At 58.9% G+C, this 70,264-nt stretch overlaps 1 protein-coding gene across 1 annotated transcript; it reads right to left on the reverse strand.

The window, feature by feature from the left end:
• Positions 1 to 891: 891 nt before the first annotated feature.
• On the reverse strand, positions 892 to 36,101 carry FOXO6 (forkhead box O6). Its single transcript, XM_033080855.2, has 2 exons — positions 35,067 to 36,101; positions 892 to 5,405 (listed from the first exon to the last, which is right to left on the reverse strand). The coding sequence occupies exons 1-2, from the start codon at positions 35,490 to 35,492 to the stop codon at positions 3,990 to 3,992; spliced, it is 1,842 nt and encodes a 613-aa protein (XP_032936746.1). The 5' UTR covers positions 35,493 to 36,101; the 3' UTR covers positions 892 to 3,989.
• Between the last annotated feature and the right edge of the window lie 34,163 nt (positions 36,102 to 70,264).

The raw sequence follows: 70,264 nt of genomic DNA on the forward strand, positions 1-70,264 counted from the left end.
TTGCCAGAGCAGCTGTGGCTGCCCCTGGATCCCTGGCAGTGCCCAAGGCCAGGCTGGACATTGGGACAGTGGAAGGTGTCCCTGCCATGGCAGGGATGGGTGGAATGAGGTTGGGCAGGAAATTAATTTAGTCAGATGAAGGGGAAGTTTCAGTTCAAACAGCTCCAAGAGCAGATGGAAAGGAGGATTTCCAGATTATTTCCAGGCCAGTGGCCAGGGGCCATGCCCAGGGAGCCTTGCAGGAAGTGAGGGGGCTTGGGGCACTGGGTGCAGGGCTCGAGCACCCACAGGACCTGGGCACTGTCCCCTGCCATTGCACTGGGCAGCAGCAATCCTGAGGTAGGACACGTCAAAAAATACTGGTAGAAGTCAGTAAATACATTTATTTATTTATAGACTTCCCAGGACAATGTCCAGAGGTCTGTGTCCAGGTGAGACTGTAACTGCTCACTCTGCAAACTCCCTGACAGGAGGGGACAGCCAGGGACTCGGGCTCTGCTCCCAGGGAACAGGGACAGGAGGAGAGGGAACGGCCTCAGGCTGGGCAGGGGAGGCTCAGGGTGGATTTTAGGGAAAATTTCTTCATGGAAAGGGTTGTAAGTCACAGGCCATCACTGAAGGGATTTAAAAGACGTGTGGATGTAGCACTTGGGGACATGGGTTCATGTTGAGCTTGGAAGTGCTGAGGAATGGTTGGACTCACTGGTCTCAGAATCTTCATGATCCTATGGTTCTATGGCCTCCACAGCCCAACCACCCTCCTGCTCTGGGTGAAAGCTCCATTTCACCAAACATCCCATCTCCCCCTTGGTAACTGTCCCCAGGTTCCCTGGGAGCATCTCCCCCTCTCAGCCCAGACACACAAGCACTGACAGCAGCAGCAGCCCCACCTTGTAATATTTAAAACAATTTTATTCATGAAAATATGCTGTACAATGCACTATACACAGTTCTTTACATTGCCACATACACAAACTCTAATAGCACAACCAAGAAAGTTACCATTGCCTACGATAGATGCGTGTGAGAGATGACGCCTCCGAGACCCTCCCCCCCAGTCTGTACAGTTATAAATAGAGGGAAAGGACAGACCCAAAACCGCCGGGGGAAGCAAAGCTGGGGGCCCTTGGTGTCCCCCCACACTGGCTCCAGGCAGGGCAGGGTGGGAGCAGAGGGAGCTCACGGTCCCCAGAGGGGATGGGGGGATGGAGGGAGGGGGATGATGGAGCAGAGTGAAGTGGGACATGGAGCCTCAGCCAGCCTGGCCAGTGACATAAAGCCCTGGTGTCCCCTTCCCCACACTCACAGTCACAGGGGGCACCCCCAGGACCCCACAGGCACAGCCCCAACACCCCCATTCCATCCCCACACCCTCCTGGACACCACAGCCCCACACCCCCAGGTCCTTCGGTGCCGCGGTGGGGCCAGCCTGTGCCACCTGTCCCTGCAGCCCCCCTGTCCCCGAGCCCCAGCTGCTCTGGGGTGCCCCAGACTGGGGACTCTGGGGGTGTCCGTGCCTGCCCCGCCACCCCTCAGCCCGCACAATGACAGAACACACGACGTTACCAACACGACTGCACCGCACACACGACAACCCCACGGTCACGAACCACACGACAGCTTGGCGAGGGGCCGTGCCCACGCAGCGGGGCAGGGGCGTGGGGGCACAGGGCGGGCCTGGGACACAGGGACACCTCCCTCCTGCTGCTGGGGTGATCGTGTCTGTGACACCAAAGGGGCTCAGGGACCCCTGCCTGGGAGATTCCCATCTCCAAGTGCCTGATTGCTGCCCGGCATGCTGGTGTGCTGCTGGATCTGTGCCTGGAGATCAGATGGCTGGAAAAGCCAGGACCCCTTCCCTTTCTCCCATTCCTGGGGGGCAGAGGCCCCTGTTTCCTCCTGCCTCTGGGTCCCTCACACCCACGTGCTGAACTGGGGGGTCGGGGATTAAATAGCCATTTGCAATCAGTTTCCAAGGATTTGAAAGATGCCTGAAACGAGAGGTGGGCGTATAAAAGGAATGCAGTAATGATCCTGACCAAAGAATAATCCTTTTTAAAAAAGCATTCAAGAAAGATTATATATAATAGAATATATTAAATTCTGTACATGATCAAATAATGTAAACATAATTAATTAACTTGTAAGAATGTCTTTAGAGACTGTGCCTGCCGTGTGCCCTGGGTGAAGGTGAGCGGTGGCACATGGAGCTCCTCTGTCACGCTCTGCCACAGTCGTGAGGGTCAGGAGAGGAGCAGGAGGTGCCACCCTGGGTCCCCCTCCCCTGACTCAGGGCAGCCACACTGTCCCTGTGGCTGGCTGGGACCCAGCACCTGCTCCATGGCAGAGGAGCTGGTGTTGGGGCAGGAAGGGAAGAGCTGGGCTGGGGAAATGTGCTGGTTCAGTGTACTGACCCTGCTGCAAACCAGGGGCTGGGGGTCAGAGCGAGCCTGTGGTGCCCAGGAGGAAGAAGGGCTGAGCAGAGACCCCGTGGGACAGAGCAGCAGCTCCCAGCACCTCCTCCCAGCCCCACCACCATCTCCAGACCAGTTGCTCCTGCTGGCCCCTTCCTGGACCCCTCCACAACCCTGCTGCTCCTGGCAGCTGTGTGGGATGGCCAGGACATCCCTGGCCCACTCCTGCCCCAGGGAGCAGTGAGGTCAGTTTAAGGTCCTGACACACAGCAGGACCATGTGTGAATTGTGGTCCCCATCCCCACAGAGCTCCAGCCTCTGGCAGGTGGGTGCACCCCTCTTGCTGACAGCTCCAGGAACACCAGGGGTGGGCAGTGAGACACTGGGACAGGTGTGGTGGCACTGACCCCCAGGAGCCCCACAGCCCTGGCTGGGGGCCCTGTGGCACCTCCATTAGCAATGTGGGTCACCCAAGCTTGGAGCAGCATGGACCCCACACTGCATCCAGAGGCCTGGCCACCACATCCCTCCCCTCCTCACACACACAGAGCCCCTCCTCGAGGATGACCCACATCACAGCCCCCCAGCTTTCACCCCAGCATCCAACACCCTCCCAAGGCCAAGCCAAGATGAGCCATGTGATGGACACAGCCATCAACACTGCCCATAGCCTCTCTCTCCTCTCCCTAAGCTCAACCTTTTCTTCCTTCCAATGCAAAAACTCAATGGCAAAAGAGTGCATGAAATCAAATAAATATGCCCCCCTCCCCGCCCCAGCGAGCTGCCCCTGAGCCTCCAGCTCAGGGGACCCTCATTCCCAGCAGGACCCCCCTGGAGCGTGCCCACCATGTCCCAGGCAGGGGCTGCAGTTTCCCCTGGCACTCTCAGGCCCTGGAGGCTGCTGAGCTGCTGCTCCCAGGGCTGCTGACTGCACATCACCACCACCTCCTCTCACTGCTGGGTAAGGAAACCTGCCTGGAGCCACACGAGGACAGCACAGGGGAGGTGGCCTGGGGGCGTGGGCTCGGCAGAGCTCTGATCTCCACCAGGACTGAGGGGTCACGAGCCCTCCCTTGCCCTGAGGCAGGGTCCCCACTCCTGACACTTCCACCCAGGACTCATTTCCCAAGCTGGCTCAGAGAAGAGTCCCTTCCCAGAGGGGATGCCCATGTGGGGAGGGTCCCACACCACCACCAGCCGTCACCACTCTGTCACCCAGCCCAAGGACAAATCAAACTGGCACCATTGCCATGGGGCACTGAGACTGTCTGGAAAGGCTTTCCCTGCCTGCTCCCCACCTGGATCTGCCTGGCTCTGGCTGCCTCTCCCACCCACCTGCCCTGTGTCCTCCAGAGGATGCTGGCAGGACCTGCAGACCGGGCACACGTGGGGCTGGGGGTCCTCCCCCGTCTCAATATTTCACCCTCCGGTTTGTGTTTTGTATTCGACCTCAAGCTCAGACCAATGGCTCTCGCCCATCTTAACAAACAAAGGCAGAAGAGAAAGGAAAAAAAAAAAGTTAGTCTCAATGTTCCCCTCGTGGCTTCCCAGTGGCGAGCCCGTGCCGGGGCAGGCTCACCCGGGCACCCAGCTCTGGTTCGTGGGCTGCGGCCCCCCGGGCAGCGCGGGCACGTTGAGCCCGTTCTGCGGCGGGAGCGCCGAGTCGAAGTTGAAGTCCATCTCATCGCTGTCCATAAAGTCATTCAGGATGATCGACTCCACGTCGCACTCCAGGCTCCCGTTGAACATGTCCAGGTCCAGGTCTGCTGGGAACCTGTCTTGGCCCAACACGGGGGGGTGGACGGCCCCTGGGTAGGGGCCCTGCAGCGAATCCAGCAAGCTCATGTGTGCCCCTTGGTTATTAGCGTAGGGATGCAGGTGCCCGTGGTGCGGCATGGCCGTCATGCTGCACGAGTCACTGGGCAGGCTCATAAGGCTGACGGGGTTGGCTAAGGCACTGGTGTTGACCGCAGGGTGGTGACCGGCTGGTGACGGGTGGTACAACGCGTTGCTCTTCATGAGAGAGCCCGGGTGGGGCGGGTAGGAGGACAAGCCCTGCTCCCCGGCCCCGCACAGCAGCGGGTTGTGTCTGTGGCCACGGGCCGGCACCATGGGGCCGGCCTGCGGCAGGGGCAGCTCCCCCCCCGGGACCATGCTCTCCTTGTGCGCGTAGGAGATGGAGGAGAGCAGGTCCTGCAGCGAGGCGTTCCTGTAGGAGCTGACGGGCGAGAAGGTGGCCTGCTTGTTCTCCTGGATGGTCTGCATGGGCAGGCGCCGCATGAGGCTCATGGCTGGCTGGCTGTAGATGGTCCCACAGTAGGTGTTGGAGGCGGCCCCCATGCTGGAGCACTTGGAGTTGAAGGTGAAACTGGAGCTCCGCTGCCGCAGGGCGGCCGGGGGGAGCTGCTGAGAGGGGCTCATGCTGTAGCCATCCTGCAGGTCCTCCAGCATGCTCTCCCCCAGGCTCTCGTTCAGGCTGATGGTGCCGGTCAGGTCGGTCAGCCGGGGCAGCTCCACGGAGCAGCGGGTGCTGAGGGAAGGAGACATGGTGCTGGAGGGGCTGGGGTACATCAGCGGGGACGAGGGGGTCCCATCATCCTCCTCCAGCTCGTCCGGCTCGTGGTTGGCCATGATGGGCGAGAGGCGCCCACTCAGCGTGCTGGCCGTGGAGTTGGCCCGCGTCCGGAAGTCCGCCCAAGCATCGTACTCATCGCTGCCGTGGGACACGGGGCTCTCTGACCACTTGGCTTGCTGGGAGGACGGGCTGTCCTCCCCACGCTCCTGCGTCACCTGCAGCTGCTTCTTCTTGCTGGCCTTGCCCTTGATGCGCAGGAACTTGCTGTTGTTGTCCATGGACACCGCCCGCCGCCGCGGCGTCTTGCCCGTCTTGCCACCCTCGGGGTTCAGCATCCACCAGGAGCTCTTCCCGGTGCCCTCGTTCTGCACGCGGATGAAGCGGGTGTGCAGGGACAGGTTGTGCCGGATGGAGTTCTGCGGGGACAGCAAGGACAGGGGGAGGTCAGCAGCAGGGACAGCACCCCTGAAGGAAAGGGATGCCCTCAGGACTGGGGGATTCATGGGGCACTGTGGGACACCCGGGCTCCTGGGAGAGCTCAGCTGGCAGGTCCCTCTCACATCCCGTGGGTCACAGCCCTTTGCTGCACCTCCCAGCTCTGTCTTTGGCACAATTCCTGTCATGGCAGGGACAGGGAGTCTCTTTAGCACATGTCCCTGCAGCAGCCAGGGCCAGCTCTCAGGGGACCTTGCTTCCCTGGCAAGAGCCTGCAGAGGCACAAGGTGAAGAGGCAACAAATGCAGTGACAAGGACCACGCACAGGTCCAGGGCTTCTCCATCCCTCCCAGCCCAACCCCACCAGGTACCCAGCACATCCCACAGGATGCTCCTAGCACAGCCAGCACCCCTGTGAGATCTCAGCCCTGCAGCTCCACAGGCAGAGGGAATCCCTTTGGGCACCGACCCTTTGGAGTGGGCAGGGGCTGCCATGGAATTCCCAGAGCAGCTGTGGCTGCCCCTGGATCCCTGGCAGTGCCCAAGGCCAGGCTGGGACATTGGGGCTGGGAGCACCTGGGACAGTGGAAGTTGTCCCTGCCCAAGGCAGAGGTGGGATGGAATGAGCTTTGAGGTCCCTTCCCAGCCCAAACCAGCGTGGCATTCTCTGACACCTGCCTCTCCCTGCTGACAGGCAGCCCTTGGGATGCCACCCCAGCACCCCGTGCCTCAGTTTCCCCACAGAAAAAAGGCAAGATGCAGAGCCCAGGGAAAAGCCTCAGTGTGCAGCACAGGGACCCTTCCCTCAGCTCTACCCCAAGGCTCGGGGCTGCCCCGGGGCTGCTGCAGAGGGGAGGCACCTCCCCAGCCCTGCCCAGCTGCAGGAGGGGCAGAAGGACGAGGAGGAATCCAAGGTACAGGGGAGAAAGTTTGGTGCTGTTGTGGTGTACTGTGGAATACTAATGAAGAGGCAAGTGAGCTCCAGCCTCATCTATCATATTATGTAATGGCTTACTTCTCTGCACTTCATTTATTTGGAGATTGCTCCCAGGCTGGCTCCTCGCCAGCAGCCACCAAATCCAAGTCTACAGAAATCAATCTCGCACTGACTGATTAAGCCGTGTTTAGAACTAATTGCTCCTTCGTGTGTGGGGAGAATAAATTACGGGCTTTAATTTCACATCTTTAAAATGCAACTGCAGGTATGGGCCAGCCATTAACCCCTTCCTGCACGGCTGGGGAGGGGACCCAAGGGGTGACTGGGGCACAGCTGCCCAACCAATGCTCACCACCTTCAAGCAGAGCAAGTTAAACCCTGGCCAGCCTTCCTGGCAGGGAGAGTCCCCTGACCCTTCCAGCACCTCTCCTTAAGCCACAGGATGATCCAAACTCCCATCCACGACCCAGCCAGTGTTCAAGCAGCAGGGACAGGAGCACTGCACGTGGTTGTCACTGCCCTGGCAGGGCCAGGGCCACCAGCCAGCTCAGCCCCATGGCACTGCCCTGCACCCACAGGCAGTGGGGAGCTGGGGATGCCAAAGCTGGGCTTGCTGCAGTGATGCCCAGTCTCTGCTGGGCCCCTGGCAGGAATAGGGACCCCCCCCCGGCCACAGCCCCTCCAAGTCTGCTCAGCACAGGAGGCAGGAGATGCTGCAGCCTGTGCAGCAGGGATGGAGCTGCCATGCAGAGCACGGGGAGAGGGATGGGCTTTGAGGATGTCACAGCTGGATGGGGGTGACATTCAGCATCCTCTGCTGCAGCCCCCTCCCACCCCGGAGGGAGCACAGGGCACCTGCACCCCCCAGGCAGGGGACAGGGCTGGCAGGGTCAGGCTGCCCGAGGGAGGGGAGAGAAGAGGAGGCTGCTGCTTCTCCTGCAGCCGAGCTTCATTAAGAGCCAGGAGACAGCAGCAATTAAGTGCAAGGTGCAGCACACCCGGCTCTCTCCTCATTAGCACCCCGACACGCTCGGCTGGCCGCGACTCGGGGCACACGGAGCAGGGCGGGGGGCTGCGCTGGGGCGGGCCAGGAGCTGATTAACAGCAGCCAGGCAGGGACCTGCCTCACCCAGGGCCAGCCAGTCAGCCCCCGAGCAGCCAGCGAGCCGCAGCCCCCAGCCCAGCTGGCAGGGACACACAGTGGGGACACCCGGGGGACAGCAGGGCTGGCAGCAGTGACAGCAGCTGCCTTGGCAGGGGTGCCCTGGGGTCAGAAAGGATGGTGCCAGTCCCAGTCCCTGCCCTGCAGCACTTCCTACAGCGTCCTGTGCCGCTGCAGGGCTGGCCGTGCCTCCCTCCCCGTCCCCTCTGTCCCCGTGTCACCCCTGTCACCCCTGCCAGCCCAGCCCCGCACTGGTAACTCGGACCCACAGGGCCTTACACCGGTACCCAAACCGCGAACAGCACCGGGCAAGGGCATCGGTCCAGAGCTCACAGCCAGCCTGTGCCAGGGGTGATCCCAGCCTGTGCCAGGGTGACCCCAGCCCATCTCAGCGGTGTCCTCAGCCCATCCCAGGGATGACCCCAGCACTGCCCCGCAGCTGTGCCAGGGGAACAGGGACGCTCTGGAGAGCACAAGGGCAGGCTGGAGGTGACATCAGGGCTGCAGGTGCACCGGCCCCCCTGTTCAGAGCCCTGGCTGGCACCAGGGCAGGACGAGGCTCAGCCCGTGCCAGCCCCCAGCCAGCAGCTGCCGGAGGCTTTGCCAAGCTGGAAGACCCCGGTGCCACGCCGGTGCCCGTCTGCCAGGGCTGGTTCTGCTGCGGGGCCTGAGGGGGGGCTGTGGGCACCCACTGAGCCCCTCACCCCCCCGGGAGCCCTCCTCCGGCGAGCCTCATTGTCAGGGGAACAGGCAGTGTGAAATCGGTCTGATTAGCAATTAGTCCCATTGTAAAAGGATTAGCCGGACCCATTGTTTGGGAGAGTGACTTGACTGTCAATGGGCATCTGGCAGTGATGATGATGATGATGATAATGATGATGATGATGATGCGGTGGGAGCCGGAAGCCGTTCCCCGAGGCCGGACTCCCAAAATGAGCATCGACCCCCGAGATAAACCTCAGACCCCAAAAAAGCCATCCAGACAGGTAACGGACCCCAAAACGGGCAGCGCTGCCCATCCCCACCCCAGCAGAGCCCCCAGGTCCCACCCCAGCCTTGGGGTGCCCGCGGGTGTCGGGGTGCAGGGAGTGGGGTGAACTCCCCTCTGCGTGCCCTGAGGAGAGCAGGGTGCAGGAACACGGCCGCAATTCCAGCAGGGGCAGGCTCTACCCAGAGCTGGGGAGAGAAACGAGGTGCACGTGGAACTCCCCATCCCTGCCACATCCCCTGCACCCTCCTGTCCCACCGCTGTCACCCCTCCGTGCTGTCTGTCCGGCACCAAGGGTTTTCCCAGCAAACTCCCTACACCGGACAGCCCTGCTCTCAGAGATCCCCATGGGCAGGGTGTGTCAGGGGCTCTCTGTCTGTCTGTCTGTCCAGGCTGCTGGGCCATCCAGCAAAAGCACCCGTGGGTTGTTACCTGGTGGGGATTCTCACACCGTTGACAGGAGGAAGCAGGGACAGGGCAACAAGAGCTCTGCCAGCAGCTCAAGGACGGCTCCAGGGGTTAATTGATGCTTATTCATCTCTTGCACATAAAAATTGCCACTCCTGGAGAAAATATTCCAGAGGGCAGGGGCTGCCAACAGCCTCAATGGGGCTTCATCCCTGAGGATAATGTACAGGGACAGTCACCAAAAATATTATATTCACCAAAAAAATGGCTCTGCATGTAGGTGCCAGCCACCTCCTGGCACCGTCTCCTGGGCATGGGCAGCCCTACTCCCTGCTCTGGTGTCCCCATCCTGCCCAGAGCAGCCGGTGGCTGAGCACAGCCCAGCAGCCCTGGCACGGCCACCCCGAGCGGGGCCCTGGCCTGTCTGGTGAGCAGGTGGCAGCTGGGACATGTGGCAGTGCTGCCCACACGCTGGGGATGGCAGGCACCCGGGATGCTTGTGACAGGGACAGATAGCCCACGATGACAGGAGTGGAGCCCGTGCTGTGCCACAGGCAGGCAGCAGCATGAGACCCCAGCGTGCCTTCAGCCCACCCCACACCAGCCCATCCTGACCCACACCAACCCCACAGCATCCTGACCCATACCATCTCCACACCATCCTGACCCACACCATCCTGACCCACACCATCTCCACACCATCCTGACCCACACCAACCCCACACCATCCTGACCCACACCAACCCCACAGCATCCTGACCCATACCATCTCCACACCATCCTGACCCACACCATCCTGACCCACACCATCTCCACACCATCCTGACCCACACCAACCCCACACCATCCTGACCCACACCAACCCCACAGCATCCTGATCCACACCATCTCCACAGCATCCTGACCCACGCCAGCCCCACAGCATCCTGACCCACACCATCTCCACACCATCCTGACCCACACCAACCCCACAGCATCCTGACCCACACCACTCCCATCCACACCATCTCCACAGCCACAGCATCCTGACCCACACCATCTCCACACCATCCTGACCCACACCAGCCCCATGCCATCCTGACCCACACCAACCCCACAGCATCCTGACCCACACTATCCTGACCCACAGCAGCTCTCCCTGCGCAATGGGTGAACCCAGCAAGGGGAAGCCCATGGAGCCAGGCAGGGGATGGCAGAGGGTGGCTGTAAATCCAGCCCAGCATGTGCTGGGGTTCCTCCAGCCCCACACCAGGACCCAGCCTCACTGAACCCCAGCCCCACTGAACCCCGCCAGCCTCTGTGCTGTGAGCAGCCCTGTGAGCTCCCCCCGTCCCTGTGCCCCAAAGCACACAGTGCCTTGCTGGGCAGGGGCTCCTCTGCAGCCTGGGCACTGCCATCCCCCACAGCTTGGCAGGGTGTCACTGCCCCATGGCAGCCACCATGCTGCCCTCCACGGTGTCCTGTGCTCACACAGCCAACCCACACCAGCCCCTGGCACTGCCCCACAGCAGCCCTCTGCAGCACCCCACAGCATCTCACAGCACCCCCTGCACTGCTTCAGCAGCTCCTTGGTGCCCTGTGGCAGCCCACAGCCACCCACAAGCTCCCTAAGCTCCTGCAATGCCTGAGCTCCCCAACCCCTTCAATGCCCCATAAACCCTCCAAACCCCTCAATGCCCCATAATCATCCAGCCCCTGCAGTGTCCCATAACCGTCCAGCCCCTGCAGTGTCCCATAAGTCACCCAGCCCCCTCAATGCCCCATGACCCCCTCCAGCCCCCCTCAATGGCCCATAAGCCCCCCCAGCCCCTTGCCCTGTCTCAGTCCCCCCACCCGCAGCTGATGCTCAGGTCCCGTCTGCCACATCCCCCTCGGCAGCCGGGGCTGTCCCCCCTCCCTGGCACGTCCTTGCCCGGGGCTGGAGAGGGGCAGGGGCCGCCCGGTGCCTCCGGAAAGGGCACGGCAGGGGCAGGGGCAGGGGCAGGGGCACGGCAGGGGCAGGGGCAGGGGGAGCAGCCGGCCCCCGCCGCGGGGGTCTCGCCGGCGGCGAGCGCAGGCAGCGCGTTCGGGTCAGCGCTCCGGCTGAGCAGAGCGGGGCTGACGTGCTGCTAATTGAACCAAATGCCCATTAGAGACGCGAGGGGCCGCGGCCGCAGGTGTCTGACACGCGAGGAGCCCGGGGCGGCACGGCCGGAGCATCCCCGCCTCCCCCCGCGCTCCGAGCGCCGCCGCCAGCTCATTAGGGACCGCTAATCACCCCCGAGGTGTGCACAGCCCGGGGACAGCTGGGGCTGGCAGATCCCCGTGCTCAGCCTGAAACCTCCCCGAGCATCCCCCAGCTCCTCTCTGAGCCCCCTCGGGGAGCGGGCAGGGGTCCAGCCTCTCCTCTGTGGGGCACACGGACCCCGATGCCATGTGGATCCAGACAAGATCCACATCTGGAATGCGGGAGCGGGGCCGGGACCCCACATCACGGGGCCGGGATCCCACATCACGGGGCCACCCCCTGCCCACGTCCCTCTGCGATCGCCGGGGCTGGGGGATGGCGTGGCCCAGACCAGCCCCTCCTGGAAGGGAAGGTCCAGGTAGGAAAACACTGCCCTGACCCTCTGCCAGCCCCATGCCCACCTCAAATCCAGATAACTCCAGGCTGGGGCTGCCTGGGCTCCAGGCTGGATTCAGAACCAGTACCAGAACCAGTACCAGAACCAGTACCAGAACCAGGTGCTGTGGAACTGGATGGGTCCCTGGGGTGATGCCCATTCCCTGCCTGGCCCCATGCTGGTCCTGGTCCATCTCCATCACACATCGTGGTGGTTCTCAGTGGGTCTGAGCCCACTGAAGCCCCAGTGCAGCCCCCAATGCACCCCCCGGTGCAGCCCCCAATGCACCCCCCGGTGCAGCCCCCCTGCACCCCCTGCACGGAGCTGCCCCTCCATCCCCTCTGTGCTCACCCCAGTGCTTCCCTTCCCCTGCTGAGCACAAGCAGTTCCCAAACTCACCAGAGACACGGCTGACACCCATCAAACACCCACAGCTCCCTGTGCCCCTCAGCAGCCCCCCGTGCCCAGCCCTTGCCCAGGGACACCAGGGCACCCCCACTCTGCAGCCTCCCTGCCCCTCGGGCTGGCACAAAGTCCCAGGGGGACACCCCATGGGGTGAGACTCAAGGGTGAGACCCCTGTGCCCCCCAGGCAGGAGGGAGCTGGCAGAGGGCACACCGGGGACACGTGGGGACACTCCTCATGCCCAGGCTGGTGTGTGGCAGAGGTGGTGCAGAGGTGGCACACACAGCCCAGCACCCCTCTCCCAGCCCTGGGACTGTTGCTGTTGCCATGGCAGCCGCTTTATTTTAGCCAGCTGCCATCACTCCATGTCCCCTTCAAAACCAGGAGCATCCTCCCTGCCCTGGGGAGAGCCCAGGGACACCTGCAGGGCCTATCCATGTGGAATGGCTTTTCCCTGAGGCCCACAGGGTCTGTCCCCACACAGCACCAGCATCTTGTGTGGTCAGTGGGGCTCACATCAGTTCGGCCACCAGGTCCCAGTGAGGTGGCTTAGGGGATGGGTCAGACAATCACAGAATCCTCCAAGCTGGGAGGGACCCCCTAAAATCATCAAGTCCAGCTCCTGGCCCTGCACAGACACCCCAGCAATCCCAACCTGTGTCTGAGAGCATTGTCCAAATGCAGCCCAGGGGGAAGAGGATGGATGGATGGATGGATGGATGGATGGATGGATGGATGGATGGATGGATGGATGGATGGATGGAGACAATTAGGACTGGTATTGAGTGATTTCAGTACTGGGGGAACACCTGCACTGTCAATCCAGCTACCACAGCCTGCACCAAGATACCCTCACCTCGGGCTTCTCCTGATGGGGCCAGAACAGCCCCAAACCCCCCTTGGCTGTGCTGGGGCTCTGTGTGACACCCTGTCCTCCTGCCACAGCAGTTCCCAAGCTGGTTCAGGACAGGAGAGCTGGTCCCAGCACAGCTGGGAGAGGTCCCACCACCCCCCAGTGTCCTGCCCCACTGCCCTGAGGCTCTGTGCCCACCCTTGAAGCAGTGACCTGTGATGGGGAAGGCAGTGATCCCTGTGCACCCTGCATGCAGAACCACACCTCTGCCAATCCCCCAGCACCCCCCCTGCCCCAGGCACTCCCCAAAGGGCTCATTAGATCAGAGCAGGGCTCTGGATAACAAGCAGGCACACGCTTCCCTCTGGGGACACAGGCAGGGCTGGGGAGCTGGGAACTCCCCTGTGGGACTGGGGGATGTTTCAGCCTTTCCCCACTCCCTGCAAGGGGGCAGGAGCCCCACAGAGCTGTGGGCACACGGGACCCAGCAGCAACACACTCTGGCACCAGGGACACAGTGATGGGCTGGCCCCACACCCTCCCTGGCTATGGGGTCCCTGCCTGCAGGGACAGCCAGGACCCTGCCCACCTCCTGTCTGCCCCCCTTGTGTCCTGTATCCCTGCTCTGGAAAGCTGCCAGAGGGAAGGGAAGGGGGTTAGGGACCAGCTGAGCTGGTGTGGTGCCCATCCCAGCTCTGTGGCCCTGGCTTGGGCACTCACTCACCCTCAGAGCTGGAAGCAGCTGAGCCACCTGCCCTGGGCAGCTGGCCAGGGGACTTTCCAGTGCCACCAGGCACAGCACTGCCCTGTGGATTTGTGCCAGATCCCACTGCCTGCCCAGCTCTCAGCCAGCCCCACGGAGATGCTGAGGGGCACTGGGGTGCTGAGCAAGGGGGGAGCACAGGGCCAGACTCTGCCCTCCCTTCACAGCAGGAGCTCCAGCCCCAGCAGCCCAGCTTGCCTCAAGTGCCACCACAGCCAGGGCTGCTCTGCAAGGTGCCCACATCCAGCTAAGGGACATCAGCCCCCCACCTTTGGGGGCAAAACCCACCCTCAGCTCTCCCTGCCCACCAGACCCCCCTCCAGCAGGTGAGGCCAGGTGAGATGCCTTGGGAAGACCCTCTCCAGCAGCAGCCACTTACCCCATCATGCTCTAATGACACCCCAGAGCTGGCCACCAAAATAGCTGCACTAAATCACCCGGAGCTGCCATGTAATTTTTGCATGAAATTACAGGATTTTTTCCCCTGAGTTCAATTTCCTCCACACCAAGTTCTCACCACAGCCGATTCATTAAAGCAGCTGCACTCCCTTCTCCTCGGGTACCACTTCATCTCCCTGCTGGCTGCCCCCCTGCTGCTGCCACTGGGGCTGGCTGGGGACAGTGGGTGCCCCAGAGCTCCCAGGCACTGAGACAACCCAGAGCTGCTCCCAGCCCCAGGCAGGGCACACCAAATCCTGAGAGACCCCAGGGATGGGGAGACCCATGGGGGATGCAGGAGGTGCCCCAAGCAGGATGCTGAGCCCCCGAGGGGGGGTCCAACCCCAGCAGGCAGAGGAGCTGGCTGTTCCCATAAGGGAAAGTGCCCAGCTCCTCCTCCTCACTGCCTGTGGGAGGAAGGGGGAGGCAGCAGGACTGGGCTGCATCATCCCCTGACCCATCAAACACCAACTCTGGGTCACCTGGCTCCCCGGGAGGGACACAGTCATGTCACCCTCGTGTCACTGTCCTGTCTGAGCACACAGCCCTGCAGGAACCCCAGAGCCAGGGGCTGAGTCCAGCCCCACCCTCCCTGCCTGTTCCATGGCTGTCCTGGTTTCCAGCCTGGGAGCTGCCTCAGAGCCAGGCTGTTCCCAGCAGAGCAGGGAGGGCTGGGCAGGGAGCCCAGGGGCCCACGGATTCCCTGGGACTCACTCTGCTCCAGGGGCTCCCCACCTGCCCCCATCCTCACCTCACCCCTGGGAGCAGCCCCACACGGCTGCCCCGAGTCCCTCTGTGCAGCCACAGAGCTTTAAAGGGGCCATGGAGCAAAGCCAAGGCTCTCCAACACCTGTGTGCCACCAGGACTGTGCTGGCTGCTGGAGCAGGGACAGGCTCCCCCTGCCCTCAGGGCGGCTCTGGAGATGAGGAGCTGCTTTGGCCACGCATGGAAAGGCCTTTTGCTTCTCAAACAGAGAATCCCAGAATGGTTTGGGGTTGGAAGGGACCTTAAAGCACATCCCTTTCCATCCCTTCCATGGGCAGGGACACCTCCCACTGTCCCAGGCTGCTCCAAGCCCTGTCCAGCCTGGCCTTGGGCACTGCCAGGGATCCAGGGACACCCCCAGCTGCTCTGGGCACCCTGTGCCAGGGCCACTGCACCCTCACAGGGAGGAATTGCTTCCTGCAAGAGATTTCATCCCACCACCAGCAAGCACAGATGGCAAAGGCTTGGGAGAACTCAGGGCCCTCAGCCCTGAGGGGGATGGGGACAAAAGGGGTGGCCAGGACAGCAGGGATAACCCTGCCACCAAATGCCCTTGGCTGAGAGATTCTTCATGGAACAGCTTTATTTAAAAAAAAAAAAAAAAATCCCAGTTGCTGAAACAAACAAATGTTTGTACCAGTTTGCAGGTTTCAGGCCCAGAGGGTGGAGCAGGGGAGGGTTCAGTGATGCCTCTAAGGGAGAAAATCCTCACCACGGGGACCTGCTGTCCAGAAATGTGGCAAGAAGCACTATTTAAAAAACACCTCTGAAAATAAGGAGCAGTTTCCAGCCAATGGTGGGGTCTGGTGAAGCCCATGGCACCCCAGCAGGCTCTGGGCTGTCCCAGCTGTCCCCAGGCTGCTGTTCAGGGCACACACACACACACACACACCATGGGCTGGCTCCAGCCCCCTCCTCACTCAGTCCTGTGGGACTGCACACCCCCCAGCCCCCAGCTGTCCCCAGCCAGCCCTCAAGCCAGAGCCCCCCATGCCAGCACGCACTGAAACCCTCCAAAATCCTTCAAATCATCCCTGGAAGTGTTCTAGGCCAGGCTGGACAGGGCTTGGAGCAACCTGGTTTAGTGGAAGGTGTCCCTGCCATGGCAGGGGCTGGGACTGGATGGGCTTTGAAGTGAATTCTGTGAAAACCTCACATAACTCCCTTTTTTCCACTGCCACATCAATTTTTTGCACTTGTGCACAGGAAGAGGAGGGCAGGATCCCCCTGTCCCCAGCACAGCCCACCTGGGGCAGGCAGGGAGTGCAGACCCCCAGGGTCACCCCCTTGGCAGAGGGACAAACACTCCCACCTGCAGCTGGCAAGGGATGGTGACAAGGAGGCGGTGGCACGAGCTGTCACTGGTGTCACCATGTCCCTGCATGGCCAGACACACAGTGGGAAGTGGCCTCACGCTGCTGCTCCTCCTGGCCCAAAGATCCCAACCCCTGTGCACAGCCCCACAAGGGGACATCAGCCAGAGATGCTGTCACAGCTGAGATGCCCCCGAGAGCAGCACCCTCTGCCACAGTGTCTGAGGGACACCACACAGCCCAGAGCAGCCCTGGAAAGCAGTGCTGTCCCCTGGGTCCCTCTGCCTGCCAGCCCCTCACAGAGAGGGGCTCAGCTGCCTCACACCCACGCACAGCCTGGGCTGAGATGTGTGGGGATGGGCTCCCAGCAGCGCTGAGATTTTTGTCACTCGGTCTGTGCTGCTCTGTGCAGCCCAGCCTCAGGCAGCCCTGCTGGGAGAGGCAGTGACACACAGGGGGTGACAGAGACCCCTCGTGCCATCAGCCCATGTCACACACCCTTCACTGTCAGAGCCCCCCAGCACACACACGCCAGCCCAAGGCACACGAGTGGGGCAAGGTCACCACAAAGCCCCAGGGATGTTTCTGAAACTCCAGCGCCGTGGGAAGGAGGGACACCGAGTCCTACCCACCCAGCCCAGGACTGCAGACAAGGGAAACTGAGACAGGGAGGGGGTGGTGGCAGGATGGGACAGTGCTGCACGAGTGGCCACCTGCTGTTCCCCCCAGGCCAGCCCAGACACCCCCTTCCCACCCACAGAGGGGTGATGGCACCACGGGGCTCTCCCCAGGGGATGCTCCTAGGGGTCACTGCCATGGCAGGGGGCTGAGGGGCTCCCAGCTGGGGTGGCTCCTGGGTAGGGTCCAGGGGGTGAGGAGGGATGGGGAGTCCATCCCTGCTGTGCCCCGAGGAGCAGCCACAGCTCGGGAGGGTTCTCAGCCCCTGCTGGGTGCTGGGCAGCAGCCAAAGGCAAAGGGGTGGTAGGGGACATGTAAAAACCATCCCAGGGGGCTGAAAGAACAGCCTGCACCAGCCCAGGTGGGTCACAGCCCTGCCTGGGATGTCCCCAAGAGTCACACACTGCTCTAGTCACACCCTCATGGCACAACTTGCACCAGCCTGCACCAAAAACAACAGCCCCCCCGTACCCCCTCCCGTGCCCCCAGCCCCCTCCCGTGTCCCCTGCCACCCCTGCTGACTCAGCTGACCCCTTTTTGTTCCGTTTGCGCTGCACCTGCTCATGGCAGACACCCCCCCCCCGCCGCCCCCGCAGCTCTGGGCTGCTGTCCCACCAGCCTGTGCTTACTCACAGCACAGGGAGCCAGGAGGAGCAGGAGGGGAGGAGGAGGAGGGGAGCCTTCCCCCATGCTCAGCAGCTGCCCAAGGGTGGGCTTGAAGCCCCCCCTCCATGCCCCAGAATGTGCAGGGCCTTGTGCCAGCGATAAAGCCCCCCTGGGCATCACATACCCAGGCACTGCCAGCACCCAGCAGTCTCCAGGCACCCAGTGAGCCCACGGACCCCTGGTGTCACCTCATGGACCTTTGGTGTCACCCCACAATCCCTGCTGTCACCTGGGCTCCTGGTATCACCCCACAGACCCCTGGTGTCACCCACAAACCCACTGGTGCTCATGGGGTGTGCCCTGCGAGCACAGCCCCGCTGAGGGGTGTGGGAAAAGGGGGGCTCGGCAGGATGGGCTGGCTGGAGCCCCTCAGTGCTGGCACAGCTCCCAGGGGTCTGGGCAGGAGAGGGGCTCGGTGCCAGCAGGGCTGTGGCTCCCCCCCAAAAAACCCAGAGGAGCTCCCAGCCCAGAACACGGGGCACAGCACAGGATCCACGGGGAAATCCTGGCCAGTGCTTCACTGCAGGCTCCAATTTCATCCAAACACATTCCCTGGGCAGGGCTGAGTGCTGCCGCCTCAGCAGGGGAATTTCCTGGCTCTGCATCCACTGCTGGAGAAAGCACTTGGAACTGCCCAGCCTCCCTGCCCTGGGACCTGAGCCCTGATGCCACGGGGCTTAGGGGGTGTCTGGTGTCCCCGAGATGTGCACTGGGAGAGGGGGGACATGCACTGGAGCGGGGGGACATGCACTGGGAGTGGGACAGGGCAAAGCTGTTCACAGAGCACGGGGGACACTTAACACTCACCCCTGGATGGGTTTATGGCATGAAGGGCATTATCAGCCACAGGCAAACACCCAACTCCAGCCTGTACTGGGATGCTTCACCCACCTCACCAGTGCCCTCCTGCCAAGACCAGTTACTCAGGGAAGTCCAGGAATGGCCAGCTGTGCTGGACACTTGCCAGCACCCCTTGGCTACTCTTCCCTTGGGAACACTGACTGCCCACAAGCCCAGACACAGTCCCCAGCCCTGTGTACAGGCACAGAGTCCCCAGTCCTGTGTACAGACACAGAGCCCCCAGGCCTTGCTTTTCCTCTCACCCCTGAGCTGCCCATGGCTCCCCACACTTGGCAGAGCCCTGAAGCACCTGCAGTGAGCAGAGTGTGGGCTGAGCTCTGTCGTGACAGGCAGGGCTGCCTGCTCCCCCAAATCTGCCAGCCACATGCCTCATCCTCCCGTCCCTGCCTTAGAAAGAGCAGCTCTGGCACTTGTCAGCTTGTCCCCAACCACCAAGGCCACCATGGGCCCCACCCCAGCACAGCCCTTCCAGCAGTGCTGTCAGGTGGCAAGTGGCTGGGCACAGCAGAAGGCAGCTGGGGACCCCCAGTACCTGCCTGCCAGAGCTCCTGGATGCTGGGTTACCCGGGAAACAGGGCTGACATCGCAGGGGATGCAGGGAAACTCTGCCCGAGGTGTGCGGGATGCCATTGCCGTTGCCAGGGAAACAGCAGGCGACATCCTGCAGGTAAGGTGGGTGCTGGGGTGGGGGCCTGGCAGTGCAGCCCAGCTTCACCAACGGGCTGGGCTGTGTGCCCTGGGGCACATGCCCTGGGGCACTGAGGCTGGCTCTCCCATTGCCATCCCCCTGGGGCGATGAGGAGGGGACATTCCCCTTGGGGACATTGCCACCGCACCTGGGGCTGCTCTGCTGGGCTGGTGGAGCAGGGGCAGAGAAGCCACTGCACCCCAGCTCTGGCTGAGCACTCTGCTCCCTGCCCCCCCCCGGATCTCCACAAAACAACGTTCCTGCCATGGGCAGGGGCTGGCAGCGAGCCCACCCCATGGAGGGGGAGCTTTGCATCCCCGTGCCACCTTCAGCTCAATCACAGCTTCTGCTTTTCCCTACAGGGGCTCAGAAGCCCCAGGAACGCCTCAAGATTTTTCCCAGTGTCCCAAACTACCAGCAGGGATGCACCATTACCCTGGGCAGGGTGTCCCCCTACCTTTGGGCGTTGTTTGATCACACAGGGTGACAGGAAAGCCACAGCCACTGCAGGGGTCCCTGGGCTGCACCTGCACGGGCTGAGGCAGGACACAGGGGTGCTTCCCACGGGCAGGCAGCAGGATGCAGAATGCTGCCAGACCAGGCACAAACCCAGCAGGACCAGGGGGAACAACAACCCAGGGGCTGCTGGGGCACCTCTGCCCCCCAAACACGGCTCTGGGAAGGACTCAGGCAGCACAGGCAGCCCGAGGAGGAGGAGAAGGAGGAGAGGAAGCAGGCTGGGGCCACCCTGGGGAGGCAGCAGGATCCCTGTAGGCTGCTGCAAAGCAACAGGAACACAACAACCCCCTCCTGCCTGCCCTGGGGGAGTTTGCCACAAGAGGCGGAGCAGTTTTACCTGTAATGGCAAAAATTACATCAGCCAGAGCTGCCGAGGCAGCCGCTCCTGGTCCTGCTCAGGGGAGGATCCGGACCCACCCCACAGTGCCACGGCCCCACGGGGCCACTCAGTCCTGGGCAATGGGACCAGCGGGACGTGGAGATGCTCTGGGCCAGGCTCTGCAGCACCCTCAGGACTGTTTTTATTGCTGATGGGTTTCTCTGGAGCAAGAGTCCCCAGTAACCTGTCCCCTACAAACTGGCAGCAATGCCTTGGGCTGTGGGATCAGCCACCAGTGTGGCAGGAGTTCACGGCCCCAGGAGCTTGCCCAGGTCCACACTGCCAGTGGGGGTTTGTGTGTCAGTCAGAGGAATGAGACATGTGGAAATAAAGTCAAAAAAAGGTGTCTGGGTGGGAGGGTATCACAAAATGCCCAAAAACGGGCAGTAGGAACCAGTGCTCAGAGCACCAGAACAAACCAGCTCTGGACTGCAGTGCCAGTGCCCTGAACCTGGACCCATCCACAGCCCCCCAACATTAATTTTAGGGTGTTCCTGGGAGCCGAGGGTTGCAGCAGTGCTGGAGCAGATGCCAGGGTGGGGGACGGAGGATGACAAGGCACAGGGAGGAGGTGTGGAAGCACGGGAAGCCACATCCCTGCAGGAAAGCAGCTCCTCACCACTCTTTCCCTTTGGAAATCCATCCTGAGGGGTCTGAGCACCCGGGGTCACACCTCAGCACCGCCCAGCTGGGGGTCCCCAGGCTTTGGGCACCTGCCTGTGGTGCCAGTGTGGGTACAACACCCTGCCCGAGGGTGTCCCTGCAGAGCTGGGGGTGACAGGATCCCCCCACCCCTGCCCGGGGGCCCCCAGCCGCCCCCACGCAGCGCCGGCTTCGTGACACGGAGCTGTAATTGAATTATCCTGAATTAGCCGCTGCTGCCCGGGCAGCGCCGCCTGCAAACCATCCTCGAATTCCTGGGCACGGCGCCCGCTCTCTGTCTGCATCCCGGCCCCCCCGGCTGACCCGCAGCCCTGTGCCCGGGGGTGCAGGGGAGCCCCCCGTGCTGTGCCCGGGGTCAGCTGCGCCCTGGCAGCCCGGGCCAGCCCGTCCTGCGCCAGCTTCCTCCGCTACAGAATGTACCGAGCTGGGGCGGCCGGGCCAGGGACACGATGTGCTGCTCCTGCTCCAGGCCCTGTTTTTCCTGGCCGGGCTCCTGCTCCGCTGGCGGCCGGGCTCTGTCACTCAATGCAGCTTTTGTTCGCTCCTCACTCGCCTCCCTTCACACCTCCATCGCAGCCCTGCAGCCCTCGCAGAGCCCTCGGGACCCCGCTGTGACCGTCCCCAGCCCCGGCTGTCCCCAGGCATGACTGGCCCCAGCTGTGACCGTCCCCAGCCCTGGCTGTCCCAAGCCATAACCAGCCCCAGCCCTGGCTGTCCCTAGCTGTGACTGCCCCCAGCCCTGGCTGTCCCCAGCTGTGACCATCCCCAGCCATGACCGGCCCCAGCCATGACAAGCCCCAGCCATGACCGTCCTCAGCCCAGGCTGTCCCCAGCCATGACCATCCCCAGCCCCGGCTGTCCCCAAACCTGGCTATCCCCAGGCGTGACCATCCCCAGCGCCAGCTGTCCCCAGCTGTGACCATCCCCAGCCCTGGCTGTTCCCAGCTGTGACCGTCCCCAGCCATGACCAGCCCCAGCCGTGACCGTCCCCAGCCCAGGCTGTCCCCAGCTGTGACCATCCCCAGCCCTGGCTGTCCCAAGCCATAACCAGCCCCAGCCCCGGCTGTCCCCAGCACTGTCTGTCCCCAGCCCAGGCTGTCCCCAGCTGTGACTGCCCCCAGCCCTGGCTGTCCCCAGCCGTGACCGTCCCCTGGCCTGTCCTGCAGCTCCACCATCGCCTCGATGGGATTTTCCCCTTCCCACGAGGGCAGGGCTGCTGGCAGCGCCTTCCAAACCCCCCCTGAGCTCCCAGATGTCAGGAGGGAGGAGGTCACCGTGCCTCCCCTCACCCTGCCCACAGCCCCATCCTGCTCTGGGCACAGACTGGCAGCCTGTGGTGATGATCTGTCCATAAGTCGCCCATGGGTGTGATGGGGGTGCAGAGGGGATGTCCCCCCGCAGTGCCAACCCCACCACTGATGCCATCCCAGCACTGCTGCCCTGCCAGGACCTGCACAGACCCACAGGGTGACATCCATCCACAGTGGGGAACTGGAGAGGGCAGGAGATGGAGCTGCCCACGCAGGAGAGCTGAGCACAACCTTCAATCCTGACACCCAATGGAAAATGGGAATTTTCCACTTAACTGCCAGAGGGCAGGTATAGATGGGATATTGGGAAGAAATCCCTCTCTATGAGAGTGGGGAGGCCCTGGCACAGGGTGCCCAGAGAAGCTGTGGCTGCCCCTGGTTGGATGGGGCTTGAAGCAACCTGGGATATGTGAAAGGTGTCCCTGCCCATGGTAGGGGGTGGCACTGGATGAGCTTTAAGGTTCCTTCCAACCCAAACCAGTCTGGGATTCTGTGATTTGAGGTCCAGTACAGAAGCTGATTTCAGCTTCCCCATCTTTAAACATTTCCTACAGTAAAAACAAAAGAGTCCCTATGATCCCAAACTGCCAGTATCCCATTTAACCCCCTGGCTTTGCCTCCTGCCTGCCCTTCTCCTGCCTTCCCCTTTCAGCCACTTCACCATCTTAGTCGCCTGACCAAGCCGGTCTGGCTGCCAAGGAAGATCTGCCCACTGAGCACTGGGGCAGTCAGCCTTGGGGCTGGGACCCCCCAGATCAGCAGTTCTGGGGCTACATCAACGATGCAAACACTCCCACAACACCACCACCACCTCCTCAAGCCCTGGCATCTTGGAATCCCCTGGCAATGCTCCCTCCATCCCTGCCCACAGCCTGGGAACAGCCAAACCTCCTCCATCCCTGAATCCCTTCCCTCTCCGTGCCCCCATCCCTCTATCCTCCATCCCTCCCCACAGCCCAGGAACAGCCAAACCCTCTCCAGTCCCTGCACCCCATTGATTAAGCCTGGTGGCATCACTCCTGTATCCCCAAGCCCCTCTACTTTTGCCCCCCCTCATTATTTTGCAGCTGCTCTCTTCCCTGGCAGTGGGAGGGGGGTCTCCCCTGCATCCGTCTGGCAGCTCAGCCCCTGTCGCCACGGGGGCATTAGCACCAGAGCTGCAGGGAGCTCCCCGGGGAGAAGTAAGTGGATCAAAGGGTTTTAGCAGCAGACGGCTCCCAGACAAATCTGGATCGTCTTCAAGGCAGCCACTTGCGGCTACAAATGCACTTTCTGCCTGCAGCTCCCCAGCCAAAAGTTTCACACCGGCTTTAGTGCATTTAACCCCTCGCTGCTCCCGGCCCCGCAGCCAGATCCCAGCTGGATGGAGGGACTTGACCTGTCCTGGAGCAAATCCAGCCCTGCAGGAAGAGCTGCATCTGTGCAGAGACCCCTAAAAGATGGGGTGCCCTGAGCCAGGCAGCAAAACCAGCTCAGTCCCCCATCCCTGGCACAGTGACAAGGGGGACACTGAGGCACAGGGGTGAGGGAGCAGCAGAGCAGTGATCCTGGGGGTCCCTGCCCCTCCATCCCCAACCCCTGGCAGCAGATTGCAGGTGACAATCCCTCCTTTGTCCCACTCCACTGCCCCAGCCAGCCTATGCTCCCAAAGCCAGGCAATGCTGGGGAGCAGCTGGGGGCAGCAGGGCAGGGAGAGGCTCTGCTGGAGCCATGAATTATTCAGGGAACGAGGATAATTGCTGGAGCCCCCGGTTCTACTCACCCCCATGCAGGAGCAGGATTTGGGCTGTGGGGAGGGCTGGAGACAGGGAGGGGGTCGCAGGGACCATTGCTGGCCCTGTTTCCCCAGAGTTGTCACCATGGGGGTGCCTCAGTGAGGCAGGACAGGACCCCAGGCATCTGTCCCCTGCTGAGGAGCCACCTCAGCATCCTGGCTGGGGGGCTTCTGCCCCAAACCCCAGCAGCTGGGGCAGCTGGGTACCTTGCTGGGACCTTGTTGGCTAAACTGGGAGCCAGACTGGCCCCCCCTGCAAGCAGCCACTGCACCTCACCCTGCACACTGCACAATCCATACCCCAAATCTGCCAGCCCTGCACCCCAGCCCTGCACCCCACATCTCCCCACCTCACTGCCCCATCCCCAGCTGAGGGGTCATCCCCTGACCCCCACATGGGCAGAGAGGTGCCCCTGACCTCAGGGGCAGGCACAGAGGTACCTCATGTCTCCCCACACTGGGTCCCCACCTCAAAGCCCCCCAGTCAGTGACAGTCACACCACTGGCACAGGGACCTGGCAGGAGCCTCCCGTTCCTTGGCTGAGGCACTCAGGCTCCAGGACAGAGGGAAAACAAGAGAGGGTCAGCCAAAAAAATCTGCATAGGGGGTGAGCAGATCCTGCTGGGATCTTAGAACTGCCTGGCCTGGAATGGGCAGTGGGAAATCTCAGCCAGGAAGTCCTGGCACATGGGAGGACACCTGAGAACATGTTTGCTGGGAATCTGGGAATCCTCACCTCATCACAGCAAGGAACTACTTGCTGCTGGTGTGCCATGGGGCCAGGGGCTCCCCCCAGTGACACCCCATAACCCACAGAGCACACCAGCACTTGTGGGCACCGGCACAGACTCCCAGGCAAGGAGAGTGCTCCAGTGCTCACAGTGCACTGGGCTGACTGGGAAACCCCCCGAGGGCAGGTGGCAGTGCCCCAGTCTCAGTCCAAGGCGTGGAGCTCTCCCAGGACCAGCTGTGTGGGGCACAGGCAGTGGGTGCAGCTCTGGGGGTTTCCAGCAAGCACAGGGGGTTTTCTCTGTCTGTGGGTTCAGAGTTTGGGGTGCACAGGGGGAGCAGGTGCAGTGTGGCAGGAAGTGCATGGGGGAGGGCAGGTGGGGTACAGGCTGCAGGGTGTGGGGGACAGGATGCAGGGTAGAGTGTGCAGGTTTTGGGGAGCAGGGAGCAGTGTGGTGAGCACAATGTGTGCTGAAGGCAGGAGAGTGCAGTTCTGGGGTGCACAAGGGCAGCCTTTGGGGAGCAGAGTGTGGGGTGCAAAGGCATGGGAAGCAAGAGCAGGACGGTGGGTGCAGGCTTTGGGGAGCACAATAAGAGGTGCAGGATGCAATTCTGGGGTGCAGAGTGTGGGGAACAAGACATGGAGTGCAGGGTGCAGGATTAGGGGTGCAGCTTTGGGGAGCAGAGGGAGGGGTGCACAGCATGGGGAGCAGCTGCAGGACAGTGGGTGCAGATTTTGAGGACCAGAACGAGGGGTGCCAGGTGCAGTTTTTGGGGTGCAGGGTGGTGGCCTGGCACAGTACAGCCCTTCAGGGAAGTTCATGCCAACAGCACAGCCCCTGCATGCCTGGGGCCGACATTCCTGCCCCTCCCAGCAATGCCCCCCACACCCCACACCCCACCCTCCTGCTCCCCCAGTGCTGCAGGGCTGTGGGTGCCCAGGCCTGCCCTGCCATGCCCAGGCAGGCTGTGGTGCCCTGCCAGCCCTGCTGCTGCGTGCCAAGCCTGGCACAGCTCCCTGCTGCTGCTGCGCCTGCCCCAGGCATGTCTCCAGCTGCCTGGCACCGTGTGCCCAGCCCCTGCCCCATCCCACCTGCCTGGCATCATGTCCCCTGCCCCATCCCACCTGCCTGTCCCTGTGTGTCCATCCCTTGCCCCATCCCATCTGCCCCAGTCCCTGCCCCATCCCACCTGCCTGGCCCCGCTCCCCAGGGCTGCCCGTGGGGCTCTGCCCAGTGCTGCTGCCAGAACGTGAGGCACAATGGGCACAACCACAAGGACGTGGTGGGTCCCAGAGCTTGGGTGGGCACTGGGTGGTCCCCATGCATGGGCAGAGGGTTTAGCATCCCTAGGCAAAGGGCAGCACAGGGAGGAATTCCACGTCCTCCATGGCTGGTATCCGCAGTGCTGGGGACACACTGCGTCAGCCGGGAGCTGTACCTGTTCCTGTTCCTCCTATTTTCCTTAAAAACAGGAAATCTGGTGGGAAGTGGAGCTACCCCCCAGTATCACAGTCAGTTCCTGCCTTTCACCTGTGAACTCCTCTGCCACATACACCTTCACCAACCAGCACCAACCCAACAGGACCCGAAATGAATCCCTGCGACAGAACAGAGCTGATTTTAACAACCAGCGCCATCACTGTGTTACACCTCAGCAAGGGTGTGAGCAGAAATCCTGAAAAAGAGACTCCTTGTCTTGGCTTTTTTGTTTTCCCTCCAGCTTACAGGTAATAGCCAGGAATGGGCAAACCCTCTTTTAATGGACTCTTAATAATGCTGTAATTTCCCTTTGCACGGAAAGTTTTCCAAACAGTCAAAGATTCAAAACAAAGCAATGATTGTTCCTATTAGCATTAAATACTCTGGGAGAGAGAATAAATCAAGCAAGGGGATTCAATTCAAAACAGAACTATAAAAAATCCAATAATGATTTTTTAATATTAATAAGAAAAATATATTGTTATGCACCCTTAGCATTTAAACTTCTAATCCAATCAGCACAAAGTGCAGAGATAAATCACAGCCACGGAGGAGAAGGGAACAGCCATCAAGCAGGCAGCAATAAAATGCTGTCTTACATCCCTGGGACAGGCACAGGTTTGACAGCCTCGAAACAAAAGCCAAAATTTATAAGTCTGTTGCTCCACAAGGTTGTGAATTCCTCCCCTGCATCCCACACATCCATTGCACCTGGGGCAGGGAGGCGAGGGTGGCTCTGGTCAGGATGCAGGGAGGAGCTGATGGCTGCTGTCCTTGTCCTGGCTGCCCAAACCTGGCGGTGTGGCTGGGCACAGACGGGCACTTGGGCACCTTCATCCTTCTGGAACCATCCCAGCAGCACCAGAGCTCCAACCTGGGATGGGATCAGTGGGATGGGGATGGGATGGGGATGGGGATGGGGATGGGGATGGGGATGGGATGGCTCCCGGTGCCCTGCAAGCAGAGCAGGAAGCAGCCACTGCTAAAGGAGGTCACAGTATGTTCCTCAGCAGGGTCCTAAGCACGGTCACAGTCCTGGTCTCCCTGGCTCTCGCACTGGATGTTTCCAGCCCTGCACTATCAAGCACATCCAACAGCCTGGGCAGGCTTTGGGGATGCTCCAAACCTCATCGTGCCATGGTGTGGTGCCCACTCCCCCCACATTCACAGCTGCCAGCATGGAGCCAGCGGTGTCCCCACGTCCCCCACTCCCCATCCCTGTGCGGGGATGCCCGGCAGCCCTTCCCATCTCCCGGCCCTGCACAAAAAGAGCGTGGCCCTGTGCCCTCCCTCAGCGCCTGTCGGGCTGGGAGATGCCCCCGGCTTTGCCAGGGTTCCAGCCCGGGAATGACCTGGCCAGGCTCCCCGGGGCTCAGGCTGTGCCAGGCTCCCCGCGGCTCCTGCCGTGCCATCCCCGCTGAACTCATTACGGATAATGGCACCGCAATTCATCCGGGCGCAGCCGGGCTCTGCTCCCTGATTTATCGGCTCCGTTGGCCGCAGTGAGCCGGGACGAGCAGCGCAATGCCACCGAACGCGCTCGGGAAGCCTCGGCTCCCGCTGGATTCCCCCAAAGCGCAGCTCCGCGCTGCTGCCGGGAGCAGCGAGCGAGGGCAGGGAAATGCCGAGCAGCAGCACCTGCAGCTGGCGGCCCCAGCCATGCGACAGCCGAGGACAAAAGCCATCTCAAGCGTGCAGGGAGTTCCCGGCCGTCTGGCAAAGTGCTGACGCCACCAAGCAGGGCGAGAGGGCGTTTGGGGACAGGGGCCGGACACGCTGCTCCTGTCGGGAGCACCCCGGGGCCGCATTCCCGGCGGCTCCAGCTGCTGAGCTCCTGCCAGGGGATGGCCAGGGGGGAGAGGATTCATCACAGCTATTACACGTCCAAACCTGACACATTCTGGGGCGTTTCTGCTCCACTTTCCCTTCAGATGGTTTGGGCAGAGGGTTGGGAGCAGGTGCCAGGCTCAGCTCCAGGCTCCCCAGCCTGGCACTGCATGAGTGCCAGGGTAGGAAAATTGTCCCCAATGCCCTCATGGCACTGTGAAATGTATCTTAAGGAAAAAAACAGGGCTGAGGTGGTCACCCATCCTCAGCCTAGCCCAAGGAATGGCACTGAGAGCATCGAGTTCCTGCTCCAGACAGAGGGGTGGCTGCAGGCTGGGGCACCCAGTGAGAGTGGGGGGACCCATGTCCTGCCACCCCCACAAGGCCCTGTCACTCCTGGAGGAGAAGCCAGCAATCTCTGGGGCAGCACAGTCACCAGTGCACGTGGCCAGGACTGGAAATTGTTTGGGGACATAGAAAGCGGACAGTGGCACCACTGAGAGCAGTGCAAGGCTTTCCCATCAGGCTCCCAGCAGGCACACAGCACCCATCCCCTGCACATTCCTTGGGCATCTCAGCAGCACCAGGCTGGGCATGGAGCTGGCACAGCACTATAAATGCCTGTGTCCTCCACACCCCAGGGCCAGGCTGGCTGCAGCCTCCTCCCAGAGCTGCAGGAGACACTGTGGAGGAGGCTGAAGGAGTGGGCAGTGCCAGGGGTGCAGGGCTGTGGGGACCAGGACGTGCTGCCCAGGGGTCACTCACAGCCTGACCAGAGGAACCCCCACGGGGTGGGCGAGCAAAGGGGGTTTCAGGGAGGGGGGGGGGATGAACTTTTGAACCCAGAGGCAGGAGATCAGTGCATTACCTTAACGCGAGTTAAAAATAACCGTCTCGTCTCTCGAAATGAGCCTGTCTGCAATTACAGCTTGGCATGTCTGCTCCGGAGCGTCCCCGCGCTGGCACCGCGCCAGGCGCCTGCGAACAACCCCTGCCTTTCTTCTCCTCCGTGCCACTGCCTCTTTTCTTCTGCTGGGCTGCTCTGTGTGTTTTTGAATTGGTGGGGCTTTTTTTTCCCCTGTCCCAAGTAAATCAAAGGCACTCAGTGCCCCAGCTTGGGTTACCCCTCCCACGCAGCCACAGCCTTCAAAAGCCCCCCGTGCTGTGCCCCAAAGCACAGTCACCTTGTGTCCCCAAGGACATACTGTCCCCTCAAGGTCCCCAGGGACAGGGGAACACTGACACCAGCCCACACTCCCAGGACAGAGGTGCAGCAGTCAGTAGGAGCCAGCCTGAAGTGTTTAAGGGTCCTTCCTGTGCTGCCCTGGCACACCTGACGTGCATCCTCCTGCAAGGTGTGGGTTGAGATACGTGGGGAGCCCAGCACACCCCGGGCACAGGAACACACGAGGGAACACAAGAAGGAACGCACAAGGGAACATGTGAGGGAATACATGCCCGTGGAGACTGCAGGTGCCTGGCAGCATCACTGCCTGCACCCCTGGGATCTGCCCAGCCCCAGGCAGGAGTCTGTCAGCACCAGGGGATCCAGGTGGAGCCATCCCCCTGCCAGCATACTGGGCTGTCTGGGAAACCTCCTCAGCCCTACAGGCCCCAGGGAGCAGGAGCTGGGCTGCATCACTGCTGCATCCCTGGCTCAGTGCGTACAAAGTGCCATCAACCCCCGTGGAAAAGCCCAAGAGCTGCCCTGCTCCAAGGCCTGCTGGGCATGGAGGGATGCACAGAGTGGCAAGGGGGTTCTGGGGAGGGGAAGAACGAGTCCCTTACTGACAGAGTGGACACCAGCCACACAGACCCCGATATCACCCCATTCTGCTGCTGACCCCACCTTCCACAGGACAGCAGCAGTCTCAGGGTGAACATCTCCTAGTGGAAGTTGCCCCTGCCCATGGCAGGGGGTTGGAACAGGATGATCTTCAAGCCCAAACCAGTCTGATTATGATTCCATGACACCTCCCAGCAGCTCGGGCTGCCCTGGGATGTTGGAGCATCCCTGCTGGGAGGGAAGGCACCAGCCTCCCTTGGGGGTCCCTGGACTCCCAGCCCAGCGCCCGGTGCCTCCTCCTCCTCTTCCCCGCAGCGGGTGAAAACGAGCTTTGTGCCGGGGCTTTCAGTTCCCCTGGCTGGCACCCGGCCAAGGCACCACATAATAATGAACAGATGCTGTCCAAAATGAGCCTGAGCAGCAGACAGGCGAGCCTCCGCGTGTCCTTCCGTAACCCAAAGTGCCTTTCACCTCGGCACTCACCAGGCACCTCCGCTGGAGTCGCGGCAAGTGTCAGGGTAATTAAAGGTAATGCGAGCTGGGAGCAGGGAGCCCACCGTGGGGACTGCAGAGGATGGGGGCAGCTGCCTCCCCACAGGCAGGGTCAGGGTGCAGTGGGGTGTCAGGGCAATGGGAGACCCACACCCAGCTCCAGAGTATCCCCAGGGTGGACCCGAGGACACAGTGAGGCCTGGGATGAACCCCAGGGATGGAGGGGTCCAACCATGCCCAGACCCTGTTGATGAATGGGGAAGGGACATTCATCCTCCTCCTGCAAATTCCATGCAAGGACCCAGAGGTGACAGGAGTCCAACTTCATCCTTAAGCCCCAAGGGCCTCCCACTGCCAGCAGCACCCCAGTGAGGGCCCCACTGGGACGGGAAGCCTGGCCAAGGAGCCCCAGCCGACTCCCAAAACACACCTGGCCTGATCCACAGCCTCCCTAAAAAAACATTTACAAGGCTTTTTCATTACCAGATCCATTTCCTAGCCCAGATTCCTCCCATCCCAGCACTAGAAAACAGAAGGAGGGATGCACACAGGGATCCACAGGGGGAAGGAATGGTGGGAACACCAGGCTGCAAGTGCTCTTCTAGTCCACAGGATCTTAACTGTAGTTTATATTCCAGTGGTTATTAAAAATAAAGGGGGAAGTGGGGGGAGGAAGCTAAGAGCAGAGCAAGCTGTTCATTTGGAGCCTTTCCCTGGGGTTTAATAAAGCCCCACTCGCTTCTGTAGTATCATTTTTATGCTATCATAAAGCTGGACCATTTAGCAGGTTTGTGTTACTTCAGCAGTTAGCGCTGCATGAGAAGCGATTCCAGAAGAAGGGAGAGAGGAAAAAAAAAAATTAGAAGATGAAAACCTCCAAAAGGAGAGAGCAAAATGAGGTGGGAAGGAGGCAAGGGGATTCCTCCCAGCCACAGCAGTGGCAGCACTGCAGCACACCAGGGGATGTGAGTGGGCTCTTCCATCCCTGGGCAAGGCTGGGGACAGGTGGGGAGATCCCTGCTCTGTGGTACTGAAGGCTCAGAAACCCCATCCCAGCATCCAGAGGGACCCTGCCTGTGCTGTGGGCAAGGCTGAGGGGGTGCCCTCACACCAGGGGATGCTGGGGGTGCTGCACCTGTGGGAACAGGAGAGCCAGGGTGGTTTATCCAGGAGCTGTGAGGAGCTGAAGCAGAGGGGCTCCCTGAGGTGCAGCAGCCAGCAGCTCCTGCATGCTCCTCAGGCTGACCCGGCTCTCCCAGCCCTGCTGCTCCCAGCCCAGGGCAGCACTCTGGGGAGCATCAGGCTCTCCCTGCTGCTGCAAAAATCTCCATATATGGAGAGGATGGGATCTGTGACCGAGCCAAGCCGAGCCAAACTGGCCCAAGGGGAGCCCTGAGCGGCCAGCCCGCACTGAGCCAGGGTCCTGGTGCCGTGCCCTGCCGAGCCCCCCGAGCCGGGTGCTGCCCACACTGCTGATCCCAGCACAAATGGGAGCAAGCCAGGTCACCCCATCCTCCCTGTGACTGCACCCTCCACTGCTGTGCCAGCCCCTGTGGCAGCACCCACGCCCTCACGGTACTCGGGCTGCCCTCCATGAGAGCAGAGTCCTCCCCATCGGTCCCAGGTGCTGCGTTGGAGCCTCTCCAGCCACGCTGGGCAAGGCTCCAGAGGCACTGTCCCCATCCAAGAGGGGAAGGGCAGCGGGTGGCACCAGGGAGAGAGCCACAGAGCCGGGAGCTGCTCTCTGGAAGGATCCTCCAGACCCCCCTCTTGGCCATAGCTCAGGGGTCACAGAGCAGCAGGGAGGGGAAGCAGCCTGGTACCCCAAACCTCCAAATCCTCGGGCAGCAATGAGACCATGCTCCCACACCATTTCCACACCTTTTTCCCCCGATTCATTTCCCTTCTGCCCTGCAGGAGGACGCTGGCACTTGGCAGGAGGGTGTCTCTGCACGGCAGCCCCCGGCAGCCCCGGCCCCCATGCCAGGCACAGCCGCCACGCTACCGACCCGGCAATATAAAGGAGGAGGAGGAGGAGGAGGGAGGGCTGGGAAATTAAGGTTTTCAGCGCTGTCAGAGCCGCATCAAACAGGCATCCACCAGCTGATGGCTTGATTGTTATATTTTGGATGTCAAACCGGAGCAAGCAGAACCCTTTAAAATGCATCAGTGCTGCTGCCTTTCTGACGGAGGGTGTTGGTTTCCCATTAACAAGAGGAAAGCGTGAGCTGGAGCAGAAAACTTCAAGCGCTTTGGAATTGATAAAATAACAACTCCCTAATTAAGCAGAACTGTCAGTCAGCGGGCGCCCGCTGCCCTGCATCGGGAAGCAGCAGCAGCAGCTCCTGGTGCACAAACCCAACAAGGCAGCTCAGCCTGTGGGGGATGCACTTCCCCAGGATCAGCAGCCAGAGCAGCCCCACTGTGTTCTCCACCAGACCCAGACAGGTCCTAGCTCTGGTCCTGAGGGTGGGCATGGCCGAGGTGTTTGGGTTCTGTCCCTCAGTTCACCTCACCATCAATGATGTGGCTGCCCCATCCCTGAAGGGACCAAGGGCAAGTTGGACGGGGCTTGGAGCAACCTGGGATAGTGGAAGGTGTCCCTGGCCGTGGCAGGGGGGTGGAATGAGATGAGCTTTAGGGTCCCTTCCAAGCCAAACCATTCCAAGAGTCTATGATTTTATGAAATCATGTAATGCAATGCACAGCCTGGTGGGGAAGGAGAGGCCTGACCCCAAAATGCAACCCCTGCCAACAGCCTTCCCTTTCAAGAGACAACCACCAGCCTGGGGCACGCATTCCTGACAGACACATCAGACACCACAGCCAGGTGCACGTCCAGCATCCCCACTGCCAGCTGGATGCAGGAAGGGCCCGGCTCTGAAGGTCCCTCCAGTGCTAGAGCAAGGCAGAGAGGGTTTGGAGAAGTCAAGAGTGGGATTTTAAGTGTTCAAGACACTCTGGGCAACCTGGTCTAGAGAAAGGTGTCCCTGCCCATGGCAGGGGGTGACATGAGATTGTCTTTAAGGTCCCTTCCAACCCAAAGCATTCCATGATCTCACAAAGTCCTGCCAGAGCAGCAGCACAGTCAATGCCTGTGGGGATGCTGGGCCCTCAGCTAGGTCCCCAGATCCCCCCAGACCCCTCCCCTGCTCTGTCCAGCACCAAGAGGCTGTGAAGGAACCAAAGGAGCAGCCAAAACCTCGCTCCAACTCTGCCGTGCTGGGCAATAAAAAGCTGCAGCCCTGCCATGCTTCTCCCAGGCCTGGCGCCAGAGGGAAAACCAACTGTCCAGGTGGCACCTGGGGGAGGGGACACCGAGGGGGTAGGGGCAGGGGACAGCCAGGAGGGACCAGGGACTGTGGGGAAGGTGTTTAACCCCTGACACGCTGGTCTGATGACAGCACCACTCCAAGGAGGTCTCTGCTTCTCGCTCTGGGCTGTTGCCTGCCCTTGCAGCACCAGCTGGGCACCGGGCACCTGCAGCACCAGGAGAGGCTCCAGGGCACCCCGCTCTGCCCAGCCCAGGGCACTTCACGGGGCAGCCCTCAGCCCACCTGGGGGCTCAAATCCCACTGCAAACCAGGGGGCAAGGGAGGCTGCCAAAGGGAAGCAGCCCAGCAGCACATCCAGGCAGCAGAGCCACCTGCCCACAGCCCAGGCAGAGGCGCTGCAAGGCTGAGATGGGCCAGGGAAGGGGAGAGCATCCCGTGACAGAGTGCACACAGGGGAGCCCCCCTGAGCAAGCAGCCCCTGAAAACGACCCTGCTGGAGTCAGCCTGTCCTCTCCCCTTGCACACCACGCAATGTGAGCCACCAATGACACGTGTGACTGCCTGGGAATCCCTTCACTTCTCATCTCAGCCCTCCCAGCCCCGGGTCCAGAGCCCTGACACATCTCCAGACCCCATGGTGTGAGAGCACTGAGAGACCCTTTCTGCCCAGCACATGCCTGAGCTGTGCAGGTTTCAGCCCAGGTGGAGGTTTGAGAGGCCCCACACAGCCACCACCTCCTGCCACCTCCACAGCCCTGATGCCCTTCCCGCACCGGGGGGACACCAGCAGCCCTGAGCCCCTCAGGAGTGGGTGCCCAGCCTCCACACAACAGCAGCTCCCACAGCCTGGATACTGGTGCCATATAGTCCAGCCTTCCTGCCCCAGAAGAGCCCCGTTTGCACCCAAGAAGGACCCCCCAGGTGGGCCAGATCTGATTGCCACCAACGGAGCCAGGACACGCGTGCCAGGGCCACTGGCTGGTGCGGGAGCCCCCAGAGCCTGGTAACACACTAATCACACTGGAGGTGACAGGGCTTAGGGGAGGACTTAGAGAAACCAGCTCCTTTTTACTGACACCATCTGGACACAGCCGACCTCTTCCCCCTTTTCAGTGCAGAGCCCAGGCAGGGGGCAGGTGCTGGGGTGACCCCACACCCAGCACGCTCTGTGCCCTCGCCGGTGCTGGCACGGCCGGTGCCATGGATCCCCAGCTCGCAGCGGCAGAGAGGGAATACTGCCTGCGCCAGGGAATCCTAACGAGCCCACAGTGCCAGCCAAGCACAGAGCCGGGGAATGCCAGCCTGGAGCCGCAGGGACCGTGCGCTGCCTGCCCGGCCCCCAGGGAGGGCTGAGCCAGCGGGGACGCACTGGGTAAAAGCCGGTCTGGAGCCAGCTGTTGGGAACAGCCCTCCCTCCGGCTGTCCTGCCGGCCACGCCACCGGCACGCGGGACCTGGCACAGCCGGGTCCCCACGGCAGGGCAGAGCTGTGCCGGCGGGGTTATCATTCACTGCACCCCGGTGCGCTCGCTGCACCCCAGGGCTGGCTCACCGGGGAGAGCCGCCCGCGACCCCGCTGCTTGCGGCCATCCCCTCGCCCTGACCTCCCGGGGGGACGGCGGCACCGCTCCGACCCTCAGCCCCAGGGTGACACGGGGACAAGCTCACCCCGGCTCCAAAACACAACACCACGAGGCACCAGCTCTACCTAAAACTTGACCGAGCCCTAATCTCCCCAACTGTGAGGACGGCGGGGATCCTCCAAACCTCCCCGCCAGGACCAGGCTCCCGCTGCCCCGGGAGAAACCTCCACGCTCCGGCACACCTTCGGGAGAGAGGGCAAAGTTGCGCTGGGGTTGGGGTCAGGGGGTCAGGTACCTTCCAGCCGGCGGAGCTGTTGCTGTCTCCTTTATCCTTAAAGTAGGGGACGTATCGCACCATCCAGTCGTAGATCTGGGAGAGGGTGAGGCGCTTCTCCGGCGAGCTCTCGATGGCTTTGGTGATGAGGTCGGCGTAGGAGAGGTTGCCCCAGGCGTTGCGCCGGGAGGTCTTGGCCTTGCGGAGCTGCCCCACATCCGCGCCGGGAGGCGGCGGGGGAGCGGCGGCGACTCTGCGCTCCACCGGGGCCGCCGCGTTCTCGGCTCCGTCCCCGGCGGCCGCCAGCGCCGGGGTTCCCCCCGCGCCCCCATCCTCCTCCTCCGCCAAGTCGGGATGGGGGAGAGGCCAAGTGCAGGAGCGGGGACGGCTCTGCGGCTCGAAATCCGGGTCGATCTCCACCTGATGCGCCTGGAGCTTTTCTTCCATGGTCGCCTCCCCGCTGCCACCCCACAGCCCCCCCCGGAGTTACGGGCGGTTTCCGCCCAAAAAAAAAAAAAAGCCCCAAACACACAACAAAAAACCCAAAATCTCGAGAGGGAGAGGAGTGCGAAGGCGGGCTCCCTGCCCGGCTGGAGAGGAGAAGAGAAGGAGGAGCCGCTCGGTGCGCGGGTCCTGGCAGGGGGAGCCCCGAGTCCGGGGGAGCCCCGGGTCCGGCGGCTCTAGGAGGCGGCTGTGCCCGGCGCCGCGCCGGGAGCGCCGAGCCGGGGCACACGCTGCATGGTTCTCGGCCGCTTCTCCAGTCCGGGCCGAAGCGGGGGGGTGTTTTTTGGTTCGAATTTGGTTTTGGTTTGGTTTTTACCAGCCGCGAAGCTCCGGAGCGGTTCCCGGCTCGGTAGCCAGCGGGGCGGCTGCGGGCGGGTAGGGCGCGGGGGCGGCCGCATCCATCGGGCTGGCGGCGCGGTCACGCAGCAACAGATGAACCGGAGCGAGCGGCGGCGGGCGGCATCCTCGGCCGGGGACCGGCGGGCTCCGGGGCCGGCCGGCGGGGCACCTAAGCGGGGAGAAGCGGGACGGAGATAGTGGGGAGCCCTCGGCGCGGCGGGCGCAGTCTCCCGCGGGCGGCCCGGCGCTAGGTCCGGCGGAGCGGCGGAGCCATGCTGGCGGGCGGCACGCACCTGACAGCGCCGGCGAGGGCGGCGGCGGGCGGCTCCCGCCCCTACGCCCCCCCGCTCCGCTTCAGCGGCCGCGCACCTGCCCGCCGCCGCCGCCGCCGCCGCGCTGCCGCCACGGCGCGGGCGGGCCACATGCTGGGGCGGCCGCGGCTCGCTCGCTCTCTCGCTCGTTCGTTCGCTCCCTCCTTCCCTCCCTCCGCCGTGCCCGTTCCCGAATGCGGGCGCCGCCGTGACACAGGGGGAGGGCCCGGAGGGGCGGGGGGAGGGCGGGGGAGGGGAGTGCCCCCGCTCCTCGCGGGCAGCGGCGGGGCGGGACGGAGCGGAGCGGAAAGCTCCGGCACCGCGCTCCCCCCGCCCGGCCCAGGCCGCGACCCCCGCCCGGCCCCGCCGCGGCCCCACGTGCGCCCCGGGCGCCCCCCATTGTTGCCCCGGGCCGCCGCCGCCGCCTCATTGGCTGGAGGGGCCCGGTGGCCACGCCCCTTCCGCGCGCTGATTGGACGGGCGCCGGCGGGACGCTCCGCGCGCGGGGGGGATGAATGGGGGAGCGGCCCCGCGGGTGACGTCACGGTGCCGGCTGGCCGGCTGCATCCGCGCGTCACCCGGGGCAACGCGGCCGCGCGCCGGGACACGCCCCTTTACTACGGGCCACGCCCCCCGCCCCGGCCACGCCCCCGCTGCGCGGCCGGGGAGACCCCGAGCGGGCCCCGCCCCCATGGAGGACACGCCCCCTTCGCGTCGGCCACGCCCCCCGCCCACGTTGGGGGCGATCCCGACCCCGATGCTGATCCCCACTCGGTCCCGATCCCGATCCCGGTGCCAACCCCGATCCCGGTTCCAGTTCCGATCCCAGTCCCAATCCCGACCCCGATGCTGATCCCCACTCGGTCCCGATCCCGATCCCGGTGCCAACCCCGATCCCGGTTCCAGTTCCGATCCCAGTCCCAATCCCGACCCCGATGCTGATCCCCACTCGGTCCCGATCCCGATCCTGGTGCCAACCCCGATCCCGGTTCCAGTTCCGATCCTAGTCCCAATCCCAGTCCCGGTTCCAGTTCCGACCCCGATGCTGATCCCCACCCTGTCCCAACCCCGATCCCGGTCTCTCGGTCCTGTCCTGCTCGCGGCCCGCCGGGCCCATCCGCCGGTTTCTCCCGGTGATGTCCCCGCTGGGGTCGGACTCCCGCAGCCCGGCAGGGCAGGAGGACAGCGCTGTTTCCCCCGCCACAGGCGCGCACAGCCTGGCACACCCCTCACCGTGCACCCACCGCAGCTCTCACCCAGCACCCACTGGGGGACGCTCGCCTGATCCTGCCCCCTGCATCAACCCCACTGCCTGCACCGCAGCATCCTCCTCTCCGTGCGTCCCCTGGGGACACGCAGAGGTGTCTGCAGCAGCACTGTGTCCCCCCCTTTGTCCCTTCCCCACCACCCCAGGGACCGTCCTGCCTCGCAGTGCCCGCTCTGCCCGTCCCCACTGCGGAGCTGTCCCTGCCCTCCAGCCATGCCTGGGTAATGCTGCCACCCAGGATGAGCTCCCTGCTTCCCTCTGCTCTTTGTCGCCCTTGGTGCCACCAGTTGTTCCTGTAACAGCGTCTCTCACGCCACAGTCACGTGCAATCCAGCTCCTGCAGCCCCACTCCTGGCCCAAAGGGACGGCCTGAGGTTACCCAAGCAACTAAGGAGCTGATGGTTCCAGCCTGGAAGTGCTCGGCCTGACAGCTCTAATAATATAATAAAGTATAATATAATCTAATAGATACAATATAATATAATAAATATAATACAATATACAGGCGGGACTTGACAAGTGCTCTGTTTCACAACCCACAGTGACAGTGATGGCTGCAGAGGCTCCAGCTGTCCCTGGAGGCACATCCCAGCAGCTGGGGCGTGTTCCCTGACCCCCTGCCAGGCCGCTGGGGACCTGCTGGCCAAGCCCCACATCTCCTGGTGTCACTGCTCCGGGGAGGCTCAGCCAGGCTGGCACCAGAGCAACCCTGGGGACAGACCTGACCCCAAAATCCCCTGACCCTGCATGGTGCCACCCTCATACCTCCCTGTGCCTCCCTCCTCCCCACAGCATTTCTCCAGGGATCTATCCCAAATTTCCCTCACTGTGGTTTACACCCATGACCTATTTCCTCCCGTTCCCTCCTCTCTCGCAGCCTTTTGCCCACTTGGAGCCCAGCGATGTTTTTTCCCTCAGTCTTGCCTTTCTTAGTCAAAACCCTCCCACATTTCTCACCCTCTCTCCCAGCCTTGTTTACCCAGCCCAGCTCCCCAGGGCTGAGCCAAGCAGAGGGTCCCAGCCTGCACAGTGGGTGCCTCTCCCTCCTGCTGCAGCACTTTTCCTCCTCTGCTGCACTTCTCCTCCTCTGCTGCAGCAGGTGCCTCTCCCTGCCCTCACCCTCGGCCACTTCACCCCTTGGGGATGGCACTCAGACCTCCCTGCCCACGCTGCCAGGTCACCCTGGAGCTTTAGCAACTCCCAGTGCTTCAGAAACATGCTGGTCTCGCTCACCTGCTGCCTCAGTTTCCCCATCTGTACAGCAGGGCCAGCCCCTCCAGGCAGGCATGGCTGCTGGTGGGGAAAGGGACAGGTTGGACACCTCTGTGGCTCCTCACAACCAAAACTGCTCCCATTCCATGGTGCTCCCATCCCAGGCTTGCCCAATGTTCATCCCTGACCTCCTCACTCCTCCCCATGGATGTGGAGCAGCACATTCCTGGGTGCAGGTGGCCCCATTCCTGTGTGCAAGGCACACACAGCTCTGGGATGCCCAGAGGGGGATGGTGAATCCTCTGTCTCCTGCAGACACACAGGACTGGCTCAGCCACCCCTTCCCAAAATCTGAATAATTATCACTGAACCTGCTGCCACCAGGCAGGGGTATGTCCCTCAGCCAGCTGCACACTGCCACCACCCCGTGGGGACTGACAGGCCAGGGGACAGGGCTGGTGGGCACTAAGCTGCCACCTCTGTCCCCCAGAGCTCCCTGGTGCCAGCTGCCTGATCCCAGGTGCCTGCTGGGGAAGCTGGAATTTCAGGGATCTTTCTGAGTCAATACCCTCCTACACCTCTCACCTGCTGCTCCAGCCCTGCTTTTGCAGAGGGATGAGCATGGGCACAGAGGGTGAGGAGGAAAAAACAGCAGCAGCAGTGAAGGAGGTGGTGGGCAGTGGATGCTGCAGGGTCTGGGTACAAAAATCCCCTACATCCTTGGGAATGGTCGCAGTCCCAGGCCTGACACAGCTCAAAGATCATTTGAACAACGCTCCCAGGGTTGTTGAGGTGTCCTGTGCAGGGCCAGGAGTTGGATTTGATGATCCTTGTAGGTTGCCTGTCCATAACTCAGGATATTCTGGGATTCTGTGATCCTTCCCATGCCAGCACAGCCCTTGCCAGATGAAACTCCCTGCTCTGTCCTTTCCCTGGTGGTTTCCAGCAGCACCTGGACAAAGGTCCACTGGAGTGCTGTGCTTCCCCCTCTCTGCCCATCTGGCCAGGAAATGGGGCTCCTCTGTCCCCACAATTCAGGAGAGGGAGGGAAGGGCTGACATGGATGTGCCCAACCTTGGTGAGGTGCCCAGCACCTCCATGGGGGGAAGAATGAGGGTGAAAAGGAAAAGGGGAGCTCAGGGGGGATGGAGTGGGCAGATCCAACACATCCTGTGAACTGCTCCTTGCCAGTGGGTGTGGCAGCAAGGAGGGGACAGACCTGCCCTGTCTCTGTCCCAGACAGCACTGGAGCTGTGTCCATGAGCAGGGGATGCATGGACTGGTGGATGCTTCAATGCCTGTGGGCTGGTGGGTGCTTCAGTACCTTGGCTGCTGTAAAACTGGTCTGAATGGAATCAGAATGGTGTGAACAGGACTTCCAGCTCCTCAGCATCTGCCACCCAGGGTTAGAGTTAGGGTCAGGGTCAGGGACAGGGGGAGCTGGAAGAGCAGGGTTTGGGCAGAGCTGGGAGGTCACACTCTCCTTGAAGGGAGAGGTTTGTTCAATGTGAAGGAGCCAGAAGAGTAGCAGGATGAGAGGTAGAGAGCTGCTGCTCCAGGTGTGTCCTCACAGACAAGGTCCCAGGAGGGCAGTGCAGACTGAGGCCCCCTCCCTCAGCACCTCTGGGCAGAGCCGAGGCTTGGTGTCCTCACCTGGTGCTGGTGTCACCTCCCATCGCCCCCCAGCAGGATCTCCAGGATCTCCATCTGACCGATTCCCATGCTGACACCTTCTACCATTCCCAGTCCCCTCGACTGACCCCTGAGGGCTGTCCTGCAGCCCCCATCTCCTCCACCATCCCAGCAGCTCCATGGTGCAGGGCAGAACCCCAGGGGGAAGCAGCAGAGCAGTTGTGAGGTGCAATTGTGGGATGGGAGGCAGCACCAATGCAGCCCCAGCAGTGAGGTGCCTGCTCTGCTTTGGGAGGCAGAGCCACACGTGCAGCACGTCATGTGAAATGAAAATTCCCCCAAATGCTAATTCAGGCCTTGGAAACACCACATGGGATGTTCCCATGTCGCTTCCTCCCTGGGATGTCGTGGTGTGAGGAGATCTCAAGCGGCGCCTATTGGAAATACTTTCATGGAACACAAAGTGGAAGTTAAGTGAAGGAAATGATAAAGTCAAAATGAAATATTTTTACTTTCCTGAAATGAACTTCATGTTTTGACATTATTGGAATAAACATTTTGACACTGCTGAAACAAGAAAGTCAAAGTGATTCTGCAAGGCTTCTTCCCAGGAAAATGGCAGCGAGATCGACAAGTTCCCAGAGAAAGATTTGATTCCAATAAACCCCTGTTTTCTGATGGAAAACCATTCCAGGGAGTCCTCCAGACCCGTGCAGAGAACAGGTTTCCAGGTGAGACCAGCACCTGACTCACTCCCCAGAACAATACCAGGGAAAGCAGTCTGCATTTATCCTGCTGGGAAAGGGGGGATGGGACGGGATCAATGGGATGGGATGGGATGGGATCAGTGGGATGAGATGGGATGGGATCAATGGGATCAGTGGGATGGGATGGGATGGGATCAATGGGATGGGATGGGATGGGATGGGATGGGATGGGATGGGATGGGATGGGATGGGATGGGATCAATGGGATCAATGGGATGGGATGGGATGGGATCAATGGGATCAATGGGATCAATGGGATCAATGGGATGGGATCAATGGGATGGGATCAATGGGATGGGATGGGATGGGATGGGATGGGATCAGTGGGATGGGATCAATGGGATGGGATGGGATCAATGGGATCAATGGGATCAATGGGATGGGATGGGATGGGATGGGATCAATGGGATCAATGGGATCAATGGGATCAATGGGATCAATGGGATGGGATCAATGGGATGGGATCAATGGGATGGGATGGGATGGGATGGGATGGGATCAGTGGGATGGGATCAATGGGATGGGATCAATGGGATCAATGGGATGGAATGGATGCACCTCAGGGTAGGATTCTGCACCATCACACAAGGACTGATGCTGAACCCTCAGTCCATGCATGAGACACAGGTGTCCAACACCAGCTGGGTTTGTCCTCTCTTCATGGACATGCTCAAGGTCACATCATGTCAAACCAAGGGCATGACAGTGGGATTAAATTCTCATACTTTCATTTGGGAAAATTTCAATAGGTTTTTGGGATTTTTAATTTTTTTTTTTTTTTTTGGTGAAAACCCAAATCATTGCATTTCGAAGAGCTGGAGTTTTGCTGGAAAACAGACAGATAACTTTAGGAATAGTCTCGTGTAGCTGATGGCTTCATTTTCCATGTGATACTAGGGAAATTGCTTACCAACCTTTGGCAGAAAATTTCTGATCAACCTTTGGTGCATGCTCCAGGTATTGGATTTTGCTCCAGAACAGCATTTAGGGGAAAAATCTGTATTTTAATAATAGCAATGCCTAATAATAGTTTTCAATGCTAATTCTTGGCAGCAATTCCATGTGATTAAACACACCTTTGCTGCACAGAAAATGGTGCATGTCGTGCAACAAGTTCATTCACCCTCTAATCTCCACCAAGCATGAGGGCAGGCAAATTGCAGCCCAGCACACAATTCCCTGCTCCACACCAACAGGCTGCAGCAGCTCCTCTGGGCTCAGCATCACTCTGACAGCCCACAGGCACTTGTCACAGTCCTCAGCCTCCCAAGGAAGGACCTCCTGGGGAAGAAACCTTATGGTTGATTCCTTGCAGTGGTGACCCACAGGTGAGGGCATGAAACCCTTGCCAGAGGCTCAGGTCAGCAGCAGGGCCATGGGGAAGCATTTATTGGCAGCTGAGCTCCTTCAGGACCCCCTCCAGCACCATCTGTATGGAAGGCACCCACCAGCACCATCCACCTCCCCCAGTGCCTCTGTGGGGACCAAGGACACACAAGGGAGGTGACAGGTGAGAGTCCAGGAGTGACTGTTGGTGACACTGGGGAGGCTGGTGCTGTTGGTCACCAGTGTGGGGTTGTGACAAAGGGCCCTCAGCCCCAGCACCCCTCCAGGCACTGCACCAGGGTCCCCAACATCCCTGCAGGATGGCATCCGTGCCAGAGGCTTGGTCAGCCCTGAATTTGGGAGATGGATCCCTCAGTCACAGCTTCTGCAATAGCTTCAGCCTCCCATTGCATGTAGAGGCAGAGCACTCCTCCTCAGACTGCATGCTAATGAAGCATCCTGGAATCCCTGCGTGGTCGCTTCCTAGTTAGGCTCATCTGCCTGAGTGAACTGAAAACTGTTAAACACATTGAGTGTGTCAGACCAGATATTATCAGAAATAAGACTACCTTTCGCTGGCACCCACAGCTCCCAGACACACAGCAAAGAGATATTTAAATCTTTTCCAGCTGTCTCCCTTGTTTCCAGAGAGGCTCAGCTCTGACAGGACTTTTAACCCTTGCCTTGCCTTGCCTTGCCTTGCCTTGCCTTGCCTTGCCTTGCCTTGCCTTGCCTTGCCTTGCCTTGCCTTGCCTTGCCTTCCCTTCCCTTCCCTTCCCTTCCCTTGCCTTCCCTTCCCTTCCCTTCCCTTCCCTTCCCTTCCCTAGTGTATTTTGGATTTCTTTTTCCTCCCCTGGCCTTCAGGAGTCCCCGCTGGCCTTGCTCCATTCCTAGCCATCCCCTCACTCCTGCAGGGTTGTCTCCACCAGCACCAGAGGTGTTTTCCAGCACCCTGCCCCTCCACACCCATCCCACCAGACCCAGCACTGGCAGTGCCCACACCCACCCTTCTCCCCTCCACTTTGGGACCCCCCACACTTCACTCTTAACCCTTCACAAACCAATGACCACCCTGAATGCTCTGGGCTGCCAGCACTGTCCCTGCCCAGCCCAGCCTGGCACAGCCCCAGCGCCTCCTCCTCGGCACGGGGTGCCGTGGCTGCCTTCCCAGAGCACAGACTGAACGCGCCGATTCACGAGGCTGCCTTGGAGCAGGAGCGGGATCCAGGAGTAAAACCCCGTTTGCACGGCCAGCGTGTTTGAGAAGGGCCATCTGGCCGGGCTCGGCGTCCAAGCCCAATTTGCTGGATGGTTTTGAAGGTCACTGAGCAGGGACTGAAGGCGCTTCCATATTTTCTCATATAAATAACCGCATTTCCAAGGGAGAGAGCAGGAGCACATGCTGGTAGGATGGATCTGGAGGTTAATCTCACCCTCCCCGCCCAGAAGGGAGGAGAGCAGGACACAGAGCACAGGCAGAGGCACAGACATCAGTGGAACACACACAGACACCTGCTGACACCCACATCCGTGGGTTCAGGTGTGCCCACACTCATGTACCTGTCCATGCACACCACGCTCCCTGCAAGCACCCACACACTCCTGCACCGAGGACAGAGTTCTCCCAGCTGGGACAGGCTCCACTCCCCAACCAGGATGTCCTGTTTGAAAACCCCAAACACCCCTGCTCTGAAAACAGAGCTGAATTCCCTCTGCAAGCAGAATCCAGCCCCTCTGGAAGCACAGCCTTCCTGTCCATGGGCTCCAAGAGAGCACCTTGTGCCCACAGCAGGATAGGAATGTCCCAAATCCTACAAGACCCCCAAAGAAACAGCACTTCAGGTCTTGCCATGCCTTTCTACAGTCATCCAGCCTTGTCCAAGTCTGCACAAGCTGGGATCCATCACCCAGCACCCAGCTGCAGTGCTCAGCACCTTCTCCCAGCCACACTGAGCACTGCATGGGGACAGCCCTGTGGCCACTCAGACAGGACCAAAGCTCCCTGTTGCTTCCCTGGAGAGCCCTGGAGGAGTGCACTGGGCAGTGTCTGCTCCTCAGCACTGGCCAGGTGCCACATGGTGCCAGCCACAGCCCAGCCCTGTCCCTGTGCCCCTTGGAGGGAAAGGCTCTGGGCAGGAATGAAGCATCTGCAGAAGGCAGCACTGCCACCTTCTGTGGTGGGGGAACGTGATGTCCCTCAGCGTGTGGGGTGAGGGGTGGGGGAAGTGTGGGGACAACATGAGCATGGTCAGTGTCTGGCCATTTTGGGGCATTTCCTGGTGTGACCAGGTGACACTTTGCTGCAAGGGACAGGTCACTGCCACCAAAGGCTCAAACCCGGCCCCTGCAGTGACCAAGGGAGGGACTCGACCACAGCACCAGACCCAGGTGGGTCTGACACCCCCGAGGTAACAGAGCTGACAGCACCCCTGTCCCAGCACTGCACAGATCCCAGGAAACCAGAGGGGAGGATGGCCAGGGTCTGTGCACTCCTGGGATCCTGCAATGGGTTTGTGCCCATGCCCACATCCCCAGTGAGTGCTGAGCGTTCCCTGGGCAGCCCTGCTGGGACAGGGCGTGGATAGGGGAGTCCTTCCACAGGCAAAGATGCAGCCAGTGAGGCCATGGACCCAGGAGACATGTTTCATGGCAGGGACACTCCATGCAGGGACAGGTTTCATGGCAGGGACACTCTCCATGGCAGGGACACTCTCCATGGCAGGGACACTCTCCATGCAGGGACACTCCATGGCAGGGACACTCCATGGCAGGGACAGGCTCCATGGCAAGGACACTCTCTATGGCAGGGACACTCTCCATGGCAGGGACACTCTCCATGCAGGGACACTCTCCATGGCAGGGACACTCTCCGTGCAGGGACACTCTCCATGGCAGGGACACTCTCTCCATGGCATGGACATGCTCCATGGCAGGGACACACTCCATGGCAGGGACACTCCATGCAGGGACACTCCATGGCAGGGACACTCCATGGCAGGGACACTCTCCATGGCAGGGACACACTCCATGGCAGGGACACTCTCCATGGCAGGGACACATTTCAGGGCAGGGACACTCTCCATGGCAGGGACACTCTCCATGGCAGGGACACTCTCCATGGCAGGGACACTCTCCATGGCAGGGACAGGCTCCATGGCAGGGACACTCTCCATGGCAGGGACACTCTCCATGGCAGGGACAGGCTCCATGGCAGGGACACTCTCCATGGCAGGGACACTCTCCATGGCAGGGACACTCCATGGCAGGGACACTCTCCATGGCAGGGACACTCCATGGCAGGGACACTCTCCATGGCAGGGACACTCTACATGCAGGGACAGCCCTGGGCCATCCCCACGGAGCTGGGCTGTGCACCCCAGGCCTGCTACATGTTCAGTGGTTGATTCTCCCCTCTGGGGCTGCCTCCAGCTCAGCCAACAGAGCCGAGTCCTGTGCCCAGAGCAAGGGCACCCAGCCCCGTGCCCGGTCCCCACCTCGGCTGCACTGTCCCCATTGCTGGGGCACTCCTTCCCCTCCTTTTCCCTGTTGGATGGGCAGCCTGGGGATGTTTTGGGAGTTTCTTCTCCCTATCTGCCAGTGCTGTGAAACCCAGCCAGATCTTCAGCAGGCAGTGGTGGGGCTGGGAGGCATTTCTTGTTTCCACACCACACACCTGGTTTAGGCTCCAGCCGGGGAGCATCCCTCACCTGCCAAAGCCCAGCCTGGGGTCAGGGGTGCCCTCCTGCAGGGATCCCCCTTTCCCAGGGGAGCCGGGCGGTTCCTGCACCCATGGGAGGGAGCGGAGGGGCCCAGCCCGGCAGTGCCGAGCGAGGAGCGGAGCGGGGCGAGGCTGAGCTCAGCAAAGCTGCCAGAGCCTGCCGGGAAGCCTTAGGCGGGTGCTCCCATCTCCGGAGCCTCACCCCGGCGGGCAGGACACGCTCCCTGCCCAGCTCCAGCACAGGCACCGGCACAGGGGGCTGCGACCCCCACGGTGCCGGGCAAGGCACGGCGAGGGCAAGCTGTGCCTCAGTGCTGTGGAAAATTACAGATTTTATATTTTTTTCCTTTTTAATAAGTGCGAAGTGGGTTTGTTTTTTCTCCCTTGTTTGTGCAGGTATTTGTCAGAGGATATTTTTAAACGAGCTGAAGTCAAGCAGCGGGATCCGAACGGCCTGTGCTCCAGCATTCCTGCGGCTCCGGCCAGCCGGGACCTGCTGACCCGGCCGGAGAGGTCGGCCAGCCAGGACGTGCCGTTCCCGGCCTCTGCCCACGGGGAGGAGGAAACTCGGCTCTGTCCAAGAGTGCCGAGCAGAGCTCCCTCCCCGGGCGCTCCCAGCAGCATCCTCCGCTCCAATTGCTCCTCCCAAAACATCCCAAAATCCAGCCCGGAGCGAGCCTGGCCCCCGCCCCGGGTCACACGTGGCTCTCACCGCAGCCCTGCTCAGCTGCAGCTCCTCTGACAGCCCTGCACACAGCCCGGCCTCGGGAGGGTCCCACCCTGCCCAGGGGGACACCGAGCATGTGTCACCTGCTCCCTGACCGCTGCTGGGGAGGGGACAGCCGGGGCAGCTCCTGCTCTTTGCTGTTTGCTTCCAGCCTGCAGCAGCTCAGACCTTCTGCCATCCCCAGCCCTCCTTTCCTCCCTGCCTCAGTTTCCCCCAAGCCTGGGGCAGTTTGAGAGTGCAGGGGCCATGGTGAGGTGGGCTCTGCTGGAGCACTGAGGGGGGACAGGAGAGCACTGAGGGGACAGGAGAGCACTGAGGGGACAGGAGAGCACAGAGGGGGGACAGGAGAGCACAGAGAGGGACAGGAGAGCACTGAGGGGACAGGAGAGCACAGAGGGGGGACAGGAGAGCACAGAGAGGGACAGGAGAGCACAGAGGGAGGACAGGAGAGCACTGAGGGGACAGGAGAGCACAGAGAGGGACAGGAGAGCACAGAGGGAGGACAGGAGAGCACTGAGGGGGGACAGGAGAGCACAGAGAGGGGACAGGAGAGCACAGAGGGGGGACAGGAGAGCACGGAGAGGGGACAGGAGAGCACAGAGGGGACAGGAGAGCACAGAGAGGGGACAGGAGAGCACGGAGAGGGGACAGGAGAGCACAGAGGGGGACAGGAGAGCACAGAGGGGGACAGGAGAGCACAGAGAGGGACAGGAGAGCACAGAGGGAGGACAGGAGAGCACTGAGGGGGGACAGGAGAGCACAGAGAGGGGACAGGAGAGCACAGAGAGGGACAGGAGAGCACAGAGAGGGACAGGAGAGCACAGAGAGGGGACAGGAGAGCACGGAGAGGGGACAGGAGAGCACAGAGGGGGACAGGAGAGCACAGAGGGGGACAGGAGAGCACAGAGAGGGACAGGAGAGCACAGAGGGGGGACAGGAGAGCACAGAGAGGGGACAGGAGAGCACAGAGGGGGGACAGGAGAGCACAGAGAGGGGACAGGAGAGCACAGAGAGGGACAGGAGAGCACAGAGAGGGGACAGGAGAGCACGGAGAGGGGACAGGAGAGCACAGAGGGGGACAGGAGAGCACAGAGGGGGACAGGAGAGCACAGAGAGGGACAGGAGAGCACAGAGGGGGGACAGGAGAGCACAGAGAGGGGACAGGAGAGCACAGAGGGGGGACAGGAGAGCACGGAGAGGGGACAGGAGAGCACAGAGGGAACAGGAGAGCACAGAGAGGGGACAGGAGAGCACAGAGCGGGGACAGGAGAGCACAGAGAGGGACAGGAGAGCAGAGAGGGGGACAGGAGAGCACAGAGGGGGGACAGGAGAGCCCCTCGTGCAAAACCCCTGAGCTCCTCCTCACTCCACACCCGCCCCAGCCCCTGCACTCCCCTCGTGAGCCCCGGTGGGATGCACTGATGTACCCTGAGCATCTCAGAGCCCAGGGAAGGGGCAGAAGGAGCCAGGGTTCCTGACCCAGCCTCGGGAAGCGCCGCCTCCAGCCAGACTCGGATGGAATCCTTCTCGCTGGATTGGAGCCCGTGCTCCTCTCTCCACCCGCCCTTCTCCCACGCACAGGGCTGCTGGCCAGGTATTTCTGGGGTTATGGGCTGCAGCCAAGGGCCAGGAAATGTGGGTGCCATGGTCACCATTTCCTGCCCTGCCTGGGGCTCTTTGCAGGGGTGTAGCCATGGGGAAACCCTTCCTGGTTTGGAAGGGTGATGGAGTCACTGCCCTGCTGAGGTGCTCATGATCATCCTGGAGTGACAGGACAGAGGAGAATGCCTTCCAACCAACAGAAACTAGGTTTAAGTGGGATATTGGGAAGAAATTCTTTATTATGAGGGTGGTGAGGCCCTGGCACAGGTTGCCCAGAGAAGCTGTGGCTGTCCCTGGATCCCTGGAAGTGCCCAAGGCCAGGTTGGACAGGGCTTGGAGCAACCTGGGACAGTAGAAGGTGTCTCTGTCCATGGCAGGGGGCTGGAGGTCCCTTTCAACCCAAACCAGTCTGAGGTTCTGTGATTCCATGAACTCTTTAAGCACCAGCAAGTGTGGGATGAACTGTTTCTATGCCAGGTAAATCTGGATTTAAACACTGCAGCACCGCTGTCCCAGGATAAAGAGGGAGGAACTGGACTGCTGTGGACAAACTGGTTCAGCAGTTGATTTGGGAAGCTGGCAGGGAAGGCACATGGCAGAACCCCTGCCCAGATCCACCTGAGCCTTTCCTGCCCTCTCCAGCACCTGTAAAAACACTGGGCCAGCTGCACTGAGCCCCTGCTCTGCAGGTGATCTTGCCCTGGACCAGCAGGTCCAACATCTCCACTCCTACTCTCACCAGCAAATGGGCTGAAGCACTCCTGCACCTCCTGTGCCTCCACCCCAACACCCACATGCTCCCTCATTTGTGTCAGACAGCTCCAGGCAGGGAACCCAGAGGAAAATCCCTCTCTGTGAACAGGGTTGCTGTGAGCTGTGTCCTCACTCAGGGGAAACAATCAGGGCTCAGGCATGGGCAGCTCCAGCTGGTGAAATGTGCCAAGAGGTCACTCATCCTGCCAGGGGAGAGCCACAGAATCATTAAGGTTGGAAAAGACCTCCAAGACCAGCAAGTCCATCCTTCAGCCAAATCCCACCATGCCCACTGAGCCATGTAACAAAGTGCCACATCTGCTGGTTTTTTGAAGAGTTTTTTTAACTCTTCCAGGGACGGTGACTCCACCCTGGTCATCCTGTGCCAGTTCCTGACCACTCTTTCAGTGGAGAAACTTTTCCTAGTATCCAACCTGAACATCCTCTGGCACAATCTGAGAACTGCCACACTTCTCTCACAAAAGGCAAAGCAAAACCCCACCCATTTCCCTATTTCCCACTATAGGATGGGTCTGACAGCCAGGGCAGCCTTGTTTAGGGTTCCTGGCACAGCTGAGGTGGAACCCCACACCACAGGTACTGCCCTCTTCCTTTGCAATCTGTCTCACACCCGTGTGATGTCCCTACACAGCAGGACCTGCCCCACTCCCAGGAGATCCCAGAACATGGGTCCAAATGGTGAGCACTGGGATGAGGTCCTGCAGAACATCTGCTTCATGTGAGGGTTACAGGGAGCACAGAGACACAGAGGCTCTGAAGGAGGGCAGTGGGAATCTCTGCAAGTATCTGCAGGCCTTCAGCAGGTGTGGAGGGCCAGAGGAGGACACCAAGAGGTTGTACCTGCTGCAGGTGGCATCCAAACCCCCAGACAGGGATAGGAACAGTGCTGTACTGTGTCCCACCCTGCAGAGCTCTGCACAGCTGCTGTCACACTCCCAGGGCTTTGCTCACAGACTCAGCAGTTCCAGGAGCCCAGTTAGTGCTGGTTCAGGGGGACATTGTCACTGGGGCTGTAACAGTGATGGCAATGGCACAGTGAGGAGGGGGACAAGCACTTCACCCCTACAGCTGCTGCTGAAACCTCAGCAGTAGCTCTAAATTAGCTCTAAATTGATGACAAAGGCTGTTCATTGACCCTCTGGACCATCCCCTTCAGCTGCTGCAAGTGTAGCCCTGGCATGGGACCATGGAGCAAACACTGCCCAAAGCACTTTTACTGGAGTTTGGGTCCCCAGACTCCACAGTGGGCACGGTCCCTTGGGTGCAATGTCAGTGGGGGCAGACACCTCTAAGGAGGTGTGAAAGGGTTGGGAAGCTCCTCAGGTGCTTTCAGCAGTGTCCCCCAGTGAGCCCCCCCAGCCCTGTGCTGGAGCTGTTCGTGCTGGGATGTGCTGGCCCCGTGCCTGGGGACGGGAGGGTGGTGCTGCACTTTCCCTGCCACAGAGCAGCTGCAGCCAGGCTGATTGCTCCACACTGAGCATCTCCACCCTGGATGGTGTTGCCTCCTCCCACTTCCCCAGGGCGTTTTTCAGGGGGGTGGCAGGTGCTGGGGTTTTGGTGCTGTCCCAGAGAGGACAGATGATCTCCCTGGACTGTCAGAGTGGAAGGGACCCACAGGGATCATGGATTCCAACCCCAGCCCCCCCAGCAACCCCCCCTGTCCATCCCTGGAGCTCTGGCAGCCTCGGGGCCGTGCCCATTCCCTGGGGAGCCTGGGCAGTGCCAGCACCCTCTGGGGGAGGGAAGAACCTTTCCCTGATCTCCAGCCTGAGCCTGCCCTGGCCCAGCTCCAGCCCTTCCCTGTCCCTGTCCCTGTCCCAGGGAGCAGAGATGGGAGCTGCCCCTCCAATGCCCCTCAGGAGGAGCTCTAAGAAAGCTGTCACCTCCTTTGGAAGTGGCATTGATACCTTTGGTTGCTGCTCTGTTCACCCAGCCTCCAGGACAGTGCTTTCAGCTCTGTCCTACCAGGATTTTCATCAGTTGTCCTCAGGATCTCCCATTTGGCTCTCTGTGTCTCACCTGCGCAGGGTGAGAGGGCATTCCTGGAGAGCCAGACCACAGGGCTGGAGGTGCTCAGAGTTCAAACCTCCCTCCACTCACACTCATTGACTATAGCTGGATAACTCATCTGGGTCTTTCAGCAGAGCAGAGAATCCAGAGAGGCCACTGAGGTGGTCCCTGGGCTGGAGTGTGTCCCACTGTGTGCAGAGGCTGAGGCAATGAGGTTTGTTCAGACTGGGGATGAGAAGACATCAAGGGGGAATATCAAGAAGGCAGACTCAGGATCTCCACAACTGCCCACAGCAGCAGAACGAAGGCAGCAGACATGAAACAGAACAACTTTGGACTGGATATGGGGGGATATTTCACCATGGGGAAGGTCAAACCTGGCAGCAAGTTGCCCAGAGAGGCTGTGCAGCCTCTGTCCTTGGAGGCCTTCAGGACCTGACTGATCATGGAAACAAATCCCTGAGCAGCCTGGTGTGATCCTGCTTGGAGAAGAAGGTTGAACAAGAGACTTTCAGAGTCCTTTCACCCTCAATTTTCCTGTCGTACTCTGGTGCTGCAGGTGGGGTGGTTTTCTTTCTCTGTATAGTTTTTCTCTTATTATATCTTCTGTCTGAATTCCTTAAAAAGCCATTTCACTGTTGAAGGAATGTCTTGGGAATGACTTTGTGCTTTCACTTCAGGAGCATTCAAGATTGTTTCCATTTTCTGGTGGCTTGGGGGATTTTTCACACCCATGATTGATAGTGTGCCACATGCAGCAGCTACACGAGCACTTAAGTTGCAAAGCAAAGCAACTCCAACCCACAGAAATGCCACAAGTGACACAGCCCACAAAACCATAACTGTGCCTTCTTATCCATATTCAGGCTGCAGGGTATTTAATTACGAGATCCCAGATTATCAGCACGCACTCCTGCCTGGTTTGGTGGAGGAGGAATGATGTGTCTGGAATGACAAAGCTGCTCAACACTTTCTTTTCCTTGGTGCTCGTTCAGTGAATCACAGGATCCTGCACGTCCAAACCTTGATAGGACCCGAGCTGGAGCTGGGCCAGGGCAGGCTCAGGCTGGAGATCAGGGAAAGGTTCTTCCCTCCCCCAGAGGGTGCTGGCACTGCCCAGGCTCCCCAGGGAATGGGCACGGCCCCGAGGCTGCCAGAGCTCCAGGGATGGACAGGGGGCATTGCTGGGGGGTCTGGGCAGGTTTGGGGCTGCACTGGATGTTCCTTGTGGGTTCCTTCCACTCAGGGTGTTCCATTCCTTCTGTCCAATTCTATTCCATCCTTGTGCTGAGCCAGGCAGAAGGATCCTGTGTCACTCTTGGCCTGAGCAAGACAGGAACCCCCAGCTCTGTGCTGACAAGGAAACCATCAGATGTGTCAGAGTTATTTCTGCCTTCCTCCATGCAGCCTCTGCTCTTCTCACCTCTGCTCCACCCACCCATCTTCCTCTAGAAAACGAGTCTGTAATGCCCGGGATTGGTCCTGGGAATCTCCTTTCAGAGAGGGGCAGGGCTGTGGGGCAGGGCTGGGTGTGGATGTGTGGGCAGAGGGACGCAGACCCCCAGTGCAGGGTCAGCACTGCCCAGCAGGGAGGTGACCAGAGCCTGGCACAAGGATCACAGAGGGCACCCAGGGCAGCTGCAGCCGAGGGTGTGGGCCAGACCCTGCTGTGGCTGGGCAGAGCCTGTCCCAGGCTGGGGCTGGCAGCAGTGCCAGGGCTGTGCAGCTGCCTGGCACCCGCTGGCCATACGGGCATGCGGGGGAGCGTGGGACACATGTCCTGCCTGCCTGGCACCGTGCCTGGCAGGCCAGCTCGGGGCAGGAGCCAGCTGTCTGCTCCGAGCCAGGAGCGGGCAGGGAGCTGGCTGCACTCCACTCAGTGGAGAGCAATTGAAAAATCGCTGGAAGGCTTCCACTAAAAAAAAAAAAAAAAAAAAAAAAAAGGTGTCAGTGAAAACTTGTTTAGCCAAACGGGCTTCCCTGGCACGAGGCTGGGGCTGGGCACCAGGCGGGCAGGCACAGGAGGGAGCAGAGGGAGCTGGCCCTGGCACAGCTGTGGGACCCACACTCGAGGCCAGGCAGCTCCCTACAGCAGGGACAGGGACACAGGACCACAGGACAGCCTACTCTGACACTTACTGATTTGTTTTTATTTTTTATTAAGTGTAAGTGATGCTCAGCATCACCCTGGGAGCAAAGGGGGAGGAAGGGGAAGGCCCTTCCCAAGAGCTTCTCCCTCTCTGCACACACTGCCTGTCCTCCCTGCAGTGCCCACCACACCCTGCCCACTGCCCAGCTCAGAGAGGGGCTCCCAGCACCACCAGGAACCAGAGACTTGCTGCTGGGCCCCCAGAAAAAACCTATTTGGATGCCAGGTCCTTTCCAGGGGACAAGGCTCTGAACCTGGGAGTCACCCAGCATGGGCTCAACATGAGGAGGGCTCCAGCTCCTTTTCTATTCTGTGGGGCTCAGAGCCAGCCCAGCCCTTCAGGCTGCTCAGGATTGAGAATCTTCTCTGGATGGTCACTGGGCTGTACTGACAGCAGCTGAGGTGTCACCCTCCATGCAGGATCCACTGGGGTTTTTCTGTGGGGTAGCAGGGCCTCCTACCCAGCCCCTCATGCTGGACATCATGTCCTGCTGATGCTCCCACACAAGGTGCTCAGGTGTCTTCTGAGGCCTGGAAAAACACCAGAGTAGTTTTGGGAGTCCAATTTTGTAGCCCAATTTTATAGCCCAATTTGTACCCAGATTTTGTGGCCCGATTTTGTAGCCCAGTCCATGACTCCTGCCCTGGGAGCTTCCTGCTTCATCCCCCACCCCAAACCTGCAGGGCTTTCAGCAGGCAGAGCTCCCCTGCTAAAAAATGCTTCCTGCTTGACCAGTAAAGGCACCAGCTGCTTGCCAGAGCTCTCACCTCCCTGCACCCCCTGCTCCAAGGAGGTTTCCCTCTCTGTTCCATGACCCCATCACCATCCACACCATCAGCAAGGACAAGCTCCCTGCAGGCAGAGGCTTGGAGCAGCCCCTGCCCCAGGCTGGCACCCCTGCCCAGGGCCACGGGCCAGGCAGGCTGGGCAGAGCCTGGCTCAGCCAAGCAGATGGGCTCAGATGCCAGCAGCCAAGAGGCCATGGAAATCCATGTCATATTTGCAGGACAGGATTCCCATCAGTGTGTCTCCGTCTGGTTGGGCATGTTCTCTAGGCAGGGGAATGCTCAGCTGCTAATCCGTGTAATCCTGCTCTAGGCTGGGTTCGTTTTAAAAAATAAATAAGTGGCTGAGAGCAGTTTTTGGACCGTCTGACTCAAGTGCCAGGCTCTGATGGTGAGAGGCAGAACCACAGGAGCCTTATTTACATTGATTTTCATGGAATGTGCTGCTTGGATCAAGGAATTAAAGGAATACAAGGCGAGGGTAACCTGCAAATCAGGCGAGGGCATCCCAGTCGGCACAGGGGATGTAAGATCTGATTACCACTTGCCTGGGCTTTAACCTCTGTTTGCTGCACCATTTTCATATTTACATCCAGAGCCCAGGCATGCATACAAATGAAACAGGCTGCTGGGCCCAATCTTGGAAATTTTGGTGAAAGAACAGAGCGACACTGGAATAAAACACCCAAACCGTGTCCTACACAGGAGCCTCCATCAGGGTGTTTGCCCCATGATGCAGCACTGGGGACTCAGCAAATCTGAGGGCAGGATCCTCTGGAGCATGTGGAAAGCAGCCATCTGTAGGTGTGAGGGGAAGATTTCTCACCCTGGCAGCATTGGACAAGTGCTGGGGTGACCCAGGCAGCCACCCCAGAGGTGTCAGCTCTGCTCTCCTGGGGCAGGACCTGCTCTTGGCAGGACCTCTGGGGTGTGGACCATGGTCTGGTGGGTGTCAAGCTCTTCCCCATGCCAGGATGACCTCGGGAAGGGCAGCAGCCAGTCTGGCTGATCTGTGTTACAGAAAACAGTCTATCATCTCCAAAGCAGCTTTGCTTTGCTCCCAGGAGAAAGGCGGCCGTGGTCGTCAGGAGGAGCCAGGGCCTGAAGGGACTTGTCCCCATCAGACACCTGCAGCTGAAAGCCAAGTTTCTGTGATGATCTCAGGGCCAGATTCACAGCAGCAGCAGAGACACACACCCCAGCCTGCTGAAACTGGCAGGAGGCAGAAGCCAAGAGCTCCTTGCAGAATTGTGCCGTGGCTGTGGCAGCAGGGACGAGCCGGGTGCTGTGCCTGTGTCTGCAACCTGCGTCCACCCATCCCCAGTGTGGGAAATGCCTGACCCAGATTCAGGCCTCATTAGCAAGGCAAGTTCCTCGTGAAAAGCAGGTTCTGGATGCTGCATCTGACCATGAGTAACTCCACATGGTTGCACAACCCCTGCCTGTGCCATCTCGCTTCCCTTTGCACCCTGACGAAACCCGAAGCCGCGCATCACCCTGGGCTGCTGCTGCCGGGTCCCCGTGGCATGTGGGTGATGCCAGACTGAAGACACCTGCAGGACTGGGGACACTAGGTTTGCCAGGTCAGGAAAACCTGTTTCCCAGTGAAATATCCTTGCTTTATAAGGAAAGAGGTTCTGTTTCTGAACACCCCTCAGCAGAGCCCACAGATGAGCCCAAGAGCTGCTTGGCTGCAGGTTGGCTGTGGGGAAGGAGAGCCTGGAGGAGGACAAGGCAGTGCCAGGATGCACATTGGTGTCTGGCACATGGAAAAATTGTGGGGGGTGTAGGAGGATGGAGGACCTGCCCTGTTGGGAGTTCCCCCTGAATCCTGGCCAAATACAATCTCACAGGAATTAGCCTCATTGGTGCCAGAGGTGAGAACATCTCTGCTTGTTTTGGACACCTCTGGCCTGCAAAGCAAAGAGCTGGCAGGAGCAAGGTGTCCTAGTCAGATGGGCAGTGGGAGAGGCAGCCCCAAGGACAGGCTGGGGGCACAGCCCTGCCAGCCCCTGTCTGTGTGCAGGGACATCTGCCAGCCCCAGGCTGCTGCTCCGATGCCTTCTGCTTGCAAGACTGGCACAGACTGACGAGTCCTCATCCCTCATTAATGAAGAAGTCACTGTATTGCCACCAGGATCAGCAAATTGTGTGAATTACCCACAGGAAACCAGTGCACAGAGGCACAGGACTCACAGTCCCATGTGGCTCTGGCTGCCCCAGGCATGGCTGTGCCCCTTGGGGCACTGGATTGTAGAATCACTGGTGGATTGGCTTAGAAAGAGCCTTAAAGCCCATCCTGCTCCAGCAGCCCACAGATCTCCTTGCACTGCCAGGGAATAGTTGTTCTAGGCTGCCATGGGGCCCTGGGTCAGCGCTGAGTGTGCAAGGGACAGCCAGAGTGACTGCAGGGGGATGGAGTGTGGTGTCCCTTTGCTTGCTACAGGGTGTGGGAACTACCATGAGCATCCTTCTGAGGCCACCCAGCTCCTTCCCAAACAGTGGCATGTGAGGAAAGCTTGCAAGACACTCAAGGCAAAGGATTTTTGCTGGCCCATGTTGTAGGTGAAGCTTGTTAGAAGTGTTTTGTGGCAGGTGAGTGGCCAAGCACATCTTCCATCACTTTGTCTGTGCTGGACTGAGGCCTCATCACCACTGGGAGGGATCAGAGCCCACAGCTGTGGGAGCACAGAGCAATGCTCATGTCTCACACACAGAAAACACTGCCCAGAAACTGAGCCACAGGCACTCAGCAGCTGCATCCCCAAGACCAGCAGGTGCCCTGGAGAATGCACATTGTCTGACATGGGAATGCTGGAGTGATCCTCAGAGCAAAGTCTCGCTCCAGGGACCCCAAAGACTGCAGGAACACATCCCCCCTTCACTGCCTGCTGCCCAGTGGGACACTTTGAAAGAGAAACCTATTTCCTCTCACAGCAGCACTTGTCAACTGCAAACCTTTCACTGCCTGGTGATTTAGCTTCCCTTCTGCTCCAAATTAGGGAATAAAAAGCAAAAGTTTTAATGTAATGGAAGCCAGCGCAGTGGCCTTGCAAGTTGTTCAAATTTAAAAAGGCAACAATAAATCTGCTGAGCTAAGAAGAGCTCTCAATGAAAAGGGGTAGATTTGTTTTCTCTTTATTATCTTGCAGGTGATTTTCAGGGCTCGCTGGTATTTTATTTTTTGTTAATTGTTCTCCTTTCTGAACTGAGGGCTCTGTCACCCCCCCCAGAGCCCAAGCAGGCAGGAACACCTGGCAGGGGACTGGCAGCAAGGTGAGAGTTAATTCCACACCTGCCTTCCCAGGGGAGGCTCACCCTGCTGCTGGCTCAGATGCTGTTTCTTACCTTCCTCCTTCCCCAGATCAAACCAAAATGTTCAAGGTCGTGTGTTCTGTCCCAGGGAGATCTAAATGGCAGATTTTGGAGCTGTTCTCAGTGATGGGGCTGAACCCTGACCTTTCCTGCTACTGGGCAGTGGGGGCTGCACAGCTCCCCTGGTCCTTCCTTGGAGGGCTTGTGGAGCCCACCATTCCCAATTTTCCATCTCCCACCACAATTCCCATTTTTCCAACCCTATCCCAAACCCTTCCCTGGGCAACTCCAGCCCTGCAGATCATGGGTCTGTCTTGGGTTACAATCCAGGCTGTGATAAAAGGTATCTGTTCTATCACCATCTGTTGAGGGTGGGGCAGTGATCCTGATCTCCATGGGAGATATTCTGCTAATGGGCATCCATTGAAACCAGCTGGGGCAGTGTTCTTTGTCTTTTCACAACCATCCTTCCTCCAGCCAGTCATTTTCTGCTCATGGCCATTGAGTCCCACTGTGGGACTGATAAAATTACTGCATCCCATTGGGAGTTGCTCCAGCCAGGGGGAAGAGCCCAACATTTCTTACCAAGATAAAAACAGAGGTTTTGGGACACTAAGGGAGCCCTTTCTCCACTGGACTCCAGAGGGAAACGGGATTGCTCCACATCACCACTGGAGCTTGGGAGGAAACTGCACCTTGTACAGGAGCACTGCTCCAACTGAGCCACATCTGTCACTGCAGGAGGATGCAGCCACCATGGGATGGGACTGCTGCCAACACCCTGCCTGACTGACGGGTGTCAGGTTGTACTCTGACTGTGTCAGGGTTTGGGGTTTGTTTCTTTGTAGTACTGTATTTCTATTTTAATTTTCCTAGTAAAGAACTGTTATTCCTATTCCCATATCTTTGCCTGAGAGCCCCTTGATTTCAAAATTATAATAATTTGGAGGGAGGGGGTTTACATTCTCCATTTCAAAGAGAAGCTCCTGCCTTTCTCAGCAGACACCTGTCCTCCAAACTAGGACAGTCTCCCTGGGCCAAGCAGGGCTCAGCCTGGAAGAAACCAGGGTGGGAGTCCTGCTGTGGTCAGGGGTCCCCCAGCTGGACAGTGCTGTCCTGTCTCAAATCCCCCATCCCACCCCCTCCTCTCCCAGCCCTGCACGTGCTGGTTCCCCTGAGCCAGGGAGGGGACAGCTGGTGGGAAGGGATTCGGGCTCTGGGATCTCACCCAAAGCTGCTGAGCAGCAGGAGGTGGGGAAGCAAGCTGGGGAAAGACAGGCGGTGCTGAAGGCTCATCTCCTCCTCCTCCTCCTGGGAATATCCTGTTCATCCATTCATTTACTGCCCCCTGAGGCCTGACAGCCAAAGCTGGAGCACAGTGTTCAGTATCAAAGAGCACAGACCACCACAGAGCAGCTCCAGGTGTGGTCACCTCAGCCGTGGAAGCCCCAGAGAGCTGCAGTGCAGAGGAGGGGACAAGGGAGGAAACTGGTTGGAAAGGTGATTGGGATGGACAAAGTGGGTGTGTGGGGATTCACCACCTTCTTCAGGACCAAGAACACAGTTTAAAATTCACCAGAGAGTACAAAGCAGGTGGCTTCAGAGTCTGCATCAGTTAGGGGATAAAATTTGGTGTTTTCTGGAGGAAATTGGTCTAAAAAGGCCCACAAAGCAAAAATTACATGTGTGTGTGTCATTGCTCACTTAACCTCACATGGATCAGGAGCTCTGGAATTTAACATCCCTTATTTCAATTGTCCAGATGAAGAAAGCTCACAGCACTGCCCAAAATCAGCAGCTCCCTTAGCAGAGCACTGAGGTGAAGTCTTCATCTCCCTGGATTTGTCCCTGTGAACCCCTGACATGCATCTAAATAACACCATGGAGGTTTAACCACAACCCCAGGGATTTATGAGCACTGAATTTACCACAAGCACCAGGAGAAGCTGCCAGCAGTGCTGGGTTTCCAGTCCCAGGGAGCCCCAAGCACGGGAGGTTGGCATTGGAGATGGCACAACCAGTGAGGAGCAGGTGGCTCTGAGCATGGGTTTCCATCCCAAAACCGATGCCTTGGGATTTTAGTTTTTATATTTGTAATCCTGTAATTCTTTAGTGTGTAACTCTAAACCCCATATCCAGTGTGAGCTGCTGCTCTCCCATTTTGGGCAGACACAACAATTCCTCTCCAGGCTGGGAATCAAGGACACCTCACTGCCTCAGGCCCCCAGAGATGGAAACAGAAGTGAGTTGGGGGAGCAAACTTGGGGTAAATGACTTCATTACCTGGAGCTGTGATTGGAACATTAACCCCCAATGTGCAAATGGACCAAACTTATAAAAGTGTGAAAACCTGTGACCCATTGTCCATTTTGGGTGTAGCCCCTGGGGGGGACTTTGTCTGCCCTAAATGTACCTGAAAGCCCTTCAATAAACAGAACTGCTTTTTATTTCCTTAATTTTGTTTTCAGGTAGCCTGGATAAGGCATCAAAACTCCCCATGAAAACACCCTCCGTGCAGGAACCACCCCAGGAGAAGGGTGAGGTTTGCACACACTTGGGAGGGAAGAGTTGAGCACATCAGAGCAGCTGGGCAGGGCAGAGTGGGCTCCAGAGGATGATCCCAAATCACCCACATCCCAGCACTGCTGCAGACAAAACCCTCCCTGACAAGGACCTGATGGGCAAGGCCAGGATGGGGATGGGGATGGAGAGGAGAAGGTGCCACTTGGCTGGCAAGTGACTGTGAGTTGTGACCTCCCCATCAGCCAAAGAGGGGTCAGAATCAGGCAGGCAAGGCAGGAGGGAGCAGCAGGGAAATCAGTGCTGGCACTGGAGGCAGAGTGGAAGCAGAACTTCAGCAGTGGAGTCCAAGTGGAAGCAGAACTTCAGCAGTGGAGTCCATCCCCTGTGGATGGGTGGGAGCTCCCAGGTTGTCTATGAGGGATCTGAAGAGCCAACAAATCTTGTGTGCCCCTCCTGCAGAGAGGGCTGGGGGCCTAGGAGGAGTTCTGGGGGGTCCTTGAGCAATGAGGACACAGTGCACAGTGTAAGGCAGAGCAGGAGCAAGACTGGGATGCCCCAAAGGATGGAAGGCAGAGTTTGGGATGAGGAGGGGGAGATGAGAAAGGCAGAGACACAGACAGGGATGCAAAGGAATGGCAAAGGGGACAGAGCAAAGGGTGGAGGAGGTCACTTTGAGATGTGTTTTGAGGCTCTCTCAGCACTTGTCCAGCGTCTGTGAGCAAAGCAGGGCTGCCCCAGCCCTCTGATTTTTGCAGTGTCCAATCAAAATATTCTTTTTTCAATGGCAGGTGTCCTCACGCAGGGCACCACTTGTAAATGGGTTAGCTGCACTACCTAATCAATGGTTTGTCTTCATTTTCTTCTGTCTTCACTCAGAGTCAGGATTAAAAACACAAAGGAGATGAATTTTCTCGTGTTTGGGCTTGGTTGTTTATTAAATCTTACCTAAAGTACAGAGAGTTCTGCAACACTTCCAGGCACCAGCTAAAAGTGAGCAACATGGAGCTGAACCCAGCTGGTTCCAAGGTCTTGTAAAGCTGAACAGTCCAACAGAGAATTAACACCTCTGGTATTGATACTTCTGACCCAATAACCAAACTCCTGTGACCCAGAGTGCAGCACTGACTGTCCAACCAAAAACTGCCTGAAATCATGAAGAAGAAAGAAAACAGAAAAAAAGACAACACCCCAAATCCTCCATCTTGTCCCACACCTATTACTGTATTCTAAAAACCTCAAATTCCAAACCCTTCCCCATGTGAAATCACACACTTCTATTTAACTGCACACCCGTGACTTTAACTCCATCACTCAAATTTGGAGCCTTCTCCAAGGCCTCAATTCAAAAGCAGTGTTTTCCTGGGGGTCAGTGCCAGAAAGCTCAAAAATCCCCAAAATCCCAGGTTTCTCCCAAAATCCCCAGCTCTGGGCAGGTTCAGAGGAAACAATCCCCCAGCACCATGCCATGGCACAGCTCAGCCAGGGCTGTGCCTGCTCCCCAGGGTTTGGGTGCTCCAGGGGGAGCAGGAGGCTCCTGGGAGAAGCTGCCAGAAGCTTCCACCGTGTCCAATGGATGCACTGCCAGCTGTCTCCAAGACATCTCTTCTGCTGCCAGCCCAAGGCTGAATGTTACATAAAGACCCTGGCAGGCCCGAGCGCTCGGCCACATCCCAGCACAAGCCAGTCCAGATTTTTACATTTGTGTGAAAAATTGATTGGTGCCTCGCCAATAGCGGAAAGTTCAATTCTAACACTGGGAAGGGCAGCAAATTTTGGGTTGAAGGGGTTATTTTCATTCACGAGCTGTGTCATTAAAATCTCCAAGCACAAGCTGTGATAGCTGGGAGCAGATAACACAGGGCTGTGCTGCTGGGAGCCTTGTCACCTGCTTGTCCCCCTGCTGTTATCTGCACTTCTCCCAGCCACCCAGCTATCTGATCAGAGGGTCCTGAACTCCCAAAACTGCTGCTGTTGACTTTTTAAATAATATCCAGAGCTGCTCATTGACTGCAACGTGCTCCCCCAGCCCCCTGAAGGACTCAGGTAATCAGAAGCTCTGTGCAGTGTCACACAAGTGCTGCCAAACGCTGGTGGCAGCTCCTGCCAGCGCCTGCCTCGAGCATCTTGTCATCAGCCATCTGCATCCCACAGCCATCCAGACAAAACCCACTCCCAGCCCTGCTCCTCCCTCCACAGGGATTGTGGTGGGGGATGCAGAGCAGGAGGATGTCACTGGAATGCTACACCAGGAGTGATCCCAGTTCTGTAGGGATGTGAAGTGGTCCCTCCCTGCTGACTGTGGAGCCATGGCCATGCTCAGCCCTCAGGGCTGAAGTGTTGCAGGTGGTGCTGTCAGGGGCTGGGGTCTCCTCTGAGGTGGGCTGAGGGGCTCAGGGCCAGGGGGATGTGCTGCAGGCACGGTGGGAGCATGGGGCACAGGAAGGGAAATGTCCCCTGGAAGCCACCACCATGAGCTGCTTCCAGAGCTGTGTGTGCAGGGCCAAACCTGCCAGGACTCCACCCTGGGCCTGTGAATAAGGTCTGCATCAAGGAAAGCTGCATAAAATAAGGGATTTATCATGGAAAATCGCTCAGCCACACACAGATCAACTGCCTGGAGAGAAGAGGGGATCTCACAGCAGTTGGATTTTACCCACTGCTGTGAAGCTGCAGGTGCCACCAGACCTGTGACCCCACACCCCACCCCAGATTCCCCATCAGGGCCTCCAGTGCTGAATCCTGCTGATCTCTGATCCCCAGCCCAGGACCATGAGCATCCCTGTCCCCACACCAGCTTCCAGGCAGCTCTTGCTACACTCTCACCTTTCATCTCTCCTTGTTTCTGGACTGGGAAAAAGTGACAACAAAAGCTGAATTTTCAGGGAGTTACCTTATTCTAGAAATAGAATCTTTTAAGAAAGGCACCAAATGTTGCAAGAGAATAAAAAGGTTTCATCCATATTTTTTACTCCAGGAGTGGTTCAGGGATGTGGGGAGAGAGCAGTTCTAGGAGGCAGCTTAGCTGGGACCAGCCCCCCTCCATGTGCACATAATGGGATGGCACCAAGGCAAGTGAGCTAAAAATTAAAGCCTGGCAGATCCTGCCAGGAACGACTTGGAGGAGCAGCTTGCTAATGGTGTAAAAGCTGGTAATAAAAGCTTTTTCAAATACATCAGAGGCAAAGAGCCTGCCAAAAAGTCTGCAGGGCCAAGAGATGGTGAAGATGTAAGAGAAACATTCGGTGAGGAAAAGGTCACACAGATGAATTATCTGCATCATCGTTCACAGGGAGAGCTGCAGGAGGTCCCAGTGCCAGAGCAGTTCTTTGGGGATGGGGATCTGGGAAGCATTTCAAACTGAAACATCCATCAGAAGCAGGAGAGAACCACCAGGACCAGGTGGATTTAGCTCTGGAGGTCTGAGGAACTCAGTGGTGAAACCAGTGAACTGCTGAGCTGTGATTGCTGTGGTGCCACAGGAGCAGGGAGGGCAGAGGTGGCACCTCCTGAGAAAGGCCAGGGAGGTGACCCAGGCAGGCAGGGCAGGGCCTGGCCTGTGCTGATGGGAATGCAAGGTTGGGGGATTTGCAGTATCAGTTTATAGAGGGAGTTTTCAGCACACAAAGCTGGAAATCTGCTCTCAGCACTGCAGCACTTGTGCTCCCATCACACCATCCTGAGCCTTGTGCCTTGCTCACAGAGGAGGAGGGACCTGCCCTGCTTCCCCTGGACAAGGTGAGCTGTGCCTGGGATGTGCTGCTCTCCCACTCCTCATGGGCAAGCCTGGATGGGCAGAGATCACAGAGCTGCTGGGGTTTGTAGGATGAATCCAGCCATGAGCTGCTGGGAAATTAAACTGCAGGTAAAATCCAGCACCAATGAATACAAGGAATGCACATGGGAAGGAACAAGGGTACAAATGCACACAAGGATGGAGAAGCTGTGGCTGCCCCTGGATCCCTGGAAGTGTCTCAGGCCAGGCTGGATGGGGTTTGGAATAACATGGGATAGTGGAAGGTGTCCCTGCCCATGGGACACATGAGCCTTAAGGTCCTTTCCAACCCAAATCATCCCACAACTCTGATGACTCTAAATTGCCTCCTACTTCTGAGGGAAACAGGCAGAGTGCAGCAAAACCCAGCCATGGCCCAGAGGGCAAAGGGAAGGAAAGGACCAGAGAACAGAACCCAAGACATCTTCCTGGAACTGATACACACAGGGAGCCTCAGAAAGGGAACAAAAATGGGGAGGGCACCAAAATGCAGAGCTGGGGATCAGGGGATGGATGACCTCCACCCAGCTGGAATGAAATTAAGTTTCCTGTGGCTGGGGAAGGTGTGAAGGAGATGTTTGCTAGCAGTCTGTAAACTCCTCCCAAGAGGGGAGCATTGATATTTCTCACACTGCAGGAGCTTAGATTGCCCCGTGGACAGATGGAGTCAAACCAACCCACCTGTAATCATCCTGTGCAATTCATGGCCACAATTCATGGCATTGGAAATGGTCCTTGGGCTCAGACTGGCATTAGGAACCAGAGGAACACAGGATCACAGACAGATTTCAGCTGGAAGGGATATTTGGAGGTCTGTGGTCCAGCCCCAGTCTCCAGTGGCAGCTGCAAAGCTACAGAAGGTTGGCTGTGGCCTGGCCCACTCAGTTTTTAAAAATCTCTGTAATGGAGACATCATCTCCCTGGGCACCCTTGCAGCTCTGTGCTGCCCTTGTGGTGAGGAACACGTTCCTCACATCCCCATGGGATTTCCCCACACCTCTCGTGGTGCCTGGCTCCACCTTCTCTGCAGTGGAAGGTGGGGCACTCCTTCCAAGTTCTGTCTTCTGCCCAGCCTGGTTCCTCCATCCTGGGTTATGTTCTGAAGCCTCCTGAGCATCCTGATCCCTCTCTTGACCTCTCCTGTGCTGAGGGTCCAACACAGAAATGTCACCCCCAGGGCCAGCAGGGGAACAGGATCTCACTCCAAGCATTCTGGCCTTGCTGCTGCTGGTGCAGCCCATGGAACCTCAGCCTTCACCACTGCAGTGACACACTGGGGATGACAGGTCCATGCCACAGGGTGGCCCAGATGTGGCCAGACTTTCTCAGAAAGTCCAGAAGCTGCTGCTCCAAGAGCACAACAGCAAAGGTTGCTGTCTGCACTGCCCAATTCCTTTGCCAGCCCCAGCCATGGCTGTTTGGGCAGTCACAGCTCCTGCCAAGCACAGAGAGATCAAACATCTGCCCACAGTGAGGGTCTGCAGCTGGGGGTGGATGTCCAGAATCTCCTGTCACATTGGTCAGGCACAGACACCAATGAGTGAATTAACAACTTGAGTTCTTTGTTCTTTAGCCTTTTCAAAGGGCACTGAGACATTCAAGCCCTGCCCCAAGAGCTTGGGTGCAGCCTGAGCAGAGCCCTGTGCTCTGAGAGAGCTGGGGCTGGGTTTGTGACCTATCTGTGCTGTCCCAATAGTTCTTTAGGTGGGGGATTCCTCAGGCATGGTCTGTGCTCTGGGTTTGGAGCCAGCACGGGGCTCTGCTTGTGCCCAGCCCTGCCAGCCTGGCAGTGCCAGCCCTGCCCTTCTCACAGCCCTCTGACTTCCCTGGCTCTGGCCACGAGAAGAGAAAAGCCTGCAGAGGAGGAGTCTCAGGGGACCCTCTTGTTCTCTACAATAAAAGGACATTCTAGATGGGGCATGTGGAGCTCTGCTCCCAGGGAACACGGACAGGACAAGGGGAAACAGCTCCAAGCTGTGCCAGGAGGTTTAGGTTCTGCCCAAGGCAGTGGTGAAGTCCCCATCCCTGGAGGGATTCTGAAAGATGTGGTGCTTGCAGACAGGGGTTAGTGGTGCAGTTGTCAGTGTTAGGGAAATATTTGGATTTGTTGATCTTTGATGTGACTTCCAACCCAAACAATTCCATGATTCTGTGTTTCTATAAGAAAATGGTAAAAACTGGCAGTAAAGCCCCAGAGATGACACCTGGCTGAGGACAGCCCGTGGTCCCCAGGGCAGAGGCAGCAGCTGGGAGCACCCAGCCCTGGGGACATTGGAAGGGAAAAGCTTCTGGGGCTCTCAAAGGGTGGGGATGAACCCCTGCAGATCTGCTGGGAAGGGTGAGAACAGGGTGAGGAGGGTGAGAAGAGCCCCCAGGCAGCCCAGGGGCAGCGCAGCTGTCTGGGAGCAGAGCTGGGAGCAGAGCTGGGAGCAGAGCTGGGAGCAGAGCTGGGAGCAGGGATGCAGCCCAGAGAGCAGAGCCCTGGACCCAGGCTGCTGTGCCAAGTCCCTGAGCTGAAGGATGGAGAGCTGTGCTGCGAGGCGCCAGTGCAAACCACAAGAAAGCCAGGCTGGGCTTCTTTGTAGCACTCCAAGCTTGACAATTAATGCGTGCAAGCCACTGAATTATAGGCTGGAGACACTGGGAGCCCAAATGGCAGCTAACGAGTGCTGTTGATTGGCTTTCCGGAGGCCATGGAGACACAGACACTTATTCTTAGAGACATGGGTCCCACAGGGAGCTGGGCAGACACAGGAGCCTCTCTCAGCTCTCACATCCTCCCTGTCCTGGCAGTCCCCTCGCTGCGGGCAGGGATGCAGGGAAAGGGGCACCTCACCCTCACCCACCCGTTTGTCCAGCCTCAAACATCCCCAAGAACTTTATTTGCTCTTGCCACGCCATGTGCCTCCACCCTGGAGGACAGAACTTGCCCTTGCTCGTGATGCCTTAGAATTTCAGCTTTTATATTTTTCATCAATTTTTAACCCTGTAATTCTTTAGTGCATAACTCCAAACTCCACATCCAGTGTGAGCTGCTGCTCTCCCATTTTGGGCAGACACAACAATTCCTCTCCAGGCTGGGAATCAAGGACACCTCACTGCCTCAGGCCTGAGAGATGGAAACAAAAGTGAGTTGGGGGAGTAACCTGGGGTAAATGACTTCATTACCTGGAGCTGTAATTGGAACATTAACCCCCAATGTGCAAATGGACCAAACTTATCAAAGTGTGAAAACCTGTGACCCATTGTCCATTTTGGGTGTAGCCCCTGGGGGGCTTTGTCTGCCCAAAATGTACCTGAAGCCCCTTCAGTAAACAGAACTGCTTTTTATTCCCTTAATTTGGCCTGGCCTCTGTTTTCAGGTAGTCCCAAAAAGGCATCAGAGGATTGGGGTGTGAGGCCAGCAGTGCCAGTCCCTGAGGGCTGGGCAGAGCCCACAGGATATTCCTGGGTCTGGGAGGGAGTTTGGGGAGGGGCAGCTGAGCTCCCTTCAGGCAGGTCAGAAAAACCCCCAAAGTGTAAAGGAATCCCAGGAAAGCATCACATCCCCAGTGCTGTGCACTCCCTCTCATATCTGCGCTTCCAGACAACACCATCAGAGCAGGAACACTTTACAGTCAGTGCATGTTTCCTGTCACACTCCCAATTAATTGCTGAAGTATTTGAATGCTGGCTTTTCTCTCCATCTCGCCAGAACAGAGGCCGTGTGCTGCTGTCCTTCCTCCCATCTCCATGCTGGATTTTCCCTCCCTGATTATTTCTGTGTTTATGCTCCCCCAGCACCAGCCTGGCACCTCCTGCAGCAGGGCAGTCAACTCCAGCTCTGACTGGAGCAGCCAAGGGCGACCAGCTGGAAAATCATTCCCTGCACCAGGCACCACTGCTTCAAGGTCAAGGCAGCCCTGTCCACGCCAGGCTGGGCTCTGGGGGGGCTGATCCCCTCAGGACACGTCTGGGGAGCACAGCGTGGGCTGGCTCAAACACTGGAGCACAGCAGAGCGCCCTGGGCAGGGCTGCACAGCCCAGCACACTCGAGGGGGCTCCTGCAGCATCTGAGACACAGATCTGGGGCTCAAAAAGGCACCCGTGGAGATGTTTGTAGGGAAGGATTTGTTTGCCAGTGCAAAAAAGCAAACGCCCCAATGTGACCACTGAAAGCATGGCTGGACATCTGAGAAGGGCCCCAGACTGAGTGCTGCATGTCTCAGTGCTCACAACACAGAGATGTTTGGTTAGGGCTGAAAGGGCTGATTTCTGAGCTTGTCAGCAGCTTTTTGGGGCAAGGAGGATCTGCCTTTGGCAGCTGGGTGATGGATCTTGTGCCACTCAAGCCTTGTCCCGAGTGTCCCCCACCCTTGCTGTGACAGTTCAGATCCTGTCCCAGCTGGGACCTTCTCCCTTCCCCAGCCTCAGATCCTCCCCTGCCTCTAGATCAAAGTTTCCAACTTTACAGTTGCCATTTAAAAATAAGAGAATTGCACTGGTACATCTGAAAGTGCAATGAGGTTTTTAGTGTTGTTTTGTTGTTTTGTTTTGTTGTTTGGTTGTTTGTTTTTTTTTTTTTTTAATTTCATGGAAATCCATCCTCTTGGTGGGTGCTGATTTGCATTCAGCAGCTCTGTGTCTCTCTTTTGGACACTCTTTAATAGATCTAAACTCATATTGTGGCACCCAAAACTGCCCCCAGCACTGGAGGTAGGAGAGCAGCACTCCACAAAGCAGGAAGGTCGTTCTCCATCCACTGAAGAACCTGTTGCATGGGGATGATGGATTTGCTGCCCTGCTGAGGTTCCCTCCCTGTCTGCCTGAGTTGTGTCACCACTGCCTGTCACCAGCAAACCACACAACAAAGGAGCAGTGACATTCACACAGTGGGGATGGAGACTCCCAGGGAGGAGCTTCCCAAAAAGGTTTTGCTGCTTTCCCAGCACAGTGCGCCCAGGAGACTGTGGTACCACTTTCCCCAGGTGTCTCTGAGAACAACACTTTTAATTTTTTTTCCCAAGGAATTTCCAACAATCCCCCCTTATCAAAAATCCATCATTTCACCAAAACCCCCATGGATGTGATTTTCTTTAATTTTCCATTTGTTGTTGTTGAAATGGTAATTTTCCTTTTTTCTTTCCCCATTTTCAGGGTGTTTTAGCAGATTGCTATTTTCCACATTCTTTTGTCAGACCCTGGTTACCACAGGATGAAGGGCATCAGCCTTGGTCCTTGGGGGTTTTTTTTGTAATTTTCCCATTGCTAATGTCCAATTTTGCAAACTTCTCCACATTAGAAAAGTGGTAAAAAGGACTGCAAAGAATGAAGATGAAAAGCTAAAATAAACCCAGAGTCCTTGGTAAATCTGGGCATCACACTTCTGGGGTTACCAGTAGTGAAAGGAAAGAAATTGGGAAGGTGGGAAGGAGGATGAACAGCCCAAATCTCTTCCATGTCATGGCTGGTTTAATCAAATAATTAAAAGACATTCTTCCTGCTGGGGAAAGAACATAAACCACAGACATTTGGGGCATTTCTTCCCCAATGCTATTGCTTTCTCCTCAATAAATTTCACCCCTGAGTGAGCTCAGTGCTGCCAGGTCCTGGCAGCTGTCTCTGAAGGTCCCAGAGGCTGCATTGCCTTGCCCAGGGTGGTGATTTGGGGAGGAAAGCTGCAAGTTGTGGAGAAGAACGAGGGCTGCAGCAGCTGACCTTTAAAGCCCTTCCAAGCTGTTGTGTGGCTCTGTGAAGGCACAGAGGGGTCAGGAGGGCACAAACCCACCCCAGCCTGTCCCTGTGCTGACTGCAGTGGGGAAGGGTTTGTGGGGCAAAGCCACAGCCCCCAGCACACAGCCCTGAGACTGAGGAAAAGCAAGGGAAACCTTGGCTGGTGCCATGCCTTAGGATTTTAGCTTCTATATTCTTCAAATTCTGCACTGCTTTAGGGTATCACTCTAAAACTTCACAGCCTGACAGCTACTGTTCCCCCAATTGTTTTCAGAAAAAACAATTCCACTCTGGGCCTGAAACTCAAGGACACCCCACTGCCTCAGGCCCCAAAAAAATATAAACAAAAGTGATTTGGGGAGGAGCAAACTGGGAGAATATGACTTCATTACCTGAAGCTGTAATTGGAGGATTAACCCCTGATATGTAAATGAACCAAACTTATAATTGTCTGAAAAACTCCTGACCACTGTCCACCTTGGGTGTAGCCTCTGGGAGGCTTTGGCTGCCCAAGGTGTGTCTGTTGAATAGATACAGTTCAATAGTAATTGAATTCTAATTCTAATTCTAATTCCAATTCCAATTCTAATTCTAATTCTAATTCTAATTAATTCTAATTCTAATTCTAATTCTAATTCTAATTCTAATTCTAATTCTGTTCCTAATTGAAATGTTTTAATAAATACACACTTTTATTCTGTTAGTCTTGTCTAGCTTCTGTTGTAGGCATCAGGTGGAGTCCAGGCCCAGCAAAGCCAGGCCCAGCAAAGCCA

Source organism: Catharus ustulatus, chromosome 26 (genome assembly GCF_009819885.2).
Source record: "Catharus ustulatus isolate bCatUst1 chromosome 26, bCatUst1.pri.v2, whole genome shotgun sequence".
In the NCBI taxonomy this organism is placed as follows: domain Eukaryota; kingdom Metazoa; phylum Chordata; class Aves; order Passeriformes; family Turdidae; genus Catharus; species Catharus ustulatus.

Coding starts and splice junctions, on each gene's coding strand:
- FOXO6 (XM_033080855.2), bottom strand. CDS start 35,492: ATGGAAGAAAAGCTCCAGGCGCATCAGGTGGAGATCGACCCGGATTTC. Junction 5,406..35,066: donor ACAGCTCCGCCGGCTGGAAG/GTACCTGACCCC, acceptor CTGTCCCCGCAG/AACTCCATCCGGCACAACCT.